This window comes from Electrona antarctica, assembly GCF_951216825.1.
Source record: "Electrona antarctica genome assembly, chromosome: 18".
In the NCBI taxonomy this organism is placed as follows: Eukaryota; Metazoa; Chordata; class Actinopteri; order Myctophiformes; family Myctophidae; genus Electrona; species Electrona antarctica.
This window is the reverse complement of record NC_136799.1, coordinates 8,408,743-8,480,831: the sequence shown is the minus strand read 5'-3', so window position 1 is coordinate 8,480,831 and position 72,089 is coordinate 8,408,743. Positions and strand designations below refer to the sequence as shown.

The 72,089-nt window shown below is 44.2% G+C and overlaps 2 protein-coding genes across 2 annotated transcripts; both read left to right on the top strand.

The window, feature by feature from the left end:
• Window positions 1-13,807: 13,807 nt before the first annotated feature.
• On the top strand, window positions 13,808-44,941 carry lck (LCK proto-oncogene, Src family tyrosine kinase; the record flags this gene model as incomplete). The annotated part of the gene is made up of 12 exons (XM_079528875.1): window positions 13,808-13,924; window positions 18,139-18,208; window positions 18,668-18,758; window positions 19,700-19,801; window positions 20,360-20,463; window positions 21,079-21,228; window positions 22,010-22,162; window positions 28,253-28,436; window positions 33,942-34,014; window positions 42,732-42,885; window positions 44,447-44,578; window positions 44,739-44,941. 12 exons carry the CDS (start codon window positions 13,808-13,810, stop codon window positions 44,939-44,941), a joined length of 1,533 nt encoding a protein of 510 aa, XP_079385001.1.
• Window positions 44,942-48,984: 4,043 nt separating this feature from the next.
• Window positions 48,985-69,561, top strand: LOC306942784 (putative histone deacetylase 1-B). Its single transcript, XM_079528874.1, has 14 exons — window positions 48,985-49,071; window positions 51,871-51,983; window positions 52,304-52,421; window positions 52,967-53,041; window positions 55,153-55,291; window positions 59,833-59,974; window positions 60,344-60,436; window positions 61,021-61,129; window positions 62,587-62,727; window positions 65,525-65,633; window positions 66,856-66,986; window positions 68,458-68,628; window positions 69,010-69,061; window positions 69,361-69,561. Exons 1-14 carry the CDS (start codon window positions 49,017-49,019, stop codon window positions 69,386-69,388), a joined length of 1,476 nt encoding a protein of 491 aa, XP_079385000.1. The 5' UTR covers window positions 48,985-49,016; the 3' UTR covers window positions 69,389-69,561.
• The last annotated feature ends 2,528 nt before the right edge of the window (window positions 69,562-72,089 follow it).

Genomic DNA, 72,089 nt, shown 5'->3' with positions numbered 1-72,089 from the left:
TGGATGTATTTTACAAGACTGCAAGTGAAGTGAATATAACAGCAAATGACACTGAACAATTTAAAAGCTGTGCTTTTTTTTTACCCTCCACGCCGTTGCACAAGCACCACATTGTCCTTATGGATTATATTATGTTTATTAATTTTGTATTAACACGTGTCTGTCAAAAATGTTGATGATGATTAAATATTTGTACTCAAAATAAAGCTATTCTATTCATGTTATTGTCTCTACCCACATGCTTCAAATGTTCCATGTGTTATACTTAAACTATTGAAAAATAGCAGATCTACAATCTCATAGCGCGGCACTGAGTGCCACGCAATGAGCTTGTAAATCTGCTATTTTTGAAAAATCGTGAAAGTTTGTCGCAAATCTTTCAGAGCGAACGTTTTTAACTCAAATCATTGCTTCTGGGGGGGTCCCCTGGAACAACATATTTTCAGATTTCTGCGGCCAAATACAGATAATTCTGGGGGTCCTTCACATGAAAAAGGTTGAGCACCACTGACAGAAACATTGGTTTTTCAGAAAACTGTTTTTTAGAATCATCCTCACGTCAAAATGGGATAAACATAAAAGTGTCACCCTGCAGGGATTCACACCCACATTGTCTCACACACACACACACACACACACACACACACACACACACACACACACACACACACACACACACACACACACACACACACACACACACACACACACACACACACACACACACACACACACACACACACACACACACACACACACACACACACACACAAAACAGAGCAACTGGCTGAGCAAGAAACCAAATACCCAGCATAGAGTGCCGAAGTCCTGACGTCACTTCATCCCCTGGGTCACAGCAGTTTTCCTTTGTGGAGAATAACATTGGGTCAATTTAGAATCGTCTCATATAAGCATGGTGGTCCAAAAATAAACAAACCGTCTCTGCGATATTGTTGGGGTGGGGCGTGGGGGATATGATCTGTGTTGTTTATGACAGTCACTCATATTTCATACAGTGTTTCTGGACAAAATGTAACTAACTCAGCGGCGGTATAACGTCAGCGTTTTCTTGCCATCAGTGGATTCTTCATATATTTATTAATTATTTAAAGTGTAATTACATCAGACTTCGGTGCTCTAGTGCAGGGGTTCTCAACCCGTGGGTCGCGACCCCTCGGGGGGTCGCCAAATTATTTTAGGGGGTCCACAAATTATTAAAAAAACAAAAAAACAATAACAATGCTTAAAACACCAAAAGGGGTTCCCGCCCAAAATGGTTTAAGGTTATTGTAGCAGTCAATTTATATTGGGGGTCGGGAGGGGACGGGGCGGGGGTCCCGAGACATTGCCAAAGCATTTCCGGGGGTCCCCGGCCAAAAGCGTTGAGAACCCCTGCTCTAGTGTAGTCATTATCACGCACGCACGCACGCACGCACGCACGCACGCACGCACGCACGCAATCTTTTTGTCAACAAAAAACACACTCTCGGAGACACATCCACACTTACAGGTTGAGGCATGGGGAGCGAACTGGCGAACTTCGGCACTGGCTCAGGAGTTAGAGCGGCCGCTTCGGAACCGGAAGGTTGCCGTTTCGATCCCGGGCTCCCCCAGAGTTGGTGTCAAAGTGTCCACCCTGAAACTGGGAGGTCGGGGTTCGATCCCCGGCCGGGTCATAGTCATACCAAAGTCCAAGACTGTAAAAATGGGACCCAATGCCTCCCTGCTTGGCACTCAGCATCAAAGGGTTGGATTGGGGTGGTCAGATCAACTAATCAAATGATTCCCGAGCGTGGCACGGCTGCAGCTCACCGCTCCTTGGCTGCGGCTCACCGCTCCAAGAGATGGGTCAAATTGCGGGGAACAAATTTCACTACGGTAACGTGTGTGACAAATCGTACGACTTTGACTTTTGACTTGAGCAAGACGCTGAACCCCTAATTGCTCTCGTTTGTGCCTTGCATGGTTTCGTCCACCGTTGGTGAGTGAATGGGTGAATGTAATGCACAACATTTGTAAATGAACAAGCATTGTAAATTGGATAAAGGCGTTATATAAATGCACCATTTACCTTCTGATTCTCAGATGGCCTCTCTAACCTTCCTTGGGTGGATCTTTGGTCCCCATGTGGATAGTAATACAACACACGCACACACACACACACACACACACACACACACACACACACACACACACACACACACACACACACACACACACACACACACACACACACACACACATTTGAAATGGACATGACATAATGATGGACATAAATTACATCACTGATGACGTCAAGGCATACAAAAAGCACACAAAGGTCCATTGTCACGAACGCTATCGTACGCAGGATTTGACAGACACTGTGTGTGCGTTGGCACCTCAAGGCCTTATTCTGGATTTGACAGACACTGTGTGTGCGTTGGCACCTCAAGGCCTTATTCTGGATTTGACAGACACAGTGTGTGCGTTGGCACCTCAAGGCCTTATTCTGATTTGACAGACACAGTGTGTGCGTTGGCACCTCAAGGCCTTATTCTTTAGTACCGGTATGTGCTTTTCGTTCATGTTTCTCTGCCCCGCAGATGGACTGATCTTATTCCAACAGCTTCCATTTCAGCATTGGGTAATAGTATACAGCGCTGGTTCCCAAACACTGCATGGCTCACGGTCACATTTTTACGGGTCGGACTCTTGGACACTAACCCAGGGGGCTCAGGAGTAGACGTGAAAATGACCCCAGAAGTGTGAAATTCCGCTTTAAGTAGTTAACCATTGTATGTAACTTGTTAAGTGTAGCGACTGAACAGTACAGCGTCCGGGGCCGGGATCGAACCCACGGCTTTACCAGTCCGGCCAACGACCACCCGCGTCAAGAAAGCTGAGCGGAGAGGCTTTATGCACACAGAATAACTCTTCCTAATTCCGGGCAAGGAACGTAAAAGGAGAAAGGTCGCCGACGTCATTTTCTCTACCCTGCAATTCCAGCCAATTTACAATTTAGGCATTTAGCAGACGCTCTTAATCCAGAGCGACTTACATTAAGCAAGAACAAAAAGCATGGGAATACATCACATATATAAACAGCATTTATCAAGAAACATGCGTAAGCTAAGAACGTAACTAGAACATATCTATATATAATGACACTATACATATAAGCTATACATATATATTATACTATGCTGTACTGTTATTGTGCTGTCTACATGACATGCTATAAGTCTGTTTCAAATGCTATCTAAGTCTAAAAAAGTGCTGTCTAAGGGGGTAGGGTAAGTGCTATGGGCCATGGTGGAGTCTGAAAAGGTGGGTTTTCAAACTACGGCGGAAGATCGGGAGTGATGCTGCAGTTCTGATTGCAACGGGAAGTGCGTTCCACAGTTTTGGGGCCAGAAGGGAGAAGAGTTTGGGACGTGTGGAGCGTTGTCCCGGCGTTTTTAGTGAGGGTACTTCCAGCTTCCCTGCGTTGGCTAATCTGAGTGCTCGGGAGGGTTTGTAGGGCAGATTCGTCACACTTTGTGGCAGAATACATAGAACACATTATTGTCTGCTGTGTTGCGTTGTCGATGTGTCAATGTGTACACTCACTGTGTCATTATATAGAGGTATCTAAGGAGCACCAGGTATGTTTCTGAATGTAGTATCGCGACCAATTCCTGTCTGGCAATTTCCGGTGTGAGGTTTGCCACCCATGGGCGGCATGGCGCTAGCCTGGCTAATAAGCCAGACTCAAGTCACACTTGTCAATTTGTTTTTGGCAACGGCTGATTGGTGTCTGGCTTTAGCCAGGCTAGCATGGTGTCTGGCTTTAGCCAGGCTAGCATGGTGTCTGGCTTTAGCCAGGCTAGCATGGCTTTAGCGCATTCGTGTCTTCACTGTACATTTCGTGACATGTCACAACAGCTTCGTATTCAATCAGAAACACTCACAACATTTTGTTTTGCTGCATCACGTGCAAACAGGGTGAGCGGCACGAACAATGAACTGAAGAGACTCTAAGCAAAAGCTCATCACTTCTGATGCCTATAACCATGTCAGCACCTGCACTTTGAAGCAGTGGAGGTATTGGAAAGTTTTCTGCGCACTGATAGTATCTCCATGAGATTGCGTAAGCGAATATGTGATCTCCAACCACATTTGGAATTGGTGACAACTTTATAGCTGACTGAGTGGAAAACAGGAATACCCCGGGCCTGGGGTGGGGGTGCGCCTGAAAATGAATGCACCTCATTAGGGTTTCCCAACAACAGATAATAATCACTACTGTTTCATATCAGTGGATAATCACTTACAGGCTGAAAAAAGGGGGTGGTTCTCACACTGTGTGTGTGTGTGCGTGTGTGTGTGTGTGTGTGTGTGTGTGTGTGTGTGTGTGTGTGTCCTACACCAATCAGCAACAAAAGTATTGTGTACGCCGTACTAGTAGGCCAAGGAACTCAATGCCTGTATGCCAATATCTGTCACATTGATCAATGACAACTTTATTTTATGTGTCAAATAAATCCTATGAATTATGAATTGAGTATGAAGGACAACAATGGAAACAAGCCATAGGGCTTTCTTGGGTTTAAATTCTCTTAGCAGACCTTGTATTGAACTGTACCTTCCTGTGCTTTTTTTTCCTGCAAACTATTAATAAAGTATTCAATCAATAAATCAATCAATCGATCAATCAATCATCTCAGATCCACTCCATATTTGGGCAAGACTGCTGGTGGAGATTTGCCCTCCACTGAGCGCACCTTTCTAATTTAGCTGTGTGCACGTTTCTGTTAAGAATGTCAATATGACTGGAAACTGTTAAAGCTGCTATAAGCAATAATATGTCAAAAGTCTAATGTCGTTTTAATGTTTTGGTATTCAGACAGCCAGCAATGGGTAAAACGCTCCCAAAATAAATTCTGTCTCTGTGACACATCTAGGGGTCGCAATCTGCATTCAATGATTTTCCTAGAAGCTTTGTCATTGGTCGAAAAAAAAACCCTAGATGTGTCACAGAGACTACATTTTTTGGGAGCGTTCTACTCATTGCTGACTGTCTGAATACCAAAAAAATAAGGTAATTAAAGTTTTGACATATTATTGCTTATAGCTACTTTAACACTATTTAATTTGTTCATTAAATCTGTGCTCTCAAGTTAGTACTGCATGTTCTTGTTTAATGGAAACATAGTTAACATAACATAGGCTACATAAGTGGTCAAATGATATGCAAGATAATATGGTTGGTGTGGCAAAAAAACAAAACAATGTAAGCACCTATTTCTGTGCGCTTCCTGTGAAGATGGGTCCCACTTCCTGTCAGTGCGTGCGCTGTAGCTGCAGTCTGTCACCGCAAAAAGAAAGCTCTGTGTTCCAGTGTTGTGTTGTGTTGTGTAACTTGTGTTGTGTTGTGTTGTGTTGTGTTGTGTTGTGTAACTTGTGTTGTGTTGTGTTGTGTTGTGTTCTGCTGTGTTGTGTTGTGTTGTGTTGTGTTGTGTTGTGTTGTGTTGTGTTGTGCTGTGCTTTTTTCGACGTGAGCGCACGTTACGAACTATCTGAAAGGAATTCTGAATTCATATCTCTTGAACCCAGACTTTTGAGTATTGACAGTAACCTAGCCTCACACAACAACACCGACACCTCTAGTTATTATGGGTCACAACAAGAGAAGAGACCATCAACTGTGGCAGACACCGGTGTCCATAGGACGAAACATTTCTTAATAAAAAGCCACAGGTTACAAAGCGACCAGAGACAAAACAACCACATTCACAAACATAGCATGGTGCTTTTTTCAGAGCAGCAGACCACCACCACAGCACAGCACAGCACAGGAAACGTGACGTTCATAAATCAATCAAATGAACACTTTTATAGGACCTGCATTTTGTGAACGGAGCTCAAACAAATAATTGCAATATCTACTGCGTGTACAGTACGTGGCATGAGTTTGGACACTCTGGAATACATTATTTTGGTTGAATGTGAACAAAATCACAAAAGCGACTTGTGACACATTGTGACCTTATGCTATTTCCAGCTTCGGTTGTATGACGAAGAATATAGTAAAGAGTGCGTGATTGATTCATACGATGACCTCACGAGTCCTGGCTTGACCTTTGATCACCAAACTGTGTCAGACATAGAGTTAGATAGGTAACATATGACCTTTCATGACCTCCTGTAGTGATCTGATGATGATACACAGTCACTTACATAAGTAAGGGTAGTGGTTCTCAACGCAGGGTAAAGATTTGCCACTGACTCATTTCTCTGTGGACAGACAGGCGTATTGATGACCCCTGTGGACAGACAGGCGTATTGATGACCCCCACCGTGACTTCCCACCGTTAACATAATGTTCTGCCATCACAGGGAAAAGTACAGTCTTGAACCACAGAGTCTTTAACAGTGGAGCCAGTTCACAATGCTATAGCACGCACGCACGCACGCACGCACGCACGCACGCACGCACGCACGCACGCACGCACGCACGCACGCAGGCACGCAAGCACGCACGCACGCACGCATGCACGCACACAAGCTGCGTATTGTGACGTGCACCTGTTAGAAGAAGACTGCTGCGAGCACCAAGCCTCAACCTTTCAACGACAGGAAATGCTCTCTCTGGGTAGTTAACTCACCACGCAGGCAGCACACACACACACACACACACACACACACACACACACACACACACACACACACATCCACGCTGATGATGTCAGTCAGGACATCATCTTCATAGCTAGACTGCTGCAGGCGTTAGAGGAAAGTATATATAATATATGCTTTAAAATAGTTATATATTCTAAACAAAATAAAATTGCGTGCATTACTCTGGTCATGGATAAGAGTGTTCCGGCTCCAGAGAAGTGAACCTGTTGCGGTTGGACCTTCGGTGAGAAGACTTTTCATATAAAGAGGTGAGATGTTAAAAGAGTTTTTGATTGATCAAAAAATTTCAGTATATGGATATGATCTGGTGTGCAGAACATGCAGGTTTAAAGCAAGAGTCCATCTTTTTGAACCCCAGATAATGTGTGTAGATGGTTTTCTCATTTGGTAAAAAATAAATATAGTTCACTGACTGACTGAACATGGGTGTGAAAATCATGCATGGCAAACACTTTCATAATATATGCACAAGACACAAGTATGAGGAACAAACAATATGCTCAGATCCCTTTTCTCTCGACATTTCATAGCAGGGGTTTTGTATTGTTTCTGTCATATTTACGGAACTGTATTATTCACAGGGTTCCCACACATTAATTTTAACAATGAATTTTCAAAGCATTTTCAAAAGTATTTTAGCCCGTATCCAGGCCTGTAGCACTCATACATACAGTGTAAAGTATTTTAGCCCGTATCCAGGCCTGTAGCACTCATACATACAGTGTAAAGTATTTTAGCCCGTATCCAGGCCTGTAGCACTCATACATACAGTGTAAAGTATTTTAGCCCGTATCCAGGCCTGTAGCACTCATACATACAGTATTTTATCCCGTATCCAGGCCTGTAGCACTCATACATACAGTATTTTAGCCCGTATCCAGGCCTGTAGCACTCATACATACAGTATTTTATCCCGTATCCAGGCCTGTAGCACTCATACATACAGTATTTTAGCCCGTATCCAGGCCTGTAGCACTCATACATACAGTGTAAAGTATTTTAGCCCGTATCCAGGCCTGTAGCACTCATACATACAGTGTAAAGTATTTTAGTCCGTATCCAGGCCTGTAGCACTCATACATACAGTATTTTATCCCGTATCCAGGCCTGTAGCACTCATACATACAGTATTTTAGCCCGTATCCAGGCCTGTAGCACTCATACATACAGTATTTTATCCCGTATCCAGGCCTGTAGCACTCATACATACAGTATTTTAGCCCGTATCCAGGCCTGTAGCACTCATACATACAGTGCGTTTATGAGACGAAGGTGACAGTCACCCACGTGACAAAAAGAACAGATCTACAAGCTAACGTATCAGAAGCAGCACTGCATTCCTTCACGTAATGTTAGACAAAGACCATGTATTTTGTTGCTGACTGACAGAAACCTCTATCTCCATATTTTGACTGTTTTTTTCTTCGTGAATCATACTACAGTCACACTCAAAAGCATCTAAAGTTGAAGCTCCGCGGTGCGGAGAGATTTGAGGCTTGACCATTTTTTTTATTTGAATCCCGAAAAGAGATACGTTTTCCACTGAGCCCAAGAGTCTCAAAAAACATTTTCATTCATTCCAAAACTTTTCTAATTTCAAATTATTTCCAGGACTTTCATGTCAGTGGGAACCCTGGGTTCAATAACAAAGCTTGAAGGACAGTTGAGTGCACACCCAAGACCCCAGAAGAAAAAACAAAACACACATTAAAAGATGAGAAAACAACAGCGTCCTTCCGCAGGCACATTATCATAATGACTTTCCGGCGGGCGGCCATTTTGGATCGAAATGTCAATTTTTCATTCCAGCACGCACGATACGGAATGTTTTCTCATCCTTAAAAAACACTGCCTTTCTTGTGCTTCATAAAGAATATTTGATGGGAAATATATTGCACGGCATATTAATAAACTGACTACCCTTGGGCGTACAAGTGTACCCACATGTTGTTCTAATTAAGTTTAAGAAATTCCACCACCTGTGCTCTAAAATATATATTTATGGTGCTAACGCATCTAAAGATAAGATATGGTGTCGATCATGGCCACTGGGTTACTACTGTACAAATAAATTCATTTAAAAATGTAAATTGATAAACACGGAAGGATAGCATTTCACAAGCTCACAAGCTTATAGCTTGTAGATCACAATTTTCATAGAGTGGCACGTTCACACAACCAAGCATAAAATTACTTGTCTTTTAGTTCTACTGGATCTCTTCTCCACTAGTCCCTCCCTAACATTTTAGTTAGGGAGTTTATATTTGTTGACGGAATTGTCAATATATTTAGTCTTAGTTTTAGACATCATACGAAATCAACATGGCAGAGAACCACCGAGATTTTCTATGTGGGGTCGTTCTAAAACTCAAGAGAATCAATATGCAAACTCAAAGAAACAACGTGAGTGTGAAGACCCCTCATCTTATCAGAACCAGAAGAAACAACGTGAGTGTGAAGACCCCTCATCTTATCAGAACCAGAAGAAACAACGTGAGTGTGAAGACCCCTCATCTTATCAGAACCAGAAGAAACAACGTGAGTGTGAAGACCCCTCATCTTATCAGAACCAGAAGAAACAACGTGAGTGTGAAGACCCCTCATCTTATCAGAACCAGAAGAAACAACGTGAGTGTGAAGACCCCTCATCTTATCAGAACCAGAAGAAACAACGTGAGTCTGAAGACCCCTCATCTTATCAGAACCAGAAGAAACAACGTGAGTGTGAAGACCCCTCATCTTATCAGAACCAGAAGAAACAACGTGAGTGTGAAGACCCCTCATCTTATCAGAACCAGAAGAAACAACGTGAGTGTGAAGACCCCTCATCTTATCAGAACCAGGGCATCCCCTCAAATGGAAACTGCTGACTTTGTTTGCGTAGCTCTGTGATGAACTGCCAGTAGTTAAACCCTGCTGTCCAGGGACGTGCAGAGAGTGTTCGAGAGGCAGGGGCTGGAATCCTGTAAGAGGGCACTTTTGGACAAAAGTATAGCGAAAATAGCAAATCTACAAGCTCTCAACGCGTCGCGCTGCGACGCGTTGAGAGCTTGTAGATTTGCTATTTTTGGGGCGCAACCCAGCACTCTTTAGCTAGTGGAGATGTGGTGTAACAACATGGATTTCTAAACAAATTTGTGCAACGCAAAAATGCTGTGTTCAAGTTCAGGAGACTTTGGAAAAAAAGCAATTCTCCTGAATGCTGCCTTCCGGTATGGCATGGAAAGGAGTTGCATTTGCATTTCTTTCACCATAGTAAATAGACTAGTTGATTATTTTTTTCCCGATTTTGTAGGCCTCAAGATCAGGTAGATTATAGTTATAGTCACCAATGTACACAGTTTTTGTACAAATATTTATTTCCAAAAAACATAATAGGTGGTTAAACAACTAGTCGACTAGTCGACTAGTAAACTAGGCAACTAGTAAAAATGACTAGAAGTGAATGTCCTAGTAAATGCTGCATTCATGGTCTGGAGAGGGCAGTTGTTTTACAGACGGGTAAAAGGGCAGGGTCTGAAGCCCCCTTTGATGTATATGTGTGCACGTCCCTGCTGCTGTCGTGTCCCCAAAGAGTTCTATTCTATTCTATATATATATATCACTCTGTCATCCTGCCTCCAGTGGTCCCCGGGGACCCCCTCACACTGCCTCGCAGTCACTGCAGGGTCAGACTTTTCCAGAGTTTTCTCATGAGTTTGAGCCTTTGGGACAGACGGCGATTAGCCCACTGACCAACTGGGTCAGTAGGCCAGTATATACTGGACCAATGGGAGCTCAGTGAGCTTGAGAACACTATTCCTTCACGTGCGTATACAGCAGTGGACGGAGTACATGTGTCGAGCACGTGCACACAGCACGTGCACACAGCACGGATTATACAGGATTGATAGGATTTTTTGATATCATCTTTATAAAAGCACGTTTTTTTTTGATTGATTGAAATATTTATTAACAGTTTGCAGAATTACAGTACATTTCAAGCACAAACCAATTAAGCATTACACTTGTTTACAAGAGGGTCCACCATGTTCAATTCATCAAAACATTTAGAGACGTACAAATAGACACTTCTATATAGTCAAAGAACAGAACAGATCATGAATTCATCATAAAGGAGGTAAAAAGGGAAAAGAAACATATAGCCTACAGTGAGGGGAAAAAGGGGGGGGGGGGCAGTGGGGGGCGATTCAGATTTTACGGGGGCCAGTTTCGAATTGCAGCCGTCCGTAGGTGCCCTTTGAGAGCGGTTTTGAAGGAGTCAAGGGATTCACATGTCTTAATGACTGTTGGTAGGGCGTTCCACATTTTGGTGGCATACTAATAATGTAGTCCCTTGTTTGTGCCGAATCTGGGTTGTACATGGTTTGTTGCTAAATCTGACGGTGCAAATCTGAAATGGCACAAAAGCACATGATATGAACGTGAGTTTTGTGGAAACTACAGCACGCAGGACACAGTCGATAGAACTGAGCTTGTAACACCATTAATTTTGTTTGACCTGATTTGGCTGTTCTGTTCTTGAACAGTATATCAAAAGAAAATCAACTTTGAATAACGGATAATAACATGCCAACAGCTTCTCCTGGTACTGTAGATAGATAGATAGATAGATAGATAGATAGATAGATAGATAGATAGATAGATAGATAGATAGATAGATAGATAGATAGATAGATAGATAGATAGATACCGTAGATAGATACCGTAGATAGATAGATAGATAGATAGATAGATAGATAGATAGATAGATAGATAGATAGATAGATACCGTAGATAGATAGATAGATAGATAGATAGATAGATAGATAGATAGATAGATAGATAGATAGATAGATAGATAGATAGATAGATAGATAGATAGATAGATACCGTAGATAGATACCGTAGATAGATAGATAGATAGATAGATAGATAGATAGATAGATAGATAGATAGATAGATAGATAGATAGATAGATAGATAGATAGATAGATACCGTAGATAGATAGATAGATAGATAGATAGATAGATAGATAGATAGATAGATAGATACCGTAGATAGATAGATAGATAGATAGATAGATAGATAGATAGATAGATAGATAGATAGATAGATAGATAGATAGATAGATAGATAGATAGATAGATAGATACTTTATGTACTCTGACTCTTTTGTCTATTTTGCATTAGATGCATCTGAACATAGATCTGTTAGATGTGGTCTGTGTGTTTATCATTTGAGATGGATGGATATTGGCATTGGGATATGGATCAGAATTCAATACAATAAAGTCTGCAACGGCTGTAAACAAAAAAGAAAGAAAAAAAAGGAAGGAAGGAAAAGGAAATGTCATGAACTAATTGGAGCAAAGTCCCACATACTAGAAAATAATCCCATGTAATCTTTTAACCACATACTGTAAGCCCTATTTTATTTATGTTATACTTCAACCAGTAGCCAATCTATAAGCTTATAACGACTCACAATGCCATTTTTGAAAATATTTAGAAACAACAACAACTTATTGAAAAGTTTGTAGTTAAATATTACAAGCACGGTCCAGCATCTAATGTGGATGGTTTGGATGTGCATGCTTTTACAAGTGTGTATACTGTAGTCGTCCCACATGGTCTTCAGTCCCTCTCTAAGGACACTGACAGTGCTTGTACGTTTTGACTCTCACAACATTAATCAGACAATATTAAACAGAATGTTTTGACCCTCTCGTAGCATGATACACAGTAAAAATCCTTGGTCTTAATTAAACTCAGAAGAGTGTACAAATGGACCTGTACTTCCATGTGTGCACCTCTTCTCTTCTGAGTTGAATTGACGCTACGATTTCACGGTGTGTGGCGTGGGAGTTCAAGACTGACGGATCCTTGCGGGAGGACTTGAAAGAACACAAACGGGATCTCCAACTGTTCAAATCTCTGCTCTCTCAACTGGCTCACAGTGGGCAGTAGTTACTGCCCACTGTGTACAAAACACTGATGTTGGCCTGCCCTATACAAAGCAACCAAAGGTGAAAGGTATGGCACTCCCATATCTTCCAAGCCTGATTCAACCATGCGGTTGCATGGTTGGATTTTAAAACAAAATGTGAGACGCCAGAGGGGTTTAATAACAAAATGACAGACGATATTAGGCCTATGGTCGAATATGACATCAAGGCATTTAATAGCAACTTAAGTAATACGTTGCTATATGAACCTTTATTGAAAGGATACCCCCTTGAGATGCATCATCATCTCGTTTGCAGTGGAAGCAGCAACTCTTAATCAGCATGTTTGAACGCCAGGGAGTACAAGTGAGTTTTCAGACTATATTTAAACACAGGCAAGGATTGGGAAGCTCTAACATGAGGTGGAAGTTCATTCCACAGCGTAGGCGGCCAGGCGCTACAACGGAAAATGACCTTTCCCCCCGGGATTACAGCTTTGCTTTAGGGATCTTAAGAAGTGACTGTTCAGTCGACCTCAGGGCCCTTGTCGATTCTTTGGGAGCTACAAGTTCAAATATGTAGACTGCTGCTTACAGACTTGAAAATCTTAAACTGGATCCTGTAGCGCACAGGGAGCCAGTGTAGGGAGGCGAGAATCGGGGAGATGTGGTCATACTTCCGTGGCCCTGTTAGGAGGCGAGCGGCCGCGTTTTGGACTAACTGTAGTCTAACCGTTGGACTAACTGTAGTCGTGACAGACAGGCTTGGGTAACACCGACATAAAGTGTATTACAGTAGTCAAGGCGGGTTAGATCACCATATATGGAGCTGACCTGTTCTGACATTCCATATGTTGATCCTTCCCCATCCATCCTTCCTCCTCTTCGATGTTTCCCTTCGTTTTGACTGATACCTGTTCATTTAAACTCTAAACGGGCCTGCCCCAAAGTTATTAGTGCCCAGCAGCCGGCAAAAACTAGGCCCGAAAATTAAGATCTTACCCCCCATGACAAAGCGCCAGCACTCGCCCAGCAGTCTGCTGTCACCCAGGCGGATGCGTGCTTCTCGCTCTCAGGCGTCTTACTGGTTATTAGTTATAGTTAGTGCTTGAGGTGGATGGCTCTTTAGGCCTCAATGCCAGGACTTAGTTGGATAAGTGACATACGGTATAATTTCATTCGTGACATTAACGTGAATGTTTAAACTTTCAGCAAAGATGGGCTGTAACGGCAGTTCAGACTATTCAGACAATGACGAATGGATCGAGAACCTGGATGAAGTTTGTGATCAATGTGACATCAACTGTGACATGCCACCTCAGACCTGCAATCCGGTGAGTGTTTGTCTGCAACTTTGCATGTGTTCTATGGCCTGTACCTTCCTTATTCTCCTTTCTGCTGCTCCCTTCAGCGGTCGCCACAGCAAATCCTCTGCCTCCATCTCAACCTGTCCTCTGCCTCCAATTCATCCTCAAGTTCAACATACTTCTAACTAACTTCTCACTATCCCTCCTCTGTACGTGTCCAAACCATCTCAGTCTGGCCTCTCTGGCATTATCTCCAAAACGTCTGACATGCGCTGTCCCTGCTCTGATGTACTCGTTCCTGATCCTATCCATCCTTGTTACTCCCAGAGAGAACCTCAACATTTTAGTCTCTGCTACCTCCAGCTCTGCTTCCTGTCTTTTCCTCAGTGCGACTGTCTCTAGTCTAAACCAACCATACAACATAGCTGACTGTCTCTAAACCAACCATACAACATAGCTGACTGTCTCTATACCACCATACAACATAGCTGACTGTCTCTATACCACCATACAACATAGCTGTCTGTCTCTAAACCAACCATACAACATAGCTGTCTGTCTCTAAACCAACCATACAACATAGCTGTCTGTCTCTAAACCAACCATACAACATAGCTGTCTGTCTCTAAACCAACCATACAACATAGCTGTCTGTCTCTAAACCAACCATACAACATAGCTGACTGTCTCTATACCAACCATACAACATAGCTGTCTGTCTCTAAACCAACCATACAACATAGCTGACTGTCTCTAAACCACCATACAACATAGCTGTCTGTCTCTAAACCATACAACATAGCTGTCTGTCTCTAAACCATACAACATAGCTGTCTGTCTCTAAACCATAGAACATAGCTGTCTGTCTCTAAACCATACAACACAGCTGTCTGTCTCTAAACCATACAACATAGCTGTCTGTCTCTAAACCACCATACAACATAGCTGTCTGTCTCTAAACCATACAACATAGCTGTCTGTCTCTAAACCACCATACAACATAGCTGTCTGTCTCTAAACCATACAACACAGCTGTCTGTCTCTAAACCATACAACATAGCTGTCTGTCTCTAAACCATACAACATAGCTGTCTGTCTCTAAACCATACAACATAGCTGTCTGTCTCTAAACCATACAACATAGCTGACTGTCTCTAAACCATACAACATAGCTGTCTGTCTCTAAACCATACAACATAGCTGTCTGTCTCTAAACCATACAACATAGCTGTCTGTCTCTAAACCACCATACAACATAGCTGGTCTCACCACTGCCTTGTTCATCTTCCCTTTCATTCTTGCTGATACTTTCCTATCACACACCACACCTGACACTGTTCTCCACTCGTTACAACGTGCTTTACCACCATGTTCTGTCTGGTGGAAACCTTGTATGTCCAAAACGGTCATAAAACCCACCGACAGACTTGATCACTTTCAATATGAAACCTGTTCAATGATGGCGAGAATAGCACAGGCTATTTTTGCTACTCAACACTGTCATACAACAGAGTAGGTGTATACAATTCATTTATGAATAATCAGAAAAGATGAACTATGGAGAGAGAAGGTTTCTGCCCAACAGCGGTGATATATATATGTATGCATCTCACAAAAGTACAGTACTTAAGTAAAACTATCAATACTGCAATATAGAAGTACTCTGTTACAAGTCTGGAATTCAAAATGTACTTGAGTAAAAGTACAAAGCTAAGCTATTGGCATCAAAATGTACTTAACATGTACCAAAAGTAAAAGTACTCATTATGCAGAATGTCCCATTTCAAGTTTTCAAATGTATACAAATCTTTTGCAATTAGCAGATCTACAAGCTTGCTTGATTGTAGATCGTCTATTTTCAAATGGCCGAAATGTATAATAGGGTGAAGTGGTTAATGTAGGCCTATGTTTTGTATTAATAATCAAAATCTACAAATGCAGCTAGTAGTAACTAAAGTTTGCAAATAATTGTAGTGGAGTAAAAGTTCAATATTTGGAAATTGGAAATACTCAAGTAAAGTAAAAAAGAAATACCTAAAAAGTGTACTCAAGTACAGTACTTGAGTACATCATGTACTTAGTTACTTTCCACCACTGTATGTAATGTAACAGAGGTACTTATGTACCTTACCTGTACAGTATATGGGGTATTTTCACGTTTGGCTCTGGGAATCAAGGCAACTTCCCCCTGAAATGATGTAAGTTAAAGTTTATTCGAGACGCGTAAACAGGACATTAGCTCCTGGTTCCACCAGCCTGGAACATGTTGGTTCCCAAGGCGTAAACAGGACATTAGCTCCTGGTTCCACCAGCCTGGAACATGTTGGTTCCCAAGGCGTAAACAGGACATTAGCTCCTGGTTCCACCAGCCTGGAACATGTTGGTTCCCAAGGCTGTAAACAGGACATTAGCTCCTGGTTCCACCAGCCTGGAACATGTTGGTTCCCAAGGCTGTAAACAGGACATTAGCTCCTGGTTCCACCAGCCTGGAACATGTTGGTTCCCAAGGCGTAAACAGGACATTAGCTCCTGGTTCCACCAGCCTGGAACATGTTGGTTCCCAAGGCTGTAAACAGGACATTAGCTCCTGGTTCCACCAGCCTGGAACATGTTGGTTCCCAAGGCTGTAAACAGGACATTAGCTCCTGGTTCCACCAGCCTGGAACATGTTGGTTCCCAAGGCTGTAAACAGGACATTAGCTCCTGGTTCCACCAGCCTGGAACATGTTGGTTCCCAAGGCTGCTTATTTATCTCAGGGGGGGGAAGTTGTTCTTTTGTGCGAGCAATTCATCGGAAAACTGTAATCCTTCCATCGGCGTTCCATTGCTTCCTCCCATGTGGATTAGACATGGCCCGTTCTAAAGGGTCGGAGGAGAATAACACATGTGACTATATGAGCCACTTAGGCTGAGCTCACACCTTTCATGCAATTCTCGTGCTCGTTGGATGCATGTTGTGTAGTGTCATGGCCGCCCAATGTATTTCCAATGGAGGTCACATGGTTTGACCCAACATTGTGTTGTGTGAGGGGGAGGGGTGCATTCGCTGCGCCCCTCCCCCTCACACAACACAATGTTGGGTCAAACCATGTGACCTCCATTGGAAATGCATTGGGCCGCTGGGCGGCCATGACACAACACCCAACGAGCACAGAGAATTGCATGAAAGGTGTGAGCTCAGCCCTAGACATGGCCCGTTCTAAAGGGTCGGAGGAGAATAACACATGTGACTATATGAGCCACTTAGTCTGCTCTCACAATACCTGCGACAATCTACACACCAGCGTGTGTGTGTGTGTGTGTGTGTGTGTGTGTGTGTGTGTGTGTGTGTGTGTGCTATTTATATAGCATGTTGTTTACACAGATGCTAGGGTTATCTGGCCGCTATCCTAGTTTCTTCGAAGCACTAAATTGTTTCCTTTGCACTCTATTTATGGCACTATATATTTACCCTGTTGTTGTTTGCTGACAGGGGGCTAACAGGGGACTAAGGGTTGATGTAAGTCAGTGGTTTTCAACCAGTGGTCCTTGAGGGGGTTCCAGGTGGTCCCCATGCAGGTAAACGATGGGGAGTTGGTAACCAAATGGACCCTTATATACCTTTAACTCTTGAGAGCGTACGGGTCCACTTGATTTCATTTCACGCTCTCAAGAGTTAAATTATTGTTAGAAATTAGCATTACTTAATTTACAAGAAGTCTACAGATTTAGAGAGAATGTAGAATATTTTTTTATTTTTGATTAACGTTTGCCTGTTGTCTATCCTAATGGTACCAACATCAATACAGCATGGAATTGTGTACAGAATCTTATCCAACAGCAACAAAATATTCTTTAGTTTTGGGTCCGAGAGGCTAAATGTCATCAAATGGTGGTCCGTGGCTCAAATTGTGCATAATGGTTGAAAACCACGGATGTGAGAGAACAAGAGCATTTTGTTGAATGCCTAAATTGTAATTCTAACTGTATTGTGAAAGTCCACTTAGACCGCATAAGGGAAATGCACGCGTGCTACAAAGTAAAGGTGTCACATTATTGGGATCTTAGAGTTAGTGTCGAAGTGTGTGCGAATGTGTGTGTGAAGGGGTGAATGTAATGCACCTGATCTGTAAAGCGCTTTGGATAAAAGCGCTATATATAAATGCACCATTTACCATTTATGTAGCAGAAATGTTATTTTTGTCTGTCCTCAAATACCAATAACATAATAAAACAAACCTTTTCCCTCTCTCGTCACACAGTACACAGATCAGCTGATTCCATACCCCTCACAGCACTCACAACATTCACCTCCGACGTCCCCTCTACCAGGTACACTACAAACCCGCCTGTCTGTGTGTGTGTGTGTGTGTGTGTGTGTGTGTGTGTGTGTGTGTGTGTGTGTGTGTGTGTGTGTGTGTGTGTGTGTGTGTGTGTGTGCGTGCGTGCGTGCGTGTGTGTGCGTGTGCGCGCGTGTGTGTGTGTGTGTGTGTGTGCAGACAACCTCGTGTTGCATGGCTGTCTTCTGCCCTCCTCCCCCCTATGCAACAAGGTTGTGTCATGAAACCATGTGACTCCCATTGGAAATGCATTGAGGCGGCCATGACACACAGAAGACACAGGTCACAAGTGTGTCTTGCGTGTGTCTTACGTGTGAGTGAGGCCTTATACAGCTGTGTGTGTGTGTGTGTGTGTGTGTGTGTGTGTGTGTGTGTGTGTGTGTGTGTGTGTGTGTGTGTGTGTGTGTGTGTGTGTGTGTGTGTGTGTGTGTGTGTGCGTGCGTGCGTGCAGACAACCTCGTGGAGGCCTTATTCAGCTATGAACCCAACCACAACGACGACCTGGGCTTCATGAAGGGAGACAAGCTGAAGATCCTTAACAAGTAAGGAGTCAATGTGAGATGAGAGAGAGAGAGAGAGAGAGAGAGAGAGAGAGAGAGAGAGAGAGAGAGAGAGAGAGAGAGAGAGAGAGAGAGAGAGAGAGGGTGAGAGAGAGAGAGAGAGAGAGAGGGTGAGAGAGAGAGAGAGAGAGAGAGAGAGAGAGAGAGAGGAAGCCACGCTGGCTGCATGTAGTAAACCCCTCTGACTTAAAGGAGAATTCCATACTAAAAGGCTTTCTTACCTTTCTTTGTAGTTGTTATGTCCCCACCAAAGAGGTCCAGGTGTTATTTTGTGCAAAAGCTCCTTATTGGCTATTTCCCCTACCATAAGCCCTAAATGAATTGCATTTAATGGAATGGGAATTGAATGGGGCTATGGGGTGTTGTGCTAATTCGCTTATTTCCATCGCTCAAAATATATATTTTTTGTATATATCCTCTCTTCATAATGTAAATAATATCCCAAGCGGCACACTTTACTACTTATTTCGATGGGAATAAGCGAATTAGCACAACACCCCATAGCCCCATTCAATTCCCATTCAATTCAATGCAATTCATTGAGGGCTTATGGTAGGAGAAATAGCCAATAAGGAGTTTTTGCACAAAAAAACACCTGGACCTCTTTGATGGGGACGTAACGAGTACGACTACAAAGAAAGGTAAGAAAGGTAAGAAAGCCTTCTAGCATGGAATTCTCCTTTAACACATTCTAAGACCCGATACCAGATTCTACAAAAATGTTGTCAGAAAAAAAACTAAACTATTTCATGTCAAGGACCCACACAATTATATGTATTTGGACGCAGACCTCCGTCTCCAGGTTCCCTCCAGAAGCAAATGTTTGAGTTAAAAACGTTCGCTGTGAATGAATATATATTGGAAGATTTGAACACGTTTTCATGTGCGTGCGTGTGTGTGTGTGCGTGCGTGTTTGCTACCAGGGATGATCCAGAGTGGTACATGGCAGAGTCGCTCATCACAGGCCAGAGGGGATTCGTTCCGTACAACTTCGTGGCGGCCATGAACACAAATGAGACAGAGCCGTGAGTCACACAGACAGGAAACACTGCTGCATATACTGTAGGCTCCAACGCCATCTCTCTGTTCCTCCGACCACAACACTGCTGCGTACAATATATATATACGACTCCCCTTCTCGGGGAGGGGATGTGGTTTAGAGATGTATAGTGTGCATGTGTGTGAAATCTTATCAAGGTTTATTATAGTTAACTACACAAAAAAAAGAGAACTTAAAATCTCAAATTATAGACACCATAGTTTTTGTTCTTGTCAATTAATTTATAAGGGATCTTTTTGGGATGATATGAAATCTTAATCTATTTATTAAGATCTCATCATGGATCTATATTGCAGTCCATGAGTCACTTCTTTACAATCTGACCTTTTCAGTCCTGCACCTGACAAATAACCGAAAGTGTAATAAAACTAAAATGAACACTAAAACTAATAAAAACTAACTAAAACTATTAGTATTAAAAAACATCTAACATCTAATTAAAACTAACTGAATTGGCTAAACTATAATGCAAAATCCTATTCCAGTATTCTAACCTTGCTTGTGTGTTTGTGTTCTATACCAGATGGTTCTTCAGTGGCCTGTCCAGAAACGATACCATGAGGCTGCTCCTGGCTCCCGGGAACACGCAGGGATCCTTCCTGCTCAGAGAGAGCGAGACGTCGCCAGGTGAACCTCCGGCTCTTTTTGCAACTCTTAACAACCCAAGGCCCATTATAACAAAATATAATGTCTCCTCCCATTTAGGCCTGAAGTAGATTCTACAAATCATGTTTTCTGAAAAACATGTTTTCTGAAAAACATATGTTTCTATGTCAGTGGTTCTCAATATTTCATGTCAAGGACCCCCAAGATTATATGTAATTGGCCGCCGACCCCCATCTTAAAATATGCTGTTCCAGGGACCACCCAGAAGCAAAGATTTGAGTTAAAAACATTAACGTTAAACGTTAAAAACTGAAAGAATATATATATTATTCAGACCTACAAGTTCATAGCGCGGCACTAGTTGCCGCGCTATATGAGCTTGTAGATCTGCTATTTTTCAACAGCTAAAGCATAACATAATGCTTAGCCCAAAATGGGTGTTAATAAGAACACGACAAGGTTTCTATTGCTCAGTGTGTTCACGTCTCTCGACTCAACGCCACTGCAATGTCTGACAACATTGCAACGCTATCATGGATATATGATATCCAACCGTACAGCGCCTGCATGTCTGAGGTATAAACCCACGCGTGGTTCTTCTCTCTCTCTCTCTCTCTCTCTTCCCGTCCTCTCCAGGGTCATTCTCCTTATCCGTGAGGGATCTGGACCACGACTCAGGAGAAACGGTCAAGCACTACAGAATACGCAACATGGACAGCGGAGGGTATTACATCACCGCCAAGATATCCTTCCTGTCCCTGAAGGAGCTGGTCCAGCATTACTCACGTAAGATGAACGTGTAGAGCAGTGGTTCCTACACTTTATTCATGTCAAGGACCCTCAAAATGATACTCATTTCATTTGAAATGGACCCCCATTTGAAAATATATACCAAGGAAACCCCATAAGAGAAGGTTTGCACGGCTCTGGCAGTGATTTTCACCGATTTTCATTTAAAGGACCCCCAGGTTTGACCTGAATTAGGCTACGGCCCCCCATTTAATGGCATTTCTATCTCTGGAACCCCAATGTATATTGTAAAAATCAATGTTAACTATGAGAGTGTACAAATGAGAGTGTACAAATGAGAACGATATGGACGCTAACGGGTCCATTTGTACACTCTCTGAGTTACAGACCCATAAGGGTCCATTTGGTTCCTAATTATCATTTAGCTGGACACACCAGCTACACACCAATGGTTTTTACATTTCAAGCTTCCCCCTTACTTCTGACAGTACACAAATGGAACCGAATGGTCCTGTGAGGGTCCATTTGGCTCTATGTGTACACTGTCAGAGTTACATACTTGCAAGGGTCCATTTAGACCACCTCAAAGAGTCCCTAAAATCCATTTTGAGAACCACTGCTCTACACACCAAATCACTTCGCCGAAAATAGCCAATCTACAAGGTCACAACGTGTAGATCTGCCATTTTCATCAAATGCTGACCTGTTTTTGTCAAATGTTTGCCTACTATGACATGGCCCCAGAACAGGGAAGCTAGGGTTCATGTTGCTTAACGACCCTATTTCGGCCACGCTTGTTTGTCTTTTCATGGCGCAGGCGAAGCGGAGGGGTTGTGCACGAGGCTGGCCAAGCCGTGCCAGTCGAAGGTTCCCCAGAAGCCCTGGTGGCAGGACGAATGGGAGATCCCCCGAGAGTCCCTCAAACTGGAACGCAGGCTCGGAGCGGGACAGTTTGGAGAGGTCTGGATGGGTGAGTGATGCAGACAGGCTCGGAGTGGGACAGTTTGGAGAGGTCTGGATGGGTGAGTGATGCAGACAGGCTCGGAGCGGGACAGTTTGGAGAGGTCTGGATGGGTGAGTGATGCAGACAGGCTCGGAGCGGGACAGTTTGGAGAGGTCTGGATGGGTGAGTGATGCAGACAGGCTCGGAGCGGGACAGTTTGGAGAGGTCTGGATGGGTGAGTGCTGCAGACAGTGGTGCCGTCGGGACATGAAAAGTTGGGGGGGACAATATTCGAGATCGAGAGTTGAGACTAGAGAGGAACTGCAGTTGCATGCATGTATAGGGTAGGCTGCTAGCTATATAGTACATGTATAGGGTAGGCTGCTAGCTATATAGTACATGTATAGGGTAGGCTGCTAGCTATATAGTACATGTATAGGGTAGGCTGCTAGCTATATAGCCAGAATGGTCATGTATAGGGTAGGCTGCTAGCTATATAGTACATGTATAGGGTAGGCTGCTATAGCTATATAGCCAGAATGGTCATGTATAGGGTAGGCTGCTAGCTATATAGCCAGAATGGTCATGTATAGGGTAGGCTGCTAGCTATATAGCCAGAATGGTCATGTATAGGGTAGGCTGCTAGCTATATAGCCAGAATGGTCATGTATAGGGTAGGCTGCTAGCTATATAGCCAGAATGGTCATTGCGGCGAGAGGCAAGAATGCAGTGGCAGCCAATACACAACAACGATTGGGCAACAAAATGGGAACGGTGCTAGAGAGACCACCAGCCAATGGGAACGGTACTAGAGAGACCACCAGCCAATGGGAACGGTGCTAGAGAGACCACCAGCCAATGGGAACGGTGCTAGAGAGACCACCAGCCAATGGGAACGGTGCTAGAGAGACCACCAGCGCCGGTCGGGGGAAAACATTCCCCAATAGTGCGGGGACATTCAGACCCAAACGACCCCCTCTCCGGTGCCTATGACTGCAGAGCAAGTCAATTAACTCATTAACTGCCCGAAGTATGTCTCTAGAACAGCCCTTGCCAGTGTTTTTGAGTGACAACCCTGGTGTATGTAAACTCTACTACCTTACAGTAAGTGTTGGCAGTGACATAAACCAATAAACATTGGGGTGAGTTGTCATAATGACGGTTGATGTACAAACGCATCATTCATCTGAACCTGAATCAGCCAATCAACCTGCGTGGGAACACTTTTTAACGCCTCCAGGCAGCAGCCAACGTTAATGTGTGGCATTGACAGATTATAGATATACTTTCGCTTGCACAGTTTGATCACATGCCCACAGTTGCTCAATCTGGCTTTGGGCCTTACTGACTGTGTGTGCTTTCCACTATTGTATGGCATTCCCTTAACGCAGCCACAACCACAGGGCTTGTTTGAGCTGGTTGGACCTATCCACTGATGTCACGTATTAACCTATTAACCACAGGGCTTGTTTGAGCTGGTTGGACCTATCCACTGATGTCACGTATTAACCTTAACACGGTAGCTTAACTCAGGGGTTCTCAACCCGTGGGTCGCGACCCCTCGGGGGGTCGCCAAATTATTTTAGGGGGTCCCCAAATTATTTTCAAAAAAAAAAAAAAAAAAAAATATTTTTATTTTCTTTTCACGATTTTTCAAAAATAGCAGACCTACAAGCTCGTAGCGCGCCACTCGGTGGCGCGCTATGAGCTTGTAGATCTGCTATTTTTAAATAGCTAAATTATAACAATGCTTAAAACACCAAAAGGGGTTCCCGCCCAAAATGATTTAAGGTTATTGTAGCAGTCAATTTATATTGGGGGTCGGGAGGGGGCGGGGCGGGGGTCCCGAGACATTGCCAAAGCATTTCCGGGGGTCCCCGGCCAAAAACGTTGAGAACCCCTGGCTTAACTCAAACAATTGTTACCCAGGAGAGTAGAATGCTCCTTATTAAACGGTAGCTTATCATAAAATCACATCGCATTAATCGTCCTTTTATTCATAAAGACCCATGGGTTTCGTGTTATATTGTCCATGTGACGTCTGTGGGTTTTAAAACTTTTCGTGTCCAAATCCCAACCCTGGCACACCCGTCCGTATCTATGCAACACAGCCTCTGGTCTACAACATGTGTTGTCACTCACCACCAGATGTTGGGCTGTTTTTGTCAATTATTATTTTTTATATTTTTACCATGTGGACATAGAAACTGAGCGGACAATAATAATAAGAAACGCATAAAGAGATAGCCGTGAATCAGGGGTGGGCAACTTTGACGATGGAGAAGGCCAATATGTTTTGAGCTTGTAGATCGGCTATTTTTGCTATATTCCAAATTAAATCTTGAATTAATTTTTGATATTTTTTAATTGGAATCCTGAAAATTAACATTTTTATGTAATTTCAAATGCCTTTAATTATACTTGTGTTGAGCATTGAGCTATACTAATTTAGACTGAAGTAATTAAAAGCGGGTCATGTTTGCATGTTGTGGAATTGTAACAGTTGAAACCAATGTTATATCAGTATTCTGACATTAACCTGAGGGCCGCATTAAGTGAAGGTGGGGGCCGCATGTGGCCCCCGGGGCGACCGTTGCCCACCCCTGCCCTGAATCATGACTATAGCAGGTCTGTAACTCTGAGTTATGGTGGTCCTCCTTGCAAATACAACGTTTGAGAACCAGGTGGACTCATAGTAGTGCCATAGTGCTGTAGTAAGAAAACCTGGAGACTTGACATTCAGTAATTGGGTATAATGATCAAAAAAAGAACATTATGAGGGTGTGTAAAGTCTTTGCCACAGACACATTTTGTCCGTGTACTGTACTGTAGGTATATTGATAAGCCCTGGTGAGTACAGTATCTGTCCATGTACTCTGTCTCTGCTGCAGTATATGATTTACAGTTAAGTAGCTATAAGCAATAATATGTCAAATAAGCAATAATTATGTCAAACTTTTAATTACTTTTTATTTATTTTATCTTTTTGTATTCAGACAGCCAGCAATGGGTAAAACGCTCCCAACTTTTTTTTGTCTCTGTGACACATCTAGGGGCCGCAATCTGTATTTCAAGATTTTCCTAGAAGCTTTGTCATTGGTCGAAAAATTCCCTGCAGAAATGACTAACCAATCAGGAAGTAGACAGGCAAATCAACCAATGACAAAGTTTCTAGGAAAACCTTTGAATGCAGATGTGTCACAGAAACGAAGTGTTTTTTGGGAGCGTTTTACCCATTTCTGGCTGTCTGAATACAAAAACAAAGAAGAAAAAGAAGGGTATGAAGTTTTAACATATTATTGCTTATAGCTACTTTAGTGGAGACTGGAGAGGTATTTACAGTCCACCATCACTCTTGGCAAACACAACAATACAACTTCCAAAACAACCGCTTGCATTAGAGTCCTAAAAATATCCTTCGGTGGAATGCGTCTTCGATGTACTGCACCTTCCCTGACGACTGCACCAGCAGCACGATGGCACTGTCATATCCATATCCCATGAAGTGTTCATACATGCGTGTCAGATTAGTTCGGCGCCGTGACGCAAGCACCGGAGCGCCACCAGATTAGAATACTTAATACAACGAACAACAAGCCCACAACGCATCACATTGTGCGATTGTAGATCTGCCATTTTTGGTGAATATCCCCAATATACCCCCCCCCCCCCCCCCAGAATAGGGATACTGGGGTTCAAGTGGTTAAAAGTCCAGTATAAAGTCATTTTCAAGCTGTATGGAAACGGATATTCTCCCAAATTGTCCTCGTGACATTATACTGTATCTTAGGGGGAAAGATTTACATATTTTCGTAGCGTACATAAATGTATAAGGTTCTATGAAGTAACTAACAGTGTAATTCAGGGGTGCCTTGGATGGAAAAAGTTATTTTCAGGGGTGACCTGCCTGAGCCAAAAAGGTTTGAGAACCACTGGATTAGATTACATGTATTAGAACATACAACAACTTGTTTTTGGTAAGCTGATTTGCAGATGAGAGAGAGAGAGAGAGAGAGAGAGAGAGAGAGAGAGAGAGAGAGAGAGAGAGATAGAGGAATGCTTATCATAATAAATGGGTTCCCACCATACTGAACTTCATGTATGGTGTATGGTGTATTCTGTGGATTAAAGCTGCAATCCAAGTTCAAATCCAGTTCAAATCCAGTTTTAAGACATATTCAAACCCAGAAACTTCTACCACTCTTCCGAGATGGAATGCCCGTGGCGTGCTTCAGGCGGTACTATACCTGTCAACCTTTCAGTGTCTTTTACCCGACAACAGAAAAGCATTACTAGGGAGACCCCAGACCCCTAGAACGGCTGGGAAACGGTGAAGCTGCCCTATACCCTACTGGCCAAAGCTGGAACTGCAGGCAGGCAAAATACACGCACAAGCAAAAGAGCACGCAATCTGGGGTTTAACACAGAGCACTCGTTCGTGAATCGATGTGAGGTGCGTTCATGAAGCTAGCTATAGCACTTCCGCATTTGGGCACCAATAACATTTGGTGCCCAAATCAAGAAAAAAAGGCAGAGCGTTCTTCCGGGTGCTTCAAACGCCACTAGAAATACTATAACTCTGTGGGGAGACCACCTCCAATCACTGAGCATGCATGCACATCATGTGACATGTACTAGTCAGTGTAACAGGTTAAGTGGGCACCTTAGACATAATGGGCACCTCAATGTAAAATTGCCTATTTTGTTCAAAGTTTTTAAAACGTAAGTAAAAGAAAGTACACATGATCATTACTTCCGAATTAATGTCTAATATTTCTAGAATTGCTACAAAACCTGTATATATCCAGTCATTTTGTGGCATAAACAAGTTAAGAATACAATTAAGTCTGATAATGATGAATTCTGTACTGGCCATATATGGAGCATGTCTTGAGTGTACAAGATTTGATGTGGTCAGATCAACATATGAAATGTCAGAACAGGTCAGCTCCATGTATGGAGATCTAAGGGTGGCGGCGGGGGCAGTATCTTGAGTGTACAGGGTTTGATGAGGGCCCAGGTAGGGCCGGGCCTCAATGTTCGGGCCTGATGAGAACTCTAGTGTGGCAGCGGGGGCAGTGTCTTGAGTGTACAGGGTTTGATGAGGGCCCAGGTAGGTCAGAGCCTAACATTTTCGGGCCTGTTGAGAACTCTAGTTTTCGTCCGGCTGCAGCTGCACTAATAACTTTGGGGCAGGCCTGTCTAGAGTTTAAATGGACAGGTATCAGTCAAAAGGGAGACATCGAAGAGGAAGGATGGATGGATGGGGAAGGATCAACATATGGAATGTCAGAAAAGGTCAGCTCCATATATGGAGATCTAAGGGGTTGAGGTCAGATGTAGAGTTGCTTGAACAACTGAGCTCTTCAGACACAGCGTCTTTGAGTAGAAAAGCACTGTATAAGGGTATGATTAAATACGTTCTGGAACGCAGCCTTAAAGGACAGTAAATTAGCTTTCCCTGATGGGTTAAACGTATGACTGCACATAATGTGCAACGAGGATGGTGTGTGTGTGTGTGTGTGTGTGTGTGTGTGTGTGTGTGGAGGGGAGAGGGGGATCATCAGGTCTCAGTTGAGTTTGACAACCAGCCCATGACATTACATCACCGATGACTAATCCTAGACACACACACACACAAACGCACCGTACGCGCGCACGCACTCACACACACACACACACACAATGGATTCTGTTACTGATGGCTATGCTAATGGCTATGCTAAATCAGTGGTTACTGGTTCCCAAATTGTTTCACGTCAAGGACCCCTAAAATGATACTCATTAGCCCGCAGACCCCCATTTGAAAATATATGCCAGGGACTGGCATATATTTGATTCTCAACCATGCAGTTTAATTTCAAAGACCCCCAGTTTGAGATGTATATTAGTCTACAGACCCCCATTTAAAGGCATTTCTATCTCTGACACCCCAATTTATATTGTGAAAGCAATGTTAATTTAACATCAATTAAATTGTTATAATTGTTGATATAATATTGTTGATAATATTGTTGATAATTTAGATAATTGACACTTGGGATAAAAATGATAGGAAAAAAGATTAAAAATAAATAAAAGATGAAAAATAAATGCATGTTGGTTGATGTACCGCAGGCGTGTACAACAACGACCGGAAGGTGGCCATCAAGAACCTGAAGATCGGCACCATGACGGTGGAGGCCTTCCTGGCCGAGGCCAACATGATGAAGACCCTGCAGCATCCTCGCCTGGTGCGTCTGTTCGCCGTGGTCACGCAGGAGCCCATCTTCATCATCACAGAGTACATGGAGAACGGTTAGTACTCATCTTCATCATCACAGAGTACATGGAGAACGGTTAGTACTCATCTTCATCATCACAGAGTACATGGAGAACGGTTAGTACTCATCTTCATCATCACAGAGTACATGGAGAACGGTTAGTACTCATCTTCATCATCACAGAGTACATGGAGAATGGTTAGTACTCATCTTCATCATCACAGAGTACATGGAGAACGGTTAGTATACTCATCTTCATCATCACACACACGGAGAAACGTGTGTGTGTATATCTTCTTCCCAAAAGGACTTTCAAACTAGGAAGGGTATGGCCTGGTCAGCCTGCAATAACATGCATAAGATCTGGTCATCCCAGCTTAGTAATATGTTAAAAGTAAAAATATTTAGGACGACCGTTGAGCCGATTCTACTCTATGGCTCCGAGACATGGACACTTTCAAAGAAACAAGAGAAACGGTTGGATGGCACTTACACCCGCCTTCTAATGAGAGTGCAAAATCTGTCTTGGAAAAGCCACCCATCGACTGATCTAATATACGGCAACCTTCCCCGTGTTTCTTCGCTAGTCCGATCCAGAAAAACACAGTTTTCCGGCCACTGCTACAGAGCTGACAATGAGGTTATATCTTCCCTTCTTCTCTGGAGTCCTGCCTCAAAGCAGACCGTAGGTAGAAAACTGTCGTTCCCTGATGTCATCGCTAGGGACACATGCATCAGTAAGCAGGAACTGGGGATGGTAATGAAGGACCGGGAAGTCTGGCGTGGCATTGTGAAATCCATGATCTCGACCGCGGTCGAAAAATGATGATGATGATATACTTAAAAGGCTCTTCACCAAATATAGCAAATATAGCTGATCTAGCTGATCTGATCTATAGCTGATCTTGTAGATCGGCTTTTTTGGTGGATGTTCCTCCCAGAATAGAGATGCTAGGGTTTAAGTGGTTAAACATATAAGTATAAAAGATATTTTCAATCTGTCCTATAATGGAAACGATGATATTCTCTCTACTGTATCTTCGGGGGAAAGATCAGATTTACATACAGTATTTCCGTATACCGTTAATATGAAGTAAAGACGTAATGCAGGCGGTGCCGTGGATGAAAATGTTATTTACAGTAAGTAAGTGACCTGAGCCAGAAATGTTTGAGAAGCACTGCTATACAGCCTCCAGTCAGCATTCTTATCTATTGTAACGATTTATATGGGCGACAGGTACAGTAACCCAAGTACAGAACAACTCATAAAGGCCGTGAAACCCTACAATGAAGGTGACATCCTATAGACGTCATCGAGAGGATCGGAGGTTTGTTTTTTTATTATTTTTCTCAATAGGCAAGGAATACGTGGCCCCTGGGGACTTCTGTCGTATGAATGATTACTCATACTTCGGCCGAGACTAAATCCAACTGTAGTCAAATTAAGCCTTTCCTTTGGCTGAATCATTACAAAAAATATGTCTGAGCGTGTCTGCAAGAGTGACTCTCTCACTGTATAAAGACTTGAAAACCAAAGACGGTGCAGGTCCAGGTAAGCTGTTGCACCTGGGGACGGCGCACATGCACACAGCCACACACACAAACACACACACACACACACACACACACACACACACACACACACACACACACACACACACACACACACACAGACACACACACACACACACACTCACACACAGACACACAGGCGCGCATGCACTACAGTCAGCCTGGTGTCATAGCCTTTCAGGATCTAACATGTTGACCTGTTATCAGAAAGCTGGATCTGGGGAGTGATTCTGAGACAAAAAGCGCAGGGTGTTTACCTGCTCGCCTGTGTGTGTGTTCTGCCTCTGGTCGTGACTCACACACGTCTCTTCACATGCAATCTATTCTCCACTCCACAACGACTCTGTACAAAATGAATCAAACACCTTTTGATCCTTAGACCTGCTTTGTATTCTAATGTTTGCCACACACAGGATAGACTGGAGGGATCGTGCTGTACGTGTTCATTATCTGCGATTATTTCGACAATGTGATTATTGTGTAAACAAACAGAACTAGGGAGCCGGTCTGGATGCTTGCCAGGGCCTCTCAAAACATGCCCTTCTGCTCCAGTCGCCTCCTCTATACACGAGAGAGGCTATTTTCAGCTTCGGCCTCTTGCACCCTGCGCTCAGAAGGGTTTCAAAGTAAACGTGAACTTTCGCTTGCTTTCCTCCAGACAGCTTTCTGACAGTGAGTCATGCACTGGAGGGGAAGTCTCCACCATTAGCAGCAGGGGTGTTAAAATAAGAGTGTGTTAATATCCAGGAAGGGAAGTCTCCACCATTAGCAGCATGGGGGGTGTTAAAATAAGAGTGTGTTAATATCCAGGAGGGGAAGTCTCCACCATTAGCAGCATGGGGGTGTTACAATAAGAGTGTGTTAATATCCAGGAAGGGAAGTCTCCACCATTAGCAGCATGGGGGTGTTAAAATAGGAGAGTGGTATCCAGCGACTCATTGTTCACTGAGACCGCCCGTCGAGCCCCGATGATGATGTGTGGCTCACTTACAGAGTCTGCACGACATCACGCACAGCACACGCGTACAGAGCTATACACATGCACGCTAAACAGGGTGCAATTTTGTGAAAGAAACACTGGAGCCCTACTTCGTACAACAAATATCAAATATCGACAGGACGCGCTTGGGAGCTTGTAGATACCGGAATTTTGGAATCAAAATGTTTAGTGATTTCCAAAGATATTAATGTCAATTATTTTAAGCCTATAGAATCAAGCCATCTAAAGCCCAAACCACACCAAAGGGTCGGGTTACCTTAAAAAACTTTTTGTCCCGACCAACCTCAAGGAGTTGCATTGGTGTGGTTTACCTTAAAAAACGTGTCCTCACCTGACCCTTTGGTGTGGTTTGGGCTTAAGAATCCTGGTGAATTATGACCAATAAACCTTTGATTTTGTGATAAAAGAAGCTAAACAAAGAGTATTTATTAAATATAGTATATCATATAATTAAATATTAAAAAACAACAACACAGAATCAGAGGTTTTATGGTCACTAATCATCTAGGCTTAAAAAAATATAAATACTATTGGAAATCTCTATTGGAAAATGAATGGCCGATTCCCGGGGTTTATGTATTAACTTACATTTTAAACGAAATAGTACTACTGTAGGCCTACATAATAGTCTACATTTCCCACCAAGAAAGTGAACACAGACACAGATCCCCCCCCCCCCCCCCCATCCGCCCCCCTTCTAGCCATCAGATGCAGCTTGGACGAGGCCATTCAGCACATTGTCGTTCCTCTCCTTTAACTGTATCTTTCAAAGGGTTGGAGGTCAGGTCACAAACAAGACCAATACAACGGGACAATTGCAACAGGTGCACACACATAATGTTAAATGGTAAATGGTGCATTTATATAGCGCCTTTATCCAAGGCGCTTTACATAGTGCATTACATTCACCCATTCACACACATTCATACACCAATTGCGGCGAAAGCCATGCAAGGTACCAACCAGCACATTGGGAGCAATTTGGGACACTTCAACATGTAGACAGGAGGAGCCGGGATTCGAACCGCCGACCCATGGATCATTGGACGACCTGCCCTACCTCCTGAGCCACAGTCGCCCCATATGTTGTCCCATTTAGTCACTCGTTCATCCTTCCCCTATACTGGCCTACTATACATCCATGCCGTATATATAAAAGGCATTCAAGGAACCATATGTCAACACACAATACTACGCTTATTCTATATCGATTTCAGATTAACCCCTCTTGGGGGGGTCACGTTTCCTTTACATTACAACAAGGAACAATTACAAAGTACACGGGGAGACGCTGCATGCGCGGCGACAGCACAGTGACTAGCCTGTGTTTGTATGGCCGTCTATGAGAGGCCAGTAAAAAACACCAGCGGCTTTTCCACATGAAGCCGTCCCTTTGTCCCTTTGTGTTCCCGGGATCCACGTGTGGACACCGGGGACACAATCGCGTCCTCTGTCTGTTGTCAGGAGGAGAAAGGATGGCTCGGAGGTTCCCATCATCTCCGTCTCTCCCCGTTTTTTTGTTTTTTATTTTTTTTATTACCGAAGACAATAAAGATGGAACATAACAGGCGTGGCATCCTGCCTTTTCCTCCCCTGACCTTGGCAAAGGCTTAATGTTGCTTTGACTCTCGACCACTTCAAACGAGAGCTTCCTGACTGAGTCAGAGGCAGAGAGACAGAGAGAGACAGAGACAGAGACAGAGGGAGAGAGAGACAGAGACAGAGGGAGAGAGAGAGAGAGAGAGAGAGAGAGAGAGAGAGAGACAGAGACAGAGACAGAGGGAGAGAGAGAGACAGAGACAGAGAGAGAGACAGAGAGAGAGAGAGAGACAGAGACAGAGGGAGAGAGAGAGGAGTAAATGCATGTCCTTCTGGCCTGCCTGCCACAGCCATTCGTCTTTTCCTAAAAAGCATTTCCTTGGGGCAGAGCGCGTGGGCCGTGCAGGGGTCTGGGGGTATTGTTCTGTCCTAATCAAAGTGTGACACAGAGCCTCCGGAACCCTGGCCCAGAGAGGCCTTGCCATCATCTTGACTGATGCTCACTCAGCAGCACACATCCTGTCAATGTTCCATCCTCCAAGGTTGAAACAGCTATTCTGGTCTATCGCCATCTATTTATGTGCAAGGGTGGGTTTTTTAATATGAGGAAATTATGATTAGGCTTCTGAACAAAGCGTGTTTTTTTTTATGCAGCATTATACATTTTTAATAGGATTCTCATGACTCACTGGCTACTATATTATCATTTAATAAAACGCTGTATTTGAGCACAAACAGCGCGCAGGGTGTCTGTGATCAAAATACCGCGAGTAGAAGAAAACGCCAGACATTAACGCGTTTAAAGTGCATTTCCTGCTGACACCGAGCTGTGATGGCACCACTGAAAGATTATTAATTCTCCAACCAAATACTGCATTGACTGTCCTGAAACCATGTGTACCCTCCTGGGTCCATTTGGTTTCATCATGTGTACAACTTCACTGTGCTTTAATCCAGAGGTGGGCAACTTTGAAGATAGAGTATATAGTTCCACACTCACTCCAGAGGGGCCACATTGCATATGCTGTCGTATCAAAAATAGCAGATCTACAAGCTCAAAACGCGCCGCACGTTGCATTTGAATTGAAATCCTGAATTATTATTTTTTGCATTTTTTTAATTTTTGTATTTAATTTCAAATGCATTTAGTTATACTTATGTTAATTAACTTTATGAACTCTATGAATACATTGGATATTAAAAAAAAGACAATATAATTGTAATACATTACGCTACGAATATAGACTGTTAGTAATGAACGTGGGTTATGTTTGCATGTTTGGAATTGTAACAGCTGAAATCAATAATATATATCAGTATTCTGACATTAACCTGCGGGCCGCATTATATGTACGCTTTAATCAGTCAGCACATCAAAGTACCGTGTCAGCCCGGCTTACAATAATACAAAGATATATTGTCTTGCAGGCAGCTTGGTGGACTTCCTGAAAACTACAGAGGGCGGCATGTTATCCATCAACACGCTTATAGACATGGCCTCGCAGGTACGTGATTCACTCTGTCTGTAGCCTCGGTCCCAGGCTTACTTATCTGCTCTGTCTGTATAGCCTCGGTCCCAGGCTTACTTATCTGCTCTGTCTGTATAGCCTCGGTCCCAGGCTTACTTATCTGCTCTGTCTGTATAGCCTCGGTCCCAGGCTTACTTATCTCTGTCTGTAGCCTCGGTCCCAGGCTTACTTATCTGCTCTGTCTGTATAGCCTCGGTCCCAGGCTTACTTATCTGCTGTCTGTATAGCCTCGGTCCCAGGCTTACTTATCTCTGTCTGTAGCCTCGGTCCCAGGCTTACTTATCTGCTGTCTGTATAGCCTCGGTCCCAGGCTTACTTATCTGCTCTGTCTGTATAGCCTCGGTCCCAGGCTTACTTATGTGCTCTGTCTGTAGCCTCGGTCCCAGGCTTACTTATCTGCTCTGTCTGTAGCCTCGGTCCCAGGCTTACTTATCTGCTCTGTCTGTAGCCTCGGTCCCAGGCTTACTGTCTGTATACTTCTATCTCTGTAGTCTGTACATCTTTCACCATATGCTGTACATCAGTACATTCAACCCTTTTTATATCAACAAGGTCCATTATTGTCTCCACCAGGCCGAAGGCGCACACGCACGCACGCACGCACGCACGCACGGGAAGGCGCGAAAACGTAATCTCCTCGTTTTTATGCTTTGGCTATTCAAAAATAGCAGATCTATACAAGCTCGTAGCGAGACACACATGTCTTCGTGGCATTACATAATTAACCTAATCGGATGTTGGCATAATATAATGAGATATTCCTGGTATAACAGATAATATCAGACTATTGCTGAACTTTGAGAACTTTCTTAACCCCATGTTCAGAAGAAACAATAAAAGCAATGTGATACAATTTCTTCAGGGATAGCCATGTCAAGCTGGCATGGATATTATAATTTATCCACTATCACAGGGGTTCTCAACGTTTTTGGCCGGGGACCCCCGGAAATGCTTTGGCAATGTCTCGGGACCCCCGCCCCGCCCCCTCCCGACCCCCAATATAAATTGACTGCTACAATAACCTTAAACCATTTTGGGCGGGAACCCCTTTTGGTGTTTTAAGCATTGTTATAATTTAGCTATTGAAAAATAGCAGATCTACAAGCTCATAGCGCGCCACCGAGTGGCGCGCTATGAACTTGTAGGTCTGCTATTTTTGAAAAATCGTGAAAAAAAATTTAAAAAATAAATCTTTTTTTTTTAAATAATTTGGGGACCCCCTAAAATAATTTGGCGACCCCCCGAGGGGTCGCGACCCACGGGTTGAGAACCCCTGCACTATCACGTGGTGTCCACGGGAAAAAGAAATGGCAAAACAAACACTACATTATTTTGTAAAACTGTCACTGTTAATGTTAAACACATTCAGGGCGCCGGATATTTTCAAAATAAAAGGTGCTAGAGTGCCCAGAAGATGAGGCAGAAAAGCGCCGCCTTCCATTTCCCCCACTCGTTTTCTCACTTCATCCTGATCTAGAACAGGAAGATTGGATGGCAACCACGTGTGTAACTACATCAAACCATTTATTTGGGTTGGTTTGGAGTGTATGTTTACACGTTGGTGTGTTGTGGCGTCAGCTAAGCCTTGTCAACATGTTCCGTGTTTTTTCCGTTGGTCTGGTGTTGTACGTTTCAACACTTTCATCTTGGCATCACTGTAAATCAATTCATCATGAGAGAATAGTACTGCCTGTAGCAGACAACCCGCAGCACTCCAGGTTCAAACAAAATCCTTATAGGTGCAAGGCTCGAAGATATAAGTAGAGATGAAGAATGCCAGCACTGAATCATTCATCATGACATCACCACAACCAAAAGTGTATTCCGTGCAGATGACGCCAGAAGTGTCGCAGGTGGAGCATTAACCTTTTATATCTGGAAGAACAGGACTTGTAGAAATATATTATTTTGTTCTAAATATCCACAATATGTGTTTTAAATTGTGCAGATATGTATAAAGAGACATTCTACCCAGAAATACCGCTCTACGTGCTTCATAACCTGCAACAATGGACCACTTAAAAGCTCATGTGATTATTTTTTTCTGCAAATATTAGAAATAGAAATTCGGTCGCATTGTGATTGTGAACTTGTAGATCGGCTATTTTTGATCATTCTGTGTGACACCGTTGTTTAGGATGAGCACACTTTCAGCGTTTCCACTGCCACAAATTCCGGGTCTAATCAGGTTAGAGGGCACTTGCTTACTGCCATTACTTTCAATGCTACGAATGTCCTTCTGACTGCTCCTTGTTTGCTTTCTACCAATATCTTTCCCGCTAACGTGTACGCAGCAGCCAGGCTTTGCACCGCGTCGTGAGCTTGTAGATCGGCTATTTTCACTATTTCTAAAACATTTGTTTTCTAGTTTATGACACTATAAAGCGGTGCCCGTTGGGCACTGGCCTACTTGGAACGATGCAAGTTGGAAATGCATGTCCCACCCAGTTATTATGTCTGTGTCCCTTTTTATGCCCATATATGGAGTTCTTTGTCAGGCATGCCCAAATGTGGAGTCTATGCAGATGTAAGAACGATGTCAGAACAGGCCAGCTCCATATATGGAGATATAGGGGTGATCAGGTGCAGAGCCCGGACAGAGGCCTTTTGTGGCGGTTCTGGACAACAACTGTGGGTCCGACCGACTTGACACCAGGCACTGCACTCCCTGTGGGGGTGTGGAACACGTGTGTCGAATCTGAAGTCGGTGGGGCGAACGGTTCTCGAGTTACGTGGATGTACTTGAGTGAAAGGACAAAAGTAAAGCCATCAAAATGTACTTAAAATATCAAAAGTAGAAAGTCCTCGTTACGCAAAATGTCCCATTTCAAGTTTTCAAATGTATAAAAATCTTTTGCAAATAGCTTATTTACAAGTTCACAATGCGTTGTGAGCTTGAAGTGTTTAATGCATGTTTCGTAATAATAATCAAAATAAAAAAGTAAAAGTACTGGAAATTGGAAGTACTCGAGTATAGTAAAAGATACCTCAAACGTGTACAGTACTTAAAGGTATATTCAGTGATTTCGCTTCATTCAAATATCACTTATTTTTTTGGATTTTTATTTGGATAATCCTCCCTACTATAGAGTGTGCTGACCATATAAGGAGTTCCTCCCTGTCCCCAGTGATCCCCTGGGGTCAAAAAACCCTAGTTTCAGTTTTGGTGGCGGGTGGCAAAGCCTTCATCCAATCAGGATGAGAGGGGCCTTCCTCCAATCATGTGTGGGGGCGGGCCTTGGTGCACATGCTGTTGCACTTCCCCCCACTGTAGAGCGTGTGCATGTGCACATTTTGTTACCGGGCGGACTGGGTGGTTTTCCAAATCACCCAAATCACTGAATGCTCCTTTAAGTAAATGTACTTAGTTACTTTCCACCACTGGTAGTCTGATGTGATCTGATCTGGACAAGAGGCGTTCCGTGAACGACTGCTCGTTATCTAAATCAGGGGTTCTCAACCCGTGGGTCGCGACCCCTCAGGGGGTCACCAAATTAGTTTGGGGGGTCCCCAAATTATTATTTTTTTTTTCACGATTTTTCAAAAATAGCAGATCTACAAGCTCATAGCGCGCCACTCGGTGGCGCGCTATGAGCTTGTAGATCTGCTATTTTTCAATAGCTAAATTATTATTATTATTATTATTATAACACCAAAAGGGGTTCCCGCCCAAAATGGGTTAAGGTTATTGTAGCAGTCAATTTATATTGGGGGTCGGGAGGGGGCGGGGCGGGGGCCAAAGCAGACATTGCCAAAGCATTTCCGGGGGTCCCCGGCCAAAAACGTTGAGAACCCCTGATCTAAATGATCAACTCCTGAGAATCACACATCATGCCACCAAAGCCACTGGCTCTTATTTCACCGGTTGCACAAGAAATGGAGTGAATTGTTCATGTGTGTTGTTAAGAATCTGCACCAGCATTGACCTTATAATCTCATTGAGTTGAGTGTGCCTCTACCATGCATAACTTTGAAGTGCTTGCACAATAAATGGAAGTATAAATGTACATGCCATGATGCCACAAAGAAGTAGCTGGCCCGTGTTAACCTAGCTGCTGCAAGCTGGTGTGCAGGAAAGCTTTTTTTGCGTGACGTGACGACACCTTTTGTGTTGCCTGGCAACAGTCCAGTACCAGTTGTGTTGTCAACAGGGAAATAGTTGATCAAATGTACAAACAAATCATATAATCGTCACTCAATAGTCGTCACTTCTTACTGTTGACTAACCAGTAAGACGCCCTGAATGCTGGCAAAAGGATTCAAGATAGATGAGGGTTTATTTGTCACTCACTTTGCCTGCCTGCCTGTTTTTTTTTTTAAATCATATCATAATTTGAGCGGCCCACCGGAAATATGACCGGTACGTCCTGTGGCCAGTCCACCCCTGGGGACCATTGGAGCACGTGTTTGTATGTCAGAAACTGAACAGTGTGGGATATGTGCATTTAATTTATTTCCGGTTATATTGTATGAATTGTGTAATTGTGATCTCCTTGATTATATTTTACATGGTTAAACTCTACCTCAACTAACAAAAGGTGTCCAAGTACATAGTGCTGTAAAAAAGTACACCATGTCTCTGTACGTCTGTCTGTCTGTACGTACGTGTGTACGGCTGTAATCCACGTAACTCGAGGACCATTCGCCCCACCGACTTCAAATTCGACACACACGTTCCACACCACCACAGGGAGTGCAGTGCCTGGTGTCAAGTCCGTCGGACACACAGTTGTCCAGAACCGCCATAAAAGGCCTCTGTCCGGGCTCTGCACCTGATCACCCCTATATCTCCATATATGGAGCTGGCCTGTTCTGACATCTGCATAGACTCCACATTTGGGCATGCCTGACAAAGAACTCCATATATGGGCATAAAAGGGACACAGACATAATAACTGGGTGGGACATGCATTTCCAACTTGCATCGTTCCAAGTAGGCCAGTGCCCAACAGGCACCGCTCTAGTGTCATAAACTAGAAAACAAATGAATGTGAAAATAGCCGATCTACAAGCTCACGACGCGGCGCAAAGCCTGGCTGCTGCGTACACATTAACGGGAAAGATATTCGTAGAAAGCAAACAAGGAGCAGTCAGAAGGACATCCGTAGCATTGAAAGTAATGGCAGTAAGCAAGTATAAATGCACGATTTACCATTTACTTATACAGAGACACTCTATATTGATCTGCAGTTACATATAGGAGAAAAGGAAATATGGCCTTCTCGTTTTGGTAGATGATCCTGTATCGGTACTAGTATCTATGATGAATTCCTGTTCTGTCTATAGAAGTGTCTATTTGTACGTCTCTAAATGTTTTGATGATTTGAACATGGTGGACCCTATTGGAAACAAGTGTAATGCTTAATTGGGTCGTCCACTCACAGTTAACAGCCTTTGTATTGAGTTTGTGCTTGAAATGTACTGTAATTCTGCAAACTGTTAATAAATTCTTCAATCAATCAATCAATCAATCTATGATACCGAACACCTCCTTTAGCAAACGTCAATGCAAGGTTCAGAGGTATTCAGGTTCCTGAGTGTTGTGTGACAGAAAGGGTTGAAGGTCATGCTAGCCACACACAAACACACACACACACACACACACACACACACACACACACACACACACACACACACACACACACACACACACGCACGGACGCACACCCGCAACACACAAAGGAGCGCACGTGCAGTCGTGCACGGGGCAAATCTCAGCCTTCTGCCCAAGGGCCCTGCATGTGCTCTGACGTCCATGCGAGAGATTCTTATGTCTGAAACATGCACTAGTGATCCAACAACACGCATAGATTCACACATACACACTACAGGACACGAGAGAAACCTGTGGGTTGAGCCAAATCGAGGGGCGGTGAGTTTCACACAAAAATGTCCTTTTACCTCACACATCCGGAGATTCACTGTAATTTCAGTTATTCGTTATCTCTCACAAGAGAAAAGAAAAACGCATGTCGGGGGGGGAGGGGGGGTTATGAGTTACGGCCGAGCTACACCAGGCTTTTATGCACTTAAACGCACACACAGCATGCACTTTTAGATCCGAGTCGTATTTTAACCCATTTTGGGGCGAGAACCCCTTTTGGTGTTAGCATTATGTTATGCTTTAGCTATTGAAAAATAGCAGATCTACAAGCTCATAGCGTGCCACCGAGTGGTGCGCTACGAGCTTGTAGGTCTGCTATTTTTGAAAAATCGAAGAACGACTGACATAGAAACATAGTTTTCTGAAAAAGCTGTCAGGATGTAGAAGACATTTTTTGAATCTGATCTCAGGTCAAAATGGGTTAAAGTCTGCGTATGCGGGGCTCGGCGTATCCGCGCAAACGCGCTTTGGTGTAGCAGCTCCGCTAGTCAAGTAGTCATTAAGTCAGAGCCAGGCAGTCAGTCTGAGGAATCATCCGCCAGCGTGGGGAGTCTGGTGGTTTAGCTAACGACAGCCTTCACAACTTTAGGCATGGATGACTTGTTTGACCTGGGTGGAGCAGAGAGGCTGGGGACCTGCATGGGGAAGTGAATGGGAACCACCCTGCGTCATTTCTCTGTCTGTCTGTCCAACACGCACGCACACGCACACACACACACACACACACAAAAACCCACACGTAAATCAATCATGCACAGCAAACAGATGTCACGCACACAGATTAGACACACACACATACAGGGCAGCGTATGCATACACTCGTATACGCACGCACGCATGCACGCACGCACGCACGCACGCACGCACGCACGCACGCACGCACGCACGCACGCACACGCACACGCACACACACAGGGATGACCAGGTAATGACTATTCAAACATTGTAATAGGCCACTTATGTGAAACAAACTCCCAGAAAACTGCACAGTCTGCCTCAGCCCAGTTCTTTTCAATCAACACTGAGGCCAGAGGCCTTTTATTGAGGTTTATGATTCATTTCCTACAGTATGTTTCACTGTAACTTCATTTTCATTCTTTATATCTGTTTCATTTTTTGTTCATTCTTCTTTACTATAAGCCATTTAGAGCGGCTGTCGCAGCCACGTATACGCTCGGCGCGGCGGTTCTTGTATTCTTTATTTTGTTTTACTGAGAATAAGGTTAGAAATACGTTTAGGGTTAGGCATAGTTTTACTGGGGTTAAGTTTAGGAATAGGGTTAGGTTTAGGCACAGTTTTACTGAGGTTAAGGTTAGGTTTAACCGTTTAAGCATAATTTACTTAGGTTACTTTAGGAATACCAGGCCGCGCAGTTCCGCCGGCTGTACGCCCGAGGCGAGTTTCGTAGTCCTTTAGGGAATGCGTGCACGTCTCCTTGTAGTTCTTGTAGTCCTTTAGGGAATGTGTGCACGTCTCCTTGTAGTTTTTGTAGTCTTTAGGGAATGCGTGCACGTCTCCTAGTAGTTTTCGTAGTCCTTTAGGGAATGCGTGCACGTCTCCTTGTAGTTTTCGTAGTCCTTTAGGGAATGCGTGCACATCTCCTTGTAGTTTTTGTAGTCCTTTAGCGAATGCATGCACGTCTCCTTGTAGTTTTTGTAGTCCTTTAGGGAATGCGTGCACGTCTCCTTGTAGTTTTTGTAGTCCTTTAGGGAATGCGTGCACGTCTCCTTGTAGTTTTCGTAGTCCTTTAGGGAATGCGTGCACGTCTCCTTGTAGTTTTTGTAGTCCTTTAGGGAATGCGTGCACGTCTCCTTGTAGTTTTCGTAGTCCTTTAGGGAATGCGTGCACGTCTCCTTGTAGCTTTTGTAGTCCTTTAGGGAATGCGTGCACGTCTCCTTGTAGTTTTTGTAGTCCTTTAGGGAATGCGTGCAGGTCTCCTTGTAGTTTTTGTAGTCCTTTAGGGAATGCGTGCACGTCTCCTTGTAGTTTTCGTAGTCCTTTAGGGAATGCGTGCACGTCTCCTTGTAGTTCTTGTAGTCCTTTAGGGAATGCGTGCACGTCTCCTTGTAGTTTTCGTAGTCCTTTAGGGAATGCGTGCACGTCTCCTTGTAGTTTTTGTAGTCCTTTAGGGAATGCGTGCACGTCTCCTTGTAGTTTTCGTAGTCCTTTAGGGAATGCGTGCACGTCTCCTTGTAGTTTTTGTAGTCCTTTAGGGAATGCGTGCACGTCTCCTTGTAGTTTTGGTAGTCCTTTAGGGAATGCGTGCAGGTCTCCTTGTAGTTTTTGTAGTCCTTTAGGGAATGCGTGCACGTCTCCTTGTAGTTTTGGTAGTCCTTTAGGGAATGCGTGCAGGTCTCCTTGTAGTTTTTGTAGTCCTTTAGGGAATGCGTGCACGTCTCCTTGTAGTTTTTGTAGTCCTTTAGGGAATGCGTGCAGGTCTCCTTGTAGTTTTTGTAGTCCTTTAGGGAATGCGTGCGGGCAGAGGTTCCCAACCACTGGCGGTACTTGAGCCCCCCTCTGGTGGTACACAGATGCAGGTGGCCGACAGGATGGCCTTCATTGAGAGCAAACATTACATTCACAGAGACCTTGCCTTGCAAATGGCCGACGGCATATGGCCTTCATCGAGAGCAAACATTACATTCACAGAGACCTTGCCTTGCCTTGCAGATGGCGGACGGCATGGCCTTCATCGAGAGCAAACATTACATTCACAGAGACCTTGCCTTGCCTTGCAGATGGCCGACGGCATATGGCCTTCATCGAGAGCAAACATTACATTCACAGAGACCTTGCCTTGCCTTGCAGATGGCGGACGGCATGGCCTTCATCGAGAGCAAACATTACATTCACAGAGACCTGCGCGCGGCCAACGTCCTGGTGAACAGTGAGCTCATCTGTAAGATCGCTGACTTTGGACTGGCGAGACTCATCGAGGACACCGAATACACCGCCCGAGAGGGTAAGAAGACCGGACAACTTTACCGCTAACTCTATATTTTCAACCTTTTTCATATCAAGGCCCATTACTTATTGAGCATTTGAGCCACGGAACCACCATTTGATGAGATTTAGCCTCTCAGACCCAAAACAAAAGAATATTTTGTTATCGTTTGATAAGATTTTGTCCATGCTGTATTGATGTTGGTACCATTATGGAGATAACAGGCAAACGATCAAAATAACAATTATTTTACATTCTCTAATTGTGTAGACTTATTGTAAATTAACTAAGTAATGCAGATGTTTAACAATAATTTACCTCTTGAGAGCATAACATTTTATTCTCTCAAGCAGGGAAGGCTCCAGGGGGGGGGGGGGGGTCAAGGGGGGGCTTTAGCCCCCTCTGGTGGAGGCTTAGCCCCCCTAAGCCCCCCCTCCAAACAAGCCAAATTGACTGACTTCTATGTAAACCAAGATTAATTAGCCCCCCCTCTAAATAGCCAGCCCCTCCATAGCACCCCCAGTCATAATGTTCTGGAGCCGTCGCTGCTCTCAAGAGTTAATGATCTAGAAGGGTCCATTTGGTTACCAACTTTCCATCGATTAATTTAGCTGGGGACCACCTGGAACCCCCTCAAGGACCACTGTAGCACAACCAAACAAAGTAACTTGTCTTTTAGTTCTACTGGATCTCTTTTTATTTATTGACGAAACTTGATTTAGTTTTCGTCAGTGAGAAAATGTTTATTTTAGTTTTTTGTCATAGTTTTAGTCAACGAAATTAACACTGTCTAGTGTCTACCAGGTTTGAAACCTCCACCGATGATGTCACTGGTAGACAGGCTCCTGAAATGCCCATGCCCAAAACAGGGATGCCAGGGTTCAAGTCACTATGAGCTTCAGGCAGGGTTACTTGTCACACCCTGTCCTACCCGGCAACAGGGTTTAAATTTCTCAATGGAAGTGCACAGGAGACAACCGCCAACCACTGCCGATGTGCTAGTTATATATTGTACTAACTGTACTAACATACTCTAAATTATTTATTCAAATACGTTCCTGATTGCCGCTTTAATAACATGTCTTCATATCCATAAAAGCAGGCCTTACTAAATGGTGTGTCTGTGCTTTATAATTCAGTCTTCAATTCTGTTAAGATTTCAGTAAGACAAAGCAAATTATATTATTTTCACATTATGTGACTCAAAAACATGGATGTTGTTGCATCAGATTAACTTTCAGTGCAATAGCCCCACCACATGTTAACTTCTTGTACTGCACAATTCAGGGGGCGTTGGGATTTAGCTGTGTACAAATGAATGAATGCAGTGGTCATCTTCGCTGTGCTGGCTTGTGGTGGACATTTTGGTCAAAAATCATTATTTTCCAGTGGACATACAAAATGAGTGGACAATAATATTTCCAGAAACAGAGAAGCAGAGCTAGCCACGAAAAATGGAGACTTGACATTCAGTAATCGAGTCCTTATGATCAAAATAAGAACAATATAATGGTGTGTGTAAAACAGAAAATCTAAAATGTGACCCCTGAATGAATGGCGTTTCCTGCTGTGTTCACAGGTGCCAAGTTCCCCATCAAATGGACGGCCCCGGAGGCCATTAACTACGGCACGTTCACCATAAAGTCAGACGTGTGGTCATTTGGAGTTCTGCTCACAGAAATAGTGACATATGGTCGCATACCTTACCCTGGTATGTACCCACACGCACACCACACCACGCACGCACGCACGCACGCACGCACGCACGCACGCACGCACGCACGCACGCACCCTGGTCTATACAACACCATTGAGAGACGATAATAATAACAACAACACAACATGTAATCTCTCACCTTGGCATTGAGCAGGCATGTCCAACCCAGAGGTCATCCAGCACCTGGAGGTGGGCTACAGGATGCCGCCGCCGGACCACTGTCCCGAGAGCCTCTACAACGTCATGTGTCAGTGCTGGAGGGAGAACCCCGACGACCGCCCCACCTTCGAGTACCTGAGGAGCGTGCTGGAGGACTTCTTCACGGCCACGGAGAGGCAATACCAGGAGCAGCCCTGACAGACAGACAGACAGACAGACAGACAGACAGACAGACAGACAGACAGACAGACAGACAGACAGACAGACAGACAGACAGACAGACAGACAGACAGACAGACAGACTTAAACCAATGATCAGGGGTGCCCTCCCACTTTTAAAATGACCAGCTCAACAAGATCTACCCACAAAAACAAAAGGTTACATATTAGACAAACGCACTTGGAATGGGAAATAGAATTGGTAAATGGAATTGGTAGGTTTTTTTTCCTTCTCTTTTGTATATAACTCTGTAATGCTAGTGACGTTTGTGCGCAACACTCTTGAAAACAAAGTATTGCATTGTGGGTTTGAGCTGACAGGCCTTTTTTGATGTCAATCAATACAGTCACCTTAATTCAACTTAAGTGGCAGGTGTGAAAAATATTCTTTTAATATAAATTATAAAAACATTTAAGGGCATGTCATGTGGTCTAGCTGCACAGCCTTTGTGGTCTACTGGTAGATCGCGATATATCTTTTGGGCACCCCCAAGAGGAAAAAAAGCTTGGTATGAAAGAGTTTTCTCTCTGTTGCTCCTGAACTCGATTCCATCATGGTATAACTACGTATTCAGAGGTAATCTGTTTGATTTACTCAAGGAAGGGATACATCATTACGCTGTGTGACACATGCACGTGCAGTGGTGGAAAAAAAGTACTCAAATGTTTTACTTAAGTAAAAGTATGAATACTGCAATGTAGGATGTACTCTGTTACAAGTAAAAGACCCGTATTCAAAATGCAGTTAATGCACTCAAGTAAAAGTGCAAAAGTATCGGCATCAAAATGTACTTAAAGTACTAGAAGTTAAAAGCACTCATAATGCAGATTGTCCCATTTCACAAGTTAAAAATGTGTACAAAATCTTTTGAAAATAGCCGATCTACAAGCTCACAATGCATCGCATCGTGACACATTGTGAGCTTGTTGATCGTCTATTTTCAAATGGTCCGAAATGTGTATAGGGTTGAAGTGGTTAATGTACTGTATGTTTTCTTACTAAAATGTATATCTCCAAAGTAACTAGTAGTAGTAGTAACTAAAGTTTTCAAATAATTGTAGCGGAGTAAAGGTAATCATTTTGGCTCTGTTAATGTACAGTATAGTGGAGTAGAAGTAAAAGTATTGGAAATTGGAAATACTCAAAGCAAAGTGCAAATACCTCAAAATTGTACTCAACCCATTCTGGGCGGGAACCCCTTTTGGTGTTAGCATTATGTTATGCTTTAGCTATTGAAAAATAGCAGATCTACAAGCTCATAGCGCGCCACCGAGTGGCGCGCTACGAGCTTGTAGGTCTGCTATTTTTGAACAATCGAAGAACGACTGACATAGAAACATAGCTTTTTCAGAAAACTGTCAGGATGTAGAAGACATTTTTAGAATCTGATCTCAGGTCAAAATGGGTTAAGTAGCCTACAGTACTTGAGTAAATGTACTTACTGTAGTTACTTTACACCACTGTGTGTGAGTGTGTCGCACGTGACACACTGCCGTATACTGTGAAGTACATAGAGTTATTGAGATCAGACAGAATATAACTGGACTGGCCTGCATGAGCCATGGCTCAATGGTCCAGGCACCTTGGCTGGTAATCCAGTCTGGCAGTGTGCCGTGGGTTCAACTCCCGATCCCGACGGCCTTTACTGCATGTCTTCCCCCCATCTCTCTCCCCATTTCCTGTCAGCCTACTGTCTGTCCCTCCATAAAAAAATATAAAATAAAGGCAAAAGCCAAAAAAAAAAAAAACATTAAAAAAAAAAAAGAATATAACTGGACTGTTCTGCTTGTATTATAAACGGTGCTCTGTATCAAAATGTAAATAAATAATACCCAACACTGCTTCCATCATACATTTCAATAAAGGTCTTCATTGCAATATCCATAAAGCCGACGTAGACCAGTGGTTTTCAACCTTTTTTCATAATATCAAGTGCCATTATTTATTTATTCAGCATTTGAGCCACCCACGCCACGACAGACCACCATTTGATGAGATCTAGGGCTCCATTTCCGTCACCGCTAAACCCCTTATCTTCTTTGCCTTTTTTTTTTTTTACTATTTTGAAAAACATTTTTGAATAGTTCGACTAGCCAATCTACATTGACACGTTGTGAGCTTGTAAACTGGCTATTTTAACTATTCAAAAATGTTTCGCAAAATAGTAAAGAAAAAGGCAAAGAAGTTTAGGGGGTTTAGCGGTGACGAAAATGGAGCCCCTAGCCTCTCAGACCCAAGACTATTTTTTTGTTGTCGTTGGATAAGATTTTGAACACAATTCCATGCTGTATTGACGTGGTACCATGAGGGGAGATAACAGATTTGATAAAAAAATAACAATTCTGCTATCTACATTCTCTAATTGTGTAGACTTGTAGATGTTTAACACTAATTTAACTCTTGAGAGCATAAAATTAAACCAAATGGACCCTTACATTTTATACCTGCATGTCCCGTCAGTCAGTTAGGTCACACCTTCATATATGGTCACACCTCATGACATCACACCTCCATATATGGTCATGCCTTGTGACATCACGCCTCCATGCCTCGTGACATCACGCCTCGTGGCACGTCACACCACCATATATGGCCGCCTCCATATATGAAGATCACGACACTGACCTCATCAAACCCTGGATAGCCATATATGAAGAAGACTGGATCATCACCTCGATCTGCATATATATAGCCGGCCAGCAATCTACATCTGACCTCAAACCTCAAACCCTTAGATCTCCATATGGAGCTGACCTGTTCTGACATTCCATATGTTGATCGTTCCCCACCCGTCCTTCCCAAGGGGCCAGTGAGGCGCTCCAACGTTGAAGCACTGGGCCCTAGTGGTAAGAGGAAGGACTGCAGGCGGACCCGTGCTTTAACACGTAGGACCATCACTCCCTACGTCACCCATACGTCACCCCGGACCTCAAATTTGAGGTCCGGAGGAGGTACTTCCGGCAGTCTTCCGGGTGCTTAAAATACTCTATGGTCCTTCCTCTTCGATATCATGTCTTCCTTTTGATACCTGTCCATACAACAGGCCAGAGAATTAAGGCCCGGCCCTACCTGGGCCCTCATCAAACCCTGGGGGCCTCATCAAACCCAAGACACTGCCCCCGCTGCCACCCTTATAGATCTCCATATATGGAGCTGACCTGTTCTGACATTCCATATGTTGATCTGACCTCATCAAACCCTGTACTGTACACTATCAAAGACACGCTCCATATATGGCCAGTACAGAATTCATTCCATATGTTGATCTGATCCCCCATGCCAAGACGCCAGCCCAGCGGCCCGTGGCCCGTCAACCAGGCAGCATGCGCGACCGGTCACTTCTCGCCCTCAGGGCGTATTACTGGTAATAAGTAATAAGATATAATTTAATACACTGGGCGAGTGGGCGTCCCCCCACCCACCCCCCCCCCCCCCCACACTAAACTCAATTGTAACACTTTTTAAACGTGTCACAGTGTTTAGTTTATAAACAGAAGAGCATGTTTAAATGCCATGATTGCAGCCTAGTCCTGTCCGCCTCGGCAGGTTCTGTGTTTCTCCAGCCGACCCTCACTTCACTGTACACAAGTGTGGGGACGGGGGACCCCACTCCCCAGTTCAAATAATGTTTTGTTTTTTGTTTGTTTTTTGGCGGGGGCGGGGTCGTCGCGTCACAGCCTGAACAATCTGAGAACCCATCGTCAAAAAATAAACAGCGCCTTCTTTTCCTTGAATTTGTTTTGACGTGAGTCAACAGTCTGTCTTGGGAGACTGGAGCCAGTGAAAAGATGGAGTAGTACCCCACCGTACCCCAAGCACATAATATACATACCGTACCTTTGTTTGTCGTTTGGACCGTGGTGGTAACGTGACACTTCACTCAGCACTGCAGTGAGTCTTGGATCAAGGCGCCGCGCTGCGCCCAGGCGCGCCACAAAGTATCAGGTTCCAGCGCTAGTTGGCGCGTCTCCTCTCCTCCAGACCCCCCCCCCCACACACACACACACACACACACGGCACACACGCCACACGCACGCACACAGAGGAACTAAAATGGCGCTGACTTCTGCTCAAGGAACAAAGAAAAAAGTTTGCTACTATTACGATGGTGAGTGCACGTTATTGTGTCCGCAGAGAAGCGGGACTCCCCGGACCCTCTCCGGGAATCCTTTCGCGGTTTTATTGACCCGCTGTGGGAGAAATGTCGCTGCATGCAGGTTTTCTGGGATGTGTGTGTGTGTGTGTGTGTGTGTGTTCCGTTCACTTCCCTCCTAGCCTCCAGTGAGCTAAAGCTATAGCAGACTGACTGACTGATCATCTCTCACCATCACACTGTCTGGATGGACGCAGGCTACCATGGATTCGATTGGAAGAAGAATCCATGATCCAGCGTTCATTTTTTTAGGATCATCTTTGGAGCTTTTCGTTTGCTCTTTTATTTTAATATGAAATATTTACTTATACAGATTCAGAATAACACATCGTTAACGTTTGAGGTAGTTTTGTTTTAATTAACCCCCCCACACAGAGGAGAGAGAGCTAACAAAGGAGACTGTGGGACAATTAACCTTATTGACACACACACACACACCGCAATTACCTACACAACACAACACGCGTACACATAGCCCCATATGTGCCCTCTCCCTACGCTCATTCTGTAGCTCCTACAGAATGAGCGTAGTGCTGAGGGAACATACTGGGTCTAGCGTACAAAGTATGCTTGGTTAAAAAGCTTCACTTGTGCGACAGCGGCGCTTGCCGACAAGCGGCTAGAGCAGCATTGATTGTTGCCTTGTGGAGATGATAGATCTGTTCCGTGTCTGTCTTGCAGCCCATTTATTGTCGCCACGCGACGCCTATTAATTGGGCTTTAAAATGTCCCTAAGCAAGGGATAGATATGTGTGCAGAATGCAGATCTCTTGTTGTTGCCATCAGGCACCGCCTGTCTGTCTGGTCCTGAGACCAGTGGTTGGTTCTTAAACCTTAATTGAGAGTCGAGACCCAAAAGAGAAATGAGATGTTTGCCTATCCCGGATAGCGAGTAAAGGAGAACTCCTCCTAGCCTTTGGTGTTTACATCCAAATAGCAGACCTTGTTGTAAACAGAACTAGCCCAAGATTTAGACTCTCGTAGAGGTTTTTCTCTCGTCAGAATCGAAAAAAACCTCTACGAGAGTCTAAATCTTGGGCTACAACAGAACAAGGTCTGTATTGAGATCAGACAGAATATAACTGTCAAAAGGTCATGGAATTCAAATGTTGTGACATCGTGCATAAAGTGATGTAGGCCTGTCTTAATACTGAACTTAGTCTTTTCACAATGTACTTTACAACTGTTGTATTATTTGAACTGTAGGACTTTCCTGTGCTGTTACAGTTACAGTATTCAATCATCCAACCAATCAGAATAGAAATGGAGTCAGGTTACAGGTACAGAATCAGTTGTCACATCACAGATTTACAGCCTAAAAGACTAGTGGGTGAAATTAGTTTTTAGCATAGTTTGTTAGTTCCCATCGTATCGTTTTCTTTCCATACAATTTACAATTTAGGCATTTAGCAGACGCTCTTAATCCAGAGCGATTTACATTAAGCAATAACAAAAGCATGGCATACATCACATATATAAAAATCACACCCGTGTGAACTGAGTGGTGTAAGGTCTTATATAGACTGATCAGCTGTGGTCTGACGTAATGTCTGACGTAACGAAATCACACCCGTGTGAACTGGGTGACCATAGAACTGGGTGACCATAGCAACCATGCTCGTTTTTTGGTACGAACAGACAGACAGACACGTAAACTAACAAAGCCAGTTGTAGGAGTGGTTTACACCACTCAAAAAGTAGTTATCATGAATCATGCGTAAACTAAGAACGTAACAGTGGAGTATCTGTGGTATATCCATAGAAAAGAACGTAACAGTGGAGTATCTGTGGTATATCCATAGAAAAGAAAGGGAAGAAGAAGGGGAAAGGAGAGCAAGAAAGAGATGGAAACAAAGTGAAAAAAGCGACATATCATTTTTTCCCACATAAACCTGAGATACAGTATAGAAGGGTGCGTGAGCAATGAGCATAGCAGCAGGTGTACTGTACACTGTAGAGTCGTGTACATTTATATCCTTATATGGACGTTAGTTGGTGCTAGAATTAAAATGAAAACACACAAAAAGTACCGAATACAAATTAGTCAGAAGATTGTTTGACTACTTTTATTAACATGATTATAAACGTTAAAGGAGGTACAGTCGAAGGTAATACTAAAAGGATAACATAAACCAGTAGATCACAAAGGCTGTGCAGGTAGACCGCATGTACATGCCCCTAAAAAAATAAATTAAAATGTAAAAACAAAACATTTATAAACAAAAATCACTGCTTCTAAATGTAGGCAAATAGCTTTGTTTTCCAGAGTTGGTATAGCATTACAAAGAACCAGAAAACCTACCACTTCCATACAGAATGGGAGGAAGTGGTATTTCACATTCACATTCCAACTTAAGTGTGTTTGTCTGTAACGCCAGCACGGTTATTTCAAAGCTCTCTCGGGTAATTGTTTTGATCGTGTTGAGCTGGTCATTTTAAAAGTAGCTCTCAAGTGAAAAAAGTGTGGGCACACCTGGGGCGCTTATCTCAATGTAATCTGGGCTGATCAGTTGCATAAATCTGATTGGGTAACTAAATGTCGTCACTCAGTTTCTATTGACTGCGATTCTTCTGCAACCAACTCTGGCCCTGGTTGGAATCCGAACCGAGGTGTTCAACGTTGTTCGTGTCTGTGTTTCAAGTTTTTAAATCCTTTGACGTTTTGGTATTTGCTTCTGTCTCAGGTGGTGTTGTTTGTTTGCGTGTTTCAGTTTTTAAATCCTTTTGACGTTTTGGTCTTTGCCTCTATCTTAGGTGATGTTGGGAATTATTACTACGGCCAGGGTCACCCCATGAAGCCCCATCGCATCCGCATGACCCACAACCTGCTGCTCAACTATGGCCTCTACAGAAAGATGGAGATCTATGTATGTATAACTCTGCTTTCATGCAGTGTTGATTTCATCGACTAATACTATGACGAAAAATGTTAGTCGTCGACTACCCTTTTTCACTGATGAAAACTACATGGAAACTACATGAAAACTAAGCTATGATGACTGAAACTAAGACTAAATATATTGACAATTTCATTAAGAAATAAACGCTAGACTAAAATGATTGCAAGGGACTAGTGGACAAAAGATCCAGTATAAATAAGACACAAGTCATTTTACACTTGGTTGTCAAACTGGGGTCCTTGACATGAAAAAGTTTGAGAACCACTGATTTTGCGTGTCTGTTGCAGCGACCCCACAAGGCTAACGGAGAGGAGATGACCAAATACCACAGTGACGACTACATCAAGTTCCTGCGTTCCATCCGGCCAGACAACATGTCCGAGTACAGCAAACAGATGCAGAGATGTAAGTTTGGCCAGAGGGAGACTGAGGCTGTGGTAATAGTGTGGTATGTTGATCATAGAGTTTGTCCACTAAAACTATGACGACAAAATCTTAAATAAAACCTAATTTCAAAAGTAAGCTATGATGACTAATACAAAATATATATATATATACTAATAATACTAATATTAATACTAATACTATAAAAAAAATATCAGACAACCAGGAGAGAATAGCTATTTATGAGCTTAATTTTTATAGTGTTCCAGTTCCAAATTTGTCTGCTAATTTCTTTCTGTCCTCACTTACACTTGTTTAATCTGTATTTTTTTTTAATCTCTATCCTAATTGGATAAAATTGGTATCCCAGTTTCGGTTTCGGTTTATGAGAATGCATTTTCTGTTGTAATAAAACGCTGGAGAGACATGGAGACTCCTGTTACTGCAACAAACACTATATAGCAAATAGCAATGAGTACTATCAAAATATAGAGCTTTTTAACACTTATTTTAACCTAAGAAAATCACTCTAAGTTCCCATTTGCATATCATCCGTTTCTCCACAGTTAACGTGGGGGAGGATTGTCCCGTGTTTGATGGCCTGTTCGAGTTCTGCCAGCTCTCGACCGGGGGCTCTGTGGGTGAGTTGTCTTCATGCGTTCTACCCAGTGTTGTTTTCGTCAACTAAAACTAAAACGAAAAATGTTCGTCGACTACCTTTTTTCACTGACGAAAACTAAATGGAAACTAAATGAAAACTCAGCTATGATGAGTAAAACTAAGACTAAATATACTGACAATTTCGTCAACAACTAAAAACTAGACTAAAATGTTAGGAAGGGACTAGTGGACAAGAGATCTAGTATAAGTCATTTTACAATTAGTTGCACAACGCTTGTGGATCGTCTATTTTCAGCAAGTGAAAAAAACAATCATTACGACGGCATCAAGGCCCGCCAAAATACATGTAAATCACATGTAGATTTAGTCGACTAAAATCTTATGATATTTAGTCCACTAAAAATAGACTAACACTAAAACATTCCAGGTGACTAAAATGTGACTAAAACTAAATGAAAACTATTCAAGAGACTACGACTAAAACTAAAATCAAAATGTGCTGCCAAAAACAACACTGGTTCTACCCTGACATACTGTATTTGCCTGGAAGAATCGTAATCAGAACATGGTATTTGTTTGCACCGCTCATCCCTGACACCCATCCATACGTCCCATGGTGCGAGCGGGTCGACAGTGACTGGCTTCAGTCAACCTGTCCTGTCCATAACCCACTCCGTGAATCGGTGACTGACTGGGGCAGCGGGTGTTTCGCTTGCTTGAAAAATCGGTCGCTTCGTCTGTATTTGTGTAGCGTTTCACAGCCTTGGGGTAGAGAGGGAGGGAGACCCGCACACTGTCACTTGCTGGTTCAAGAGCTTTTTATTTAATGTCAAATGCAACGTTTCGGTCTTTCGACCTTCCTCAGGCATCCCTTCAAACAGCCTTGGGTTCATTGTCAGTGGCATTTAATGTTTGTGTTAGGACACAAATCTACACTATAGCAATATATAGGAGGGGCTAGCGCCTCTCAAAAATATTGAACCAATGGAAAGTATAGATTTTAAAGATCAGGCATTCGTGGAATGGGCAACACAGCTAAACGTGTGGGTAGCGCCTACAAAAGATTTGCTTGCTTTGAGTTGCATAGTGGATCATCCAAAAAATTGGATGATTGCACTCTGCAGCTGCAACACTGGTCACCAAACCTAGCCACATTTTTCTGTGGGATGACATCCCATTCCTCAACCAGGTTTTGTTGCAAGTCATCCAACGTGGTTCTGTTGGTCAGTCTCTGGCATGTACAGCACGCCCAAGCTGATCCCACAAGTGTTCAAATGGGTTGAGGTCTGGACTCACGGCAGGCCATTCCATCGTCTCCACTCCAAAATGCTGGAGGTAGGCTACTCTGTGATGATCCTGGCTCTGGGGGGGCGAGCGTTGTCATCCTGGAGGATGGCGTTAGGTCCCAGATTCTGAAGATGTGGGATCGCCGCTGGCTCCAGAACCTCATCCCGATATCTCACTGTATTGATGTTGCCTTCAATGATGACAACTTCAAGTTCTGTCTTGCCTGTGAGAGAGATAGTGCCCCATACCATGCCAAGCTGTTGTGGCTGCGTATGGATCTTCCTCCCGCTACCGAGTTCCCTAACACTATGTGTAAAGTTAATAAAGTGTAAAAATGGCCAATATGTGTTTTTTCCCTTATTACTGTGGGAGAGTGCAATCATCCAATCACTAAGCAACTCATAGCAAAGGGTTGAATTCAAACCACTTGCCATTTTGGCAAATTGTTTGGAGGCGCTACCCACACTCTTAGCTGTGTTGCTCATTCCACGAACGCCCGATCCTTACAATCTATACATCATTGTAAAGATGATTAATCAACGATTAAAATTATATAAAATACAATACCAATTGGTATTATTAAAGTGGAGAAATAATGGACCAAAGTTAAGTTTCCGAACTTTTGTTGCTGAGTTTATATTCAAAGATGTGCAGTGTGCACACTTTCATGAAAACTTTCATGATTTCTCAAAAATAGCAGATCTACAAGCTCATAGCGTGGCACAAAGTGATGCGCTATGCGTGTCAAAAAATATTAGAAAACCACAAAAAAAGGGTATTTATTAAAAATGGTATATAATATAATTACAAATTGGTTCATTGTTTGGTCATCACTGTGTTCTAGCCGGCGCAGTTAAGCTCAACAAACAACAGACCGACATCGCCATCAACTGGGCCGGAGGACTGCATCACGCCAAGAAGTCTGAGGCCTCGGGTTTTTGCTACGTCAATGACATCGTCCTCGCTATTCTAGAGTTACTGAAGTGAGTATGAAAGATTGATCACAGCCACCCTGCTATGTTGTCAGTGCCTTGAATTGCATGGATGCTCTCTTGCCATTTCTCTCTACGTTGAGACTCGAGAGCGTGCGTGCGTGTGTGTGTGTGTGTGTGTGTGTGTGTGTGTGTGTGTGTGTGTGTGTGTGTGTGTGTGTGTGTGTGTGTGTGTGTGTGTGTGTGTGTGTGTGTGTGTGTGTGTGTGTGTGTGTGTGTGTGTGTGTGTGTGTGTGTGTGTGTGTGTGTGTGTGTGTGTGTGTGTGTGTGTGTGTGTGTGTGTGTGTGTGTGTGTACCGCGGCCATCTTGCCATCAGCGTTTGGAAGCTCTCGTTTTCAGTAAAGCAACGGCATGCTGCCTCCTGCATTATGTGCACATTCAAAAGAGGTGGTACACAGGGACGTTGAGTGATATAAAGAGGTGCTACACAGGGACGTTGAGTGATATAAAGAGGTGCTACACAGGGACGTTGAGTGATATAAAGAGGTGCTACACAGGGACGTTGAGTGATATATCCAACGAGCACTTCCAAACTAAAAATAGCCTCATGCCTCATAGCATGTCTACAGTGGATTTTCATGAAACAAACACTTTGCAGATAGAAAGAGGATAATTCAAGCTTTTCGTACAGCTGCAATGTTGGTGAGTTTGACGTTGTTTAAGCCATTTTGGGCGGGAACCCCTTTTGGTGTTAGCATTATGTTATGCTTTAGCTATTGAAAAATAGCAGATCTACAAGCTCATAGCGCGCCACCGAGTGGCGCGCTACGAGCTTGTAGGTCTGCTATTTTTGAAAAATCGAAGAACCACTGACATAGAAACATAGCTTTTTCAGAAAACTGTCAGGATGTAGAAGACATTTTTAGAATCTGATCTCAGGTCAAAATGGGTTAATACAATCAGATAGGACTTTTCTGTTTGGATGTACGGGCTGTCAATGGGAAATTGCACCTAGTTACCACCTTGCCATTAACGTATATGGCCGTGGTGTGCACTGTGCACAGTTGTTCTTGTGAAGCACTTTTCTGCTGGACACGCCAACAAGCAGCCAGCCTGTATAGTGAAGCCTCGCTGTGGAACACTGCATTGTGACGTGCGATTTGAGCTTTGTTCACTATTACTTCAGGGCTGCCAAGTCTCACGCTTTGAGAGTGAGAGTCACGCAATTTGACCTTTTACCACGCACCACGCCACACCTCTCATTTCTCACGCACGCACAATACGCACGCCGAGGGGGGCATAAAATGTGCCAAAAAAGCCAAGCCGGCTATCATAATAACAATTTTCTCCGCGGCTCAGCCGCGTAATAACGCGCGCCCATGTGTGCGTCCTCACAAACGGCAAAATAGCCGATCTGCAGGAGATCATGCAGCGCTGTTATATGCAGTAGAAGGGTAACCAGGCAGTGGACCACCAAATCGTCAGCAGGGTCCCTGACTGTGACGCATGGAAATGAGCCATGCAGAGTTTAACATCGCATCGAAATATTTTTCATGGAAGACAATATAGCCTCCACAAGTTACAACATTAAGTGAGTAAGTCACAAGTGACTATCTCTCTTCTATACTGGTGTGTGGCGTGACTGGTGGCGTCTCTTGCGTGATATGAGGAACGGTGCCAGTAGCCTACGCACATTATAGGGACAAAGTCGTGTGTGTGTGTGTGTGTGTGTGTGTGTGTGTGAAGGGGGAGGGGCCGCATCGCAACTTGTCGTTATAGTTCTGTTCAGAGAGGGGGGGGGGGGGGGGGGGGAGAGAGAGAGAGAGAGAGAGAGACCACAGATGTGTGGGCATGGGGAAATTAAAAATAAGGCATTTTCCCAAATTCCAGTTTTCTGACTTTTTATTTCACAACATATTCCCCAATTTCCACTGAGATTATGGGGTGAATGAATGTGGCCAGACCCATCTTCTCTTTCTGTCATAGTGACATTGTCCTGCATCAGATCATGTCCAAATCAGGTTCTCCAATCTCCAGTAGCCTCTTCAGTTTTTTGAAGATTTTTTGAGTGGTGCAACAAAACAAACAAAATGTGTGTGGCTGGCTGGGTCTGAGCACTATGTGTGTGGATTGCTGGCTGGGTCTGAGCACTATGTGTGTGGCTTGCTGGCTGGCTGGCTGGGTCTGAGCACTATGTGTGTGTGGATTGCTGGCTGGCTGGCTTTGAAGTAGGCGAACGGTGTTTGGTGTTACATGTATTACAGACGTACAGCTGTACAGACACAGAGACTTTGCATTTATAGTTAGATGATACATTGGCTACTATATGGACATTGAATATTCCCTCATTTAAAACCTTTGATTTTGACATGTTAACAAAATGAAATAAGAATGTTGACTCTGTCAATACAATATTCAATTGACAGTCATGCAAAATCAGGCATATTTTCCTATATAATGCCTAATTTGCATATTTAAATATACAATTTCAGAAAACTTGTAATACAATAAATCATTGTTTTCATGTAATTAATCAACTATAGGCCGTGTTGGGACCCCAGAAAAAGTGCCTAGAAAATGAATTTCGTTCCCGCGTCATGGGCACTACTCATTCAATGCATTTTTTCAAATCAACCTGGGGACCACTATTGTGTTGGGTGGGGATATGGGCTAAGATTAGTGCTTTTGTAACTTAACACTTGCTATGCATCCCATGTGTATACAACATCCCACTGTTTCTCAACCGTTGACTACTACTGGTAAAATGGCCTAATAATAATGACTCAACCAGACAATCCGGTGCACTTCCCCTTTCTTGAGATTCTAACTCCCTTTTTCTGTTGAATTTCTTGAACTCCAACTTGTCAGTAAATGACTACATGGATGGACTCATCATAGGTCACCAGGTCATTCAGTGCACTTCCCCTTTCTTGAGATTCTAACTCCCTTTTTCTGTTGAATTTCTTGAACTCCAACTTGTCAGTAAATGACATGGATGGACTCATCATAGGTCACCAGGTCATTCAGTTCACGGTTTCTCAACTAGTGGAAAGAACATTTAAAAAAATCAACAAATCCTACATTACTAAATGCATGGTCAGGGACCACATGCAATACCTCCACGGACCACCAGTGGTCCACGGACCACCTGTTGAAAACCCATGGTCTACTAGATGGACGTGTGTATGCACGTACAGAGATTTTGTGCATTCATTATTTAATACTCCTATCTGTATCAATATGAATGTGTATATTAGAGTGTTCTAGATAGATGTAATCATCATCAGAGCATTTCAATGTGGCCTACTAGGGAAGTTTCATGGTGATCACTAGTTCTTAAGTTTTTTCATCCTATTCACATGTATATAGGTGAAAATAACAAAATGTGTGATAAATATGAAAAAGCTGCTCCTGTGGAAGTGTTATCATATATTAATTTACTTATATTGACCTTCTAAACAATTTAATATAGGTATGGTTTTGCCCACTCATTTCGTAATGAAAACTTGTCTGGCTCATGGACTATATGTGTGTGGCTTGCTGGCTGGCTGGCTGGGTCTGAGCACTATGTGTGTGGCTGGCTGGCTGGCTGGGTCTGAGCACTATGTGTGTGGCTTGCTGGCTGGCTGGCTGGCTGGGTCTGAACACTATGTGTGTGGCTTGCTGGCTGGCTGGCTGGGTCTGAGCACTATGTGTGTGGCTTGCTGGCTGGCTGGCTGGCTGGGTCTGAGCACGAAAACAGCGTGGTGGTTTTTCACCACCTGTGCGCAACCAAACGCAAACACAAACACACATGCACATATTAACTGTATATATGATGATTTCGGGTGTGCCAGTACAGTACAGTACAGTACAGTACAGTACAGTACAGTACAGTAGTGGGTCATTTCTCTACCGTTTCGGACGCGGGGTCCCCCCGGGGACCCCCACACGGAGTTGCACCACTCTAGGGTGGGATGTCTGTATTCCTCTAAAATTGGCCTTTAACATTGATTTAGAGTCTAAATCAATGTTAAAAAAGGCCAAATCGACATTAAAAAAGGCCAATTTTTTTTCGCCGCCGCCCGGTGGGCGGCGTCGAACACATTAAGACACTAAGGTCTCACTCTTGGCATTTTCTGAAACTTGGCAGCCCTGATTACTTACTATTGAATGCTGAAGACTGGACATGGCGGGCGGCCAGCAGGACAGGGAGAACATGCCTGTAGGAGCCAAATGGGTATGAAATGTCAACTGGATTTACAGTATGCGACCACGGGGTGGCGCTGTTGGCTAGTATATACGTGTCAGGTTCACAGGTGACCACCAGAGGGTCTTTACATCGACATAGTGGTGGTAATAACAACAGTGTCTGTCGTGTCCCATGGCTCCAGATACCAGAGGGTCCTGTACATCGACATAGTAGTGGTAATATTAACGGGGTCTTGTCGTGTCCCATGGCTCCAGATACCACCAGAGGGTCCGGTACATCGACATAGTAGTGGTAATATTAACTGTCGTGTCCCATGGCTCCAGATACCACCAGAGGGTCCTGTACATCGACATAGTAGTGGTAATATTAACGGTGTCTTGTTGTGTCCCATGGCTCCAGGTACCACCAGAGGGTCCTGTACATCGACATAGACATCCACCACGGTGACGGTGTGGAGGAGGCCTTCTACACCACGGACCGCGTGATGACCGTGTCCTTCCACAAGTACGGAGAGTACTTCCCCGGCACGGGAGACCTGAGGGTAAGCCTCGTCTAGGAACCCTGTTATGACGGTGGTTCTCAACCGGTGGGGACCGGGGACTGGTTGTCCCAAAGAGCACCTTGTTGTAAACAGATGTGGTCCTTCCTTTTCCTGATAATTTAAGGAAGACTTGTAGATCTGCTATTTTCACAATACTTTGGAAACCGAGTTATACTAAATTGAATGCCTCAACTCCTACAATAAAAGTGCTGGTGGGGTTCCCCAGTTCAAATAATAATTATTTGCCTGAAAAGGTTGGGAACCTTATGGCGCACACACGCACGCACGCACGCACGCACGCACGCACGCACACACACACACGAATGTTGAGTTCCAGTAGTGTGCTGACACAGAGCTTGTCTCCTGCAGGACATCGGTGCAGGGAAGGGTAAATACTACGCCGTCAACTACCCGCTGAGAGACGGGATCGACGACGAGTCTTACGAAGCCATATTCAGGCCTGTGAGTACATCATGTAACACTGTGGTTCCAGAGGGGGGTCTGGGGACCCCTCGAGAGAGTTCCAGGGGGTCCCCAGCTAAATAATTAGGAACCAAATGGACCCGTATGGGTCTGTAACTCAGAGAGTGCAAAAAAACAAAAATGCATGCATTTGTACACTCTGAGTTAAATTAACATTGATTTTACAATATACATTGGGGTCCCAGAGATAGAAATGCCATTAAATGTGGGGCCGTAGCCTAATTCAGGTCAAACCTGGGATCCTTGAAATGAAAATGGTTAGCATAATAATATTTTCTAATGGGGGTCCGCGGGCTAATGAGTGTCAATTTGGATAACAATAACTTTTCTGGATCCACACGCATGCTAGACAAAATAACCCCTTTTAGGACGGGATTTATCTCCCAAACGACGTGTAAAACCTGATACATACTTTGTCGTACGGCAGCGGCACAGCCCGCCAATACATAGCCGATCTATAAGCTCACGGCTTATTAGGTTAGCTATTTTTGGCACATGAATGTAGGCATCAGATATACGAGTCCAAACATTGTGAACAGCCGTTGTGTTTGGTGTGGCTGTAGATCATGGCCAAGGTGATGGAGATGTACCAACCCAGCGCTGTGGTTCTCCAGTGTGGAGCCGACTCGTTGTCAGGAGACCGCCTGGGATGCTTCAACCTCACCATTAAAGGTACAGCTTTTCCCCGTCTATTGTGAGCTTGTAGATCGGCTATTTTTTTGGCAAACGTTCCCCCTCTGAGTAGGGATGCTGCGGTAAGGGTTCAGGTGGTGAACTTGTTATTATTAGTTGTATTGGGTTTTTTGAGTGGTGCAAACCACTCCAACAACCAGCTTTGTCTGTATCTATGTGTCTATGTATGTGTGTACCTGTACGTGGCCCCCAAAAAAATGAGCATGGTTACTATGGTCACTGACATTACGTCAGACCACAGCTGATCAGGCTATATAAGACCTTGCACCACTCAGTTCACACGGGTGTGATTTTTTATATATATTTTTGGGGGCTTTTTATTGATAGGTTGAAAGTAGACTGACAGGAAATAGGGAGAGAGATGGGGGGAGACACGCACGCGGCAAAGGCCGTTGGGATCGGGAGTCGAACCCGCGTCACGCCGCGGTCAGGCTAGCTCAGCAGCCTAGGTGCCCAGACGGTTGAGCTAACCATCCGGGCCATTAGTTGTATTGTTAATGGTTTTCACGTGTCTCCTGTCTATTTAGAAGGTGTAAAGAAGTGTCTTTACGACATGGACAGCCTGTGGCATTCTGGAGTATAACGGCATTGCAACTTCAAATGGCAAATGACGTTTTAAGAGGATAATATTTTGACCCACGGTTCTCAAAGGGGGCGCATAGCCAGGGGGTACGCAAAATAATTCCGATTATGTTTTTATCTTTTTTGTCTTTCTCATCATTACATCATTATAATTATGTTCAGCCTATCTAATTTAAAAGTGTGCTGTCGAGTTTTGCACACAAGCAATTAAAAAAAAACATTTGGCACGTGATTCATTTCATATTGTAGTAGTGTAGTAGTATAATGTCTATGAAATGGATCGGAATGATTTTGATTGAAAGGTTTTCAATACAAATAGTTGTACACATGTGGTTGTAAGTATAATGCTTATCGGTGTTTTGCGAGTATGAGGGGCGGGGACTTGGAAAGGTGGCTCCCCTCCAAGGGGTACCTGGAGTTTGAGAACCCCTGATTGGAACCCACTGGTCCCCGATGGACGGCTGAAGCCAGTGTTGTTTTTAGGGATGCACCGAAAGGGAAATTCTTGGCTGAATACCGAATATAGGAAACAGTTGGCCGAATACCGAATATCCGAATATGATTAATATTATATATCTTTTTTCCTACCATTGCTGTCATGGCCGTACCTTAAAGCTACCTGATTTATGGCAAAAGAAATGGTTATGGCAAAACTTAACTTCAATAATAATCACTATTATGGGTCCATAAAACATTTATTCAGCTCTTTTGAATGCATTCATTGCATACACTATTCGGTGATATATTTTCTGCCTATTCAGGCCGAAACCGAATAGGCCGAAAATGAATTTTTAGACATTTTCTGCCGCCGAATATTCGGTGCATCAATTCACTAGTTGATTTGCTCCACCCAGGTCATGCTAAGTGTGTGGAGTACATGAAGAGCTTCAACCTGCCTCTGTTGATGCTGGGTGGAGGAGGCTACACCATCCGCAACGTGGCTCGCTGCTGGACGTACGAGACGGCTGTAGCCCTGGACAGCTCCATCCCCAACGGTGAGTCCTCAGCGCAGGTTATTACTGTCACTTATTGATAATAATAACCCATTAAAGGCCTGGGCTGGGCTGGAGTGGCCCGGCCGAGCGGTCCAGGCACCTAGGCTGGTAATCCGGCCTGGCAGCGTGTCGTGGGTTCGAGTCCCGATCCCGGCGACCTTTGCTGCGTGTCATCCCCCCCCCCCTTTCCTGTCAAACTACTGTTAATCTGTCAATAAAGTCAAAAAGCCCCAAAAATATCTTAAAAAATAAATAAAAAATAACTGGGATATAAAAGCATCTGTGTCGTTTTAGATTTGAACCACTTTAACTGTTATTTTATACATTGGCAATTAAAAAATAGCAGAGCTATAAGCTTATATATCTAGTATATCATGGAAATTGTCGTGAATCTTATATATATATATTTCTTTTTTTTAAAGCGAACATTTTTAACTCAAATATTTGCTTCTGGGGGTTCCGGGAACAAAAAGTATTGAGATGAGGACCGGCGTCCAAATACATCACATCATTTTGGGAGTGTCCTTGACATGACGTAGTTTTGAGCACCACTGATATAGCAACATACGTTTGCTATATCAGCAGTAAACTGTAAAGACCTTTTGTAAGAGCCATGAATTGGTTTGGTTATGTTGATTATACATTGGTCAAGGAAATGAGTAGGCTGTCACTGGTGTTGATGTGGATGATTGACGGGCATAGGGGCGGACCCAAGGTTACCTTTAACATCACCTGTTCACCTGCTGTGGACACGGAGAGAGAGGGGGTGTGTGGGACGCCATACCTTTTGTTGACCGCTTTATTTTGCTTTCTTTTATTTACTTTATTTACGTTGATCGCTGTGGTTACTTGGTAACAAGACAACTCACCCCTTTTCTGTTTTCCTCCCGGAATTTTCCCCAGTGAGGGGTGGGAGAGGCTGGACAGCAGACGGCTGGACTTTGAATTTATCTAACTATAAACTTTCACGACAGCAGACAGCCTAAGTACAAATATAATTTATGAAAAGCTACTACAGTGAAGTCTGTTCACAGAAGTTGTTGTAGGCTATGTGGGGATTATCTGACGAGGTACCATTTGAGTGGGAAAAATCTTACATATACTAAATAATACTAAATTGTTTATAGGGTCAATATAAGTAAAATAATATAGCCTTTCCACAGGAGTATCTTTTTATATTTGTCCAAAAAGAATACAAACAGCCAATAGCATATTACAAAGTTATCCCCCTCACTGGGGAAAATTCCGGGAGGAAAAACGGGCAAGCACCGGGGTGAGTTGTCCAGTATTCGGTTACTTTACTTTATGTTTGAGCACCCTTTGAGTTACATTGCTTTAATAAAACCCCTTAAACGCATTGTTTTGGACCCAGCGAATTCCTTTTGTTTGTGGAGCGGAGCGCGTCTGACAACCTGGCCCATCCCATCGCCTCTCAGCGACTTTAAAGGACAACTTTAGTTTTTTTCAACCAAGGTTCATGTTTAAGGTTGTTATTAGAGAAAGTAAAAGGTGAGTGTATTTTTTTTTTCATTTGCTGCTTTCTTTCGTTTTAGGGATTTTAGCTGTTTTTTACAGGGGGCGGGGGCATTCGAGCATGGGGCTAAATATGTATTTCTTTATAAAATGTTATAGCAATTTATTTTTGTATTATTTACTATAGCCCTACTAGACCCCAATAAATCTGGCCACAAAAGATCACAGGATCTACTGAATGTGTCAAACTGACATATTGAGCCTATGACACACAGTGTGGCTTCCCCCCAGTAGGCTACCTTCACATTCAGTAGATCCTGTTATCTTCTGTGGCCAGATGTAATTTCCTGGGGTCTAGTAGGACTATGGTAAATAATAAAAAAAGAAATCGCTATAAAATTTGGTAAAGAAATACATATTTAGCCCCATGCTCGAATGCCCCCGCCCCCTGTCAAAAACAGCTAAAATCCCTAAAACGAAAGAAAGCAGCAAATGAAAAAAAATTAACACTCATCTTTTAGTTTCTCTAATAACAACCTTAAACATGAATCTTGGTTGAAAAAAAAAGTTGTCCTTTAAGGTCTTTTTCTCATGTAGTCGCTTTACAACCTTTTTAGAATGGGTCTCAGCCTCAGGCCTTAATGTGTTACATTATATCATTCAGTACAGTGAAGTCAACTGAATTTGACTGTGAAATCTGCAACGTGGCGGCGAAGCCATTCAAGTAATCGGTTTAGTAATGATATGCAATCATTTCTAATATAAGTTGTGTTATTTATAACTTGTAACATTATAAAAGGAAATGTGTTTTTGGACTGCTGGATCATTAAGAAATGGTTGGGGTCAGATATCTTGTGAGGAGCGTTTACCACCATTGGTAAATGGTAAATGGTAAATGGTGCATTTATATAGCGCCTTTATCCAAGGCGCTTTACATAGATTGTGCATTACATTCACCCATTCACACACTCATTCATACACCGATTGCGGCGGAAGCCATGCAAGGTACCAACCAGCACATCGAGAGCAATTTGGGATTCAGTGTCTTGCCCAAGGACACTTCGACATGTAGACAGGAGGAGCCGGGATTCGAACCGCCGACCCATGGATCATTGGACGACCTGCTCTACCTCTTGAGCCACAGTCGCCCCATTGCATTTTGTGCTTCTTTAACCATTATTGTCATAGTCTTATTAATCAGTTGATTTTTGATTGATCTGAGATTAATTTAGACCATAAATGATGGTAATGATGGTAAGGCAAGGTACAGTTATAGGCAAACTGCAAAGTGATAAGAGTATCCATTTTGTCCACCACTCCGCAGAGCTGCCGTACAACGATTACTTTGAGTACTTTGGGCCGGACTTCAAGCTTCACATCAGCCCGTCCAACATGACCAACCAGAACACCAACGACTACCTGGAGAAGATCAAGTGAGTCACTTTGCTCTTAAACTCAGTGCTGCTACTGTGCTTGTTGGGAAATACGACTAAATACGCCTAGAAAGATGCCTGTCAGTCGACAGGGTGAACCATATATATAAAAACCTATAGATGCCTCATTCGCCGTTGCAATTAATTGGAGAGACCTGTATCCACGTGAGGGATACAGGAAGTGCGCCGGACAACTAGAGTTGTCCCGATCCGATCATGTGATCGGAAATCGGGGCGATCATGTCATTTTCAAATGATCGGAATCGGATCGGGAGCAAAAAAACATGATCGGGACATATCCCTAGTATCAATATTATATCCAAATCATGTTGTGATTTTGGATATTGTTCTATTGTGATATTGTGATTGTGAAATATCGGATCAGGAAAAATTGGTATCGGCAGATACTCAAAATCAAATGATCGGATCGGCAGCAAAAACAAGTGATTGGCACAACCCTAGGTGCAACCCCGGCATCCAGTCACGTGACTCGCGGTCTCGCGTCCCTTCCTGTCGTTACTTTACTCTATGGCACCAACGCGGGAGGTTGCCCTCACTTGAGATACAGACACCCCAGAGCCGAAGGAGGCGTCTACCTTTCAGACACCCCAGAGCCGAAGGAGGCGTCTACCTGAGATACAGACACCCCAGAGCCGAAGAAGGCGTCTACCTTTCTATGTCTATGGTGTAAATCTAAGATGCCACTTCTCAAAGTCAAAGTCAAAGTCGTACGATTTGTCACAGACGTTACCGCAGTGAAATTTGTTCTCCGCATTTGACCCATCTCTTGGAGCGGTGAGCCGCAGCGTGCACGCTCGGGAATCATTTGATTAGTAGATTTGACCCCCAATCCAACCCTTTGATGCTGAGTGCCAAGCAGGGAGGCATTGGGTCCCATTTTTACAGTCTTTGGTATGACCCGGCCGGGGATTGAACCCCGACCTCCCAGTTTCAGGGCGGACACTCTAACCACAAGGCCACTGTCTGTCTCACATCACTCTGCGGTTGTTCTGTTCCCCTGTACCATGTTTATTTGTCCTTGTTATTGTATTGAATGTGTTTTTGCATGGATCATTTTATCATTTTTAAGAGCCTGCTCAGGGACTACAGATGGAAATTAGCTTCTGGCTAACCAAAACTGTGAAAACTGACGTGTTGATTAATGAGCATTGTCCCTGTCAAATAATAAAATGAATAAATGCGGGCGTCGTCACACACACAGGCAGCGTCTGTTTGAGAACCTGCGCATGCTTCCCCACGCCCCGGGGGTCCAGATGCAGGCCATCCCAGAGGACGCGGTGCGGGAGGACAGCGGCGACGAGGAGGAGGAGGACCCCAACAAACGCATCTCCAGTAAGACACCTACGTTTGTAGCTATTTTTGAAAACTCTTGAAAATGTGGCGGAAATCTTTCAGAGCGAACGTTTTTGACTCAAGTCTTTGCTTCTGGGGGGATCCCTGGAACAACATATTTTCAGATGGGGGTCGGCGGCCAATTACATATCATTTTTGGGGTCCTTGACATGAAATAGTTTGAAAACAACTGATATAGAAACATAGGTTTTTCTAAAACTGTCATGATTTAGAAGACATGTGTGCTAGATGGAGTGTAAAATGAAACCAAATGGACCCTTTCTAGCATGGAATTGTGGACAAAATCGTATCCAACGACAACAAAAAGGTCTTGGGTCTGAGAGGCTAAGGTGGTTTTTAGACGAGAACGGTGTTCATAAGAAACGGCAAAATAAAGTATCGTTTGCTGGGGTCCGTTTAGACGAGAAGGGTGTTCTCGTGGGAGGTGAAACCACCTCCCAGAGTGGAAATCTTTGAGAACGCCGTTTTATCCCTTCTCCGTGTAAACAGGCAAAACGGTGAATCCGCAAAACTTATGACATCATGGCTCACGTTGGCTCACAGCGCATATATTATTACATTGATGCAGAGCCATATAATTATGATATAATGGAGTTCCTGAACAAGCCTCCCTCCTTGCCTACAAAGCGCTGCTCATCAGCGATGGTGAATGTAAAACCATGATGTAAATAAAAGGCCTTAATTGTGATAGGTGGGAGCCGCGGCAGCAGCGTTTATGTAGCCTAATGTATTATAAAATATATAACCATCCCGTGGCGCGCTCTGCCTGCATGCTCTGGGCTGTCTGTCAGTCACCTCGATGTTATAGAAAGCAGGCAGCGAGCGACGGCCACAGCCACGTTGTGTTCTGATTTGTTATAGATTTGTAATGTTCTATTATTTTCTATAGGCTACTAACTATTCTCCAACACATTTCCCAATGGAAATGGAGACATATACGGTATTGTTTACTGTCGTGTCTCTTTAGTTTCTAGAGAGACACAGATCAATATTATTAAAATTAATTTTTTTAACATCCAATATTCAGCTATAATGTAACATTAATATTGAATAGCAAAACCCCGATAGGGTTGCGTGAAGGGGAGCTGTCTCTTCTTCTTGTACATAACGTGGGTGACTGGTCTATTTAGCAGCCCGTTACCGCCACCTAGCGATATTATAGCGTTTCCATAAAGTGTGCGTTCTCGTGTAAAGGGTCAATAAAAAATGAGAACGCAACGGGACTTTGCCGTTTTATCTGGAGATGGTCGCCGTGTAAAAGGAGTCTAAATCTCATCCAATGGTGGTCCGTGGCTCAAACGCTGAATAAGTAATGGACCTTGATATTATGAAAAGAGTCGAAAGCCACTGAATTAGACATTACACATCATCCACCCCTATCAAACGAATATGGCAGAGCAGATGGCATCATTCACCCCTGTCCCGTCCCGTCCTGTCCTGTCCTGTACAGTCCGTGCCCACGACAAGAGGATAGCGTGCGAAGAGGAGTTCTCCGACTCGGAAGACGAGGGGGAGGGAGGACGCAGGAACGCCGCCAGTTACAAGAAAGCCAAACGAACCAAGACGGAAGGAGAGAAGGAGGGAGAAGAGAAGGAGAAGAAAGTTCAGGAGGAGAAGAAAGGTACGGGACCATTCATTTAGTCTCTGTGATGTTGTAATTGTTTTAATCTTCAATTGGAATTATCATTAGTAAAAGGGGAAATGTGTCTAGCATAAATAACACGAGAAATGTTGTCAGGAAATGTTTCAAATTAATGTTTGAAATCATGTCCACACCACAAATAAATAATTGTATGCCCGATTTTTTGTTTTGCGGCAGTCAATCTGGGGGAATATTTTGGATTATAGATTTCTGATCGGAGCAAACATTGACGATATCTGGGTAGTATTTGGAGTTACATGTAACCTTTTACCGATATCTGGGTAGTATTTGGAGTTACATGTAACCTTTATATCTGGGTAGTATTTGGAGTTACATGTAACCTTTTCCTCCCCACCACAGAAGTGAAAGAAGAGGAGAAGGTACCTGAGGAAGAGAAAATGGACACAGCCAAGTAAGAACCTTACCTTACCTACCTTACCTTAACCTTACCTTACCTTAAATGGACACAGCCAAGTAAGAACCTTACCTTACCTACCTTACCTTAACCTTACCTTACCTTAAATGGACACAGCCAAATAAGAACCTTATTTATGGACACAGCCAAGTAAGAACCTTATTTATGAACACAGCCAAGTAAGAACCTTATTGGAGCGGAAATAGTTGATCTACAAGCTTACAACAGCAACATAATATATAGGAGTTTAGACATAAGGTGCATAAGGTTAACATAGGCTGTTGTGGATCTTCTAGGCCTAAAGAGGAGTCCAAGACGCCGTGAGGCCCCCCCTGCCCGGACCCCTTCATGACGCCCCCCCCCCTGCCCCGGACCCCTTCATGACGCCGTGAGGCCCCCCCTGCCCGGACCCCTTCATGACGCCCCCCCCTGCCCGGACCCCTTCATGACGCCGTGAGGCCCCCCCTGCCCGGACCCCTTCATGACGCCGTGAGGCCCCCCCCTGCCCCGGACCCCTTCATGACACCGTGAGGCCCCCCTGCCCGGACCCCTTCATGACGCCGTGAGGCCCCCCCTGCCCGGACCCCTTCATGACACCGTGAGGCCCCCCTGCCCGGACCCCTTCATGACGCCGTGAGGCCCCCCCTGCCCGGACCCCTTCATGACACCGTGAGGCCCCCCTGCCCGGACCCCTTCATGACGCCGTGAGGCCCCCCCTGCCCGGACCCCTTCATGACGCCCCCCCCCCCCCCCCTGCCCGGACCCCTTCATGACGCCGTGAGGCCCCCCCTGCCCGGACCCCTTCATGACGCCGTGAGGCCCCCCCTGCCCCGGACCCCTTCATGACGCCGTGAGGCCCCCCCTGCCCCGGACCCCTTCATGACGCCGTGAGGCCCCCCCTGCCCGGACCCATTCATGACGCCCCCCCCCCCCCTGCCCGGACCCCTTCATGACGCCGTGAGGCCCCCCCTGCCCCGGACCCCTTCATGACGCCCCCCCCCCCTGCCCGGACCCCTTCATGACGACGTGAGGCCCCCCCTGCCCGGACCCCTTCATGACGCCGTGAGGCCCCCCCTGCCCGGACCCCTTCATGACGCCGTGAGGCCCCCCCTGCCCGGACCCCTTCATGACGCCGTGAGGCCCCCCCTGCCCGGACCCCTTCATGACGCCGTGAGGCCCCCCCTGCCCGGACCCCTTCATGACGACGTGAGGCCCCCCCTGCCCCGGACCCCTTCATGACGCCCACCCCCCCCCTGCCCGGACCCCTTCATGACGCCGTGAGGCCCCCCCTGCCCCGGACCCCTTCATGACGCCCCCCCCTGCCCGGACCCCTTCATGACGCCGTGAGGCCCCCCCTGCCCCGGACCCCTTCATGACGCCCCCCCCCCCCTGCCCGGACCCCTTCATGACACCGTGAGGCCCCCCCTGCCCGGACCCCTTCATGACGCCCCCCTGCCCGGACCCCTTCATGACACCGTGAGGCCCCCCCTGCCCCGGACCCCTTCATGACGCCCCCCCCCCCCCCCCCCCTGCCCGGACCCCTTCATGACACCGTGAGGCCCCCCCTGCCCGGACCCCTTCATGACGCCGTGAGGCCCCCCCTGCCCGGACCCCTTCATGACGCCGTGAGGCCCCCCCCTGCCCCGGACCCCTTCATGACGCCGTGAGGCCCCCCCCTGCCTGGAGCACCACAGGCTCACAAAGGTCACTCATCTCTCTCTCCCAGGCTGGTTGCTGCGGTGAAAACCCTTGAAGGACTGTACATTTTAAATGACGGACTCGACCCTCCCTCCCACAGTGGACCCTCCCTCCCACAGTGGGAGACCCTCCCTCCCACAGTGGGAGGGACTCGACCCTCCCTCCCACAGTGGGAGGGAGAGACTCGACCCTCCCTCCCACAGTGGGAGGGAGGGTCGAGTCTCTCCCTCCCACAGTGGGAGGGACTCGACCCTCCCTCCCACAGTGGGAGGGACTCGACCCTCCCTCCCACAGTGGGAGGGACTCGACCCTCCCTCCCACAGTGGGAGCCACACCTATTTTCTAGGACGCCTTTCACAAATATTCCTGTCCATGAAAGTAAAATGGGATATTTTATGTATTTTTGTTTTTTGTATTCTTTTCCTAGACAAACAGTTTAGTAGTCTTTGGCCTCTATAGCATATTTTACGTTATCCTTTATACGTCTTTTAGATTTAATTTATTTAAATCATGGATTATTTTTGTTTATTATTTCAGTCCTGTGCCTTTTTTGGGAAAAACGTAATTGTAAAACATTAATTGTGTTTTTTTGCCATTGAACATTGGAACGTATGAATTGCACAGGTCAGATATGATTATTTGAATATACAAATAAATAATTGGCATATTTCATAATTTTATACTTTAATAAAAAAGTTAAATAGCGGAAATTTAGCTGCTCTACAAGCTTACACCATGTCACAAAGTGACATGTTGTAAAGCTTGAAATAGCAGATCTACAGATCTGCCATTTCTGCATCAATCTTTCAACATGGAAAACGGTTATGTAAAAAATAATTGTGATTATCTCAAAAGAATTGTGATTAGACTGTTTATGCAATCATTGTGACAGGCTTAGCCTTGGAACATCACAAAACACTTCCTGACTGACGTCAGTGGGAATTCTCTGCTACTGGGATTAGATTCCAATGCAGTCTGGACATAAAAGCTAGAGTCCATAAGTTTAACCACAGGAACCCCGAGTGTCCCCACACTCTGGGGGCAAACATTCTGCGAAAATAGCTGACCGGCGTTTTGAGCTTGTAGATTGGCTACTGCTCTGGCCAAGATGTGGTGGAGGGGTTAAGTTAACGGGACCGATGTTTCTCACTAGAAAGGTAGGACGCTCACCTCCAACCACTGAAGATGCATTATAGGTTCTATAGGCCTATCTCACAGCCCGCTTTCCACGCCCACTTCCGGTAAATAGTCATTTAACATTAGCATTTACACGTTTTTTTCTCTGGAGAATCTAAGTACATTTTCTAATGTAAAAATGTGACAATAT

Coding starts and splice junctions, on each gene's coding strand:
- LOC306942784 (XM_079528874.1), top strand. CDS start 49,017: ATGGCGCTGACTTCTGCTCAAGGAACAAAGAAAAAAGTTTGCTACTAT. Junction 49,072..51,870: donor AGTTTGCTACTATTACGATG/GTGAGTGCACGT, acceptor CCTCTATCTTAG/GTGATGTTGGGAATTATTAC. Junction 65,634..66,855: donor GACTACCTGGAGAAGATCAA/GTGAGTCACTTT, acceptor TCACACACACAG/GCAGCGTCTGTTTGAGAACC.